At 41.9% G+C, this 72,089-nt stretch overlaps 1 protein-coding gene across 1 annotated transcript; it reads right to left on the bottom strand.

The window, feature by feature from the left end:
* Positions 1–19,908: 19,908 nt before the first annotated feature.
* Positions 19,909–63,304, bottom strand: LOC149787598 (toll-like receptor 4). Its single transcript, XM_089975614.1, has 2 exons — positions 63,170–63,304; positions 19,909–23,290 (listed from the first exon to the last, which is right to left on the bottom strand). Exons 1-2 carry the CDS (start codon positions 63,205–63,207, stop codon positions 20,731–20,733), a joined length of 2,598 nt encoding a protein of 865 aa, XP_089831740.1. The 5' UTR covers positions 63,208–63,304; the 3' UTR covers positions 19,909–20,730.
* Between the last annotated feature and the right edge of the window lie 8,785 nt (positions 63,305–72,089).

The following is a 72,089-nucleotide window of genomic DNA, read 5'->3' as shown; positions in this document are numbered from 1 at the left end:
CTAAATTGTTATGATAAAGACGGGGATTGTCCCTTTCTAATTTGTCATTTAAAGATAAGCTCCTGTATGATTTATGGACAAACACGATGGCATCATAAATTAAAACAATTTTGCAGACATCTAATGATAGCAACCGTTGCACACATTCAATACGGAAGTATTGGGTTTGCCCAAGTTTCCGAATACAGCTTTCGAAAGCTTGTTTTTTATATGCGTGTGCATCTTAGAGGAACGCACATCACTCTGTTTTGTTGAATAAGTCGAAGCAGATAGTGTTATGATGCTGTTCGTATAATCGGATCTATGTTTGCTGCGAATATAATTTCAGCACAATACCTCCAGGTGTCCACCATCAACAGTTACCATACTTTTACAATTAGTATAATGAAACCCATTGATTTCTATGTCACTGGTCAATGTTACTTTGAATGAAAGATGAAAACGGGCGTCCACACAAGTACTTGAATAATACAACACTAAACCCTTGTGAATCGCTTGAACAATTCTATTGACGTCGGGGTTGAAATGGTAAACGGTCATAGTTACCTAGAGTGAAAGAATACAATGGTTTCCATGCGATAACAGTAGTGAAGTGGGGGCGGTTTGGCGTCAAGGGGAATTAGCATTAAAAAACACCCGGAACCTGTTTAGCGTCTATGTAAATTTAACATGGGAAAAAATCGTGGGCCTGTTTAGCGCCAAGGGAATTTAACATGGGAAAAAAATCTTGCACCTGGTGAGCGTCAAGGGGAATTGAACAGGGTGGGCCTGTTTAGCGTCAAGGGGAATGGAACAGGGGGTCGGGACCCTATTTTGATACGGTCCCGACCTTATGGGTCTATGGAAATAAAACATGGGAAATTTAAACAGGGGAGAGGGATAGAACACACACACACACACACACACACACACACACACACACACACACAATATAGACAACAGACATTTTTTTAAAAAAATGGGGCAGGCAATGAAAGTCAAGGTCTTTTTGAGGCCTATCAAGAGGCCCTGAAAAGGGCCTTTGGTTTTATATTAATATACCCTTAATATTAACACAGAGGGCATATTTGAGATCTTCTTCTTCTCAAGCTACAGCAACAGCAGCAAGAAGGAGAGGTAAGAAAGAAACAACAAGAAGAATCAGCAGCTGCAAAGAAACAAGGCCGTGAAAGTCAAACGGCCACGGTACTGTTAGACATTTTAGCAGAGTTAAGAAATCTGAAACAAATGTATCAAACTTCTTTATTACGACCGAAGAGAATACGACCTTCCCGAGCTAAGCACTCCAACCCTGTGACTAAGCCTACCGTACCACCCTTAGTGATTTCAACCACATCATCATCAACATTACGCAGTCCAGAAGAAGACCTTGGCCGTGGTAAAGACTTAAGACAGTTAAAGTTGATTGCTTAAACTCACCCCTACCCCAAAGGCCCTTTCCAGGGCCATCCATGTCTCTCAAAAAGAGATAGATTTTCAATTGCCAATGACTCAACAAAAAATCATTTTACCCCTATAGTACGTGTCTGTGTATGAGTGCGTGAGTATAGCTTCTTATTTTAAAATCAAAACCCAAAGACACTTACCTTTATATCTAATTTATTCTTTTATAAATATTTACAATCCAATTCACAATTCACAACATAGCACTTTAAAAAGTTCAAAGACTTCTTCTGTCTCATTGTTCACTCTCTCTGTTTTTTCAATTTCTTCAGTTACATTCTTTACCTCCTCTTCCTTCTCACTTTCTTCTCTTCTTCGTTTCTTTTCCTCTTTCTTTTTCTTCACCTGTCTCCTTCTTCCTCTTCTTCCTATCACTATCCTCTTCTTCTTGCTCCTCTTGTTTCTTAGGGCAATCTGAAGACCAGTGTCCTTTTTCTTGACGATGATAACAGGTATCTTGACTTTTGTCTCTTTTAACCCCTCTTTTCCTTTTTTGACGGCCTGGACACTCTAAAGAACAATGCCCTTTCTTCTGACAGATGTAGCAAGTATCTTGACTTTTATCTCGATAGGAGGGTGAGTAGTCCCTCGGCTGGTCTGAAGATAATTTTCGGATGACCCCTCGCAAAGCTCTGATGAAAAGTTCGATCTGTGTAGTCTCTTCCACCGTTGTGCTCTGTTTGAGAGTGAAATGAATAGTGAAAGGACAAGACACATACCCTTTATATACGCTGGTCTGCCATGCCTATAAAGTAACCCGGGTGTTTAAACTTTAGTCATTTGACTTTTTGCTATCAAGATGAAACGATCCAATTCATCTGAGAAGAAAGAAGAAGAAAGTAAGAGGCAGAAACGTGATCTATCGCCTCGTACCAGGGCTGAAGTCTTGGCACATATTCATGCCAGTGATTTTGAAGAGGACATGAGTGAACCAGAATTTAAACCCAGGCAGGGCTGACAAAAATGTGCGCAGACAAACTGGACAATGCACTCTTTCTCGCCCTTTGTTCAGACAGGGTTGAGAGGCCAAATATCCTGAGCATTTCGATCCGCAATGTTTGTGTTGCTCTCGATTGTTATAGCCATAGTCACATTTCTCACAGTAATAACTGTATCCCAGGAATGCGGTGATACTGGTAATGGTATCGAAATGTCCATCGTGATGATAGAGGTGAATGTATTTTCCATCCTTAAAATCTTTCCCTAGAAACAACAGAGCCCGCGCACTTCTTGAGGATGCACTTTCAAGGTGTAACGTGGAGCTAGGACATCTTGCAATTTTTGCATTTCAGGAATGCCACAGGGTTTGTCTTTGGGCAAGCCAGCTTGTTGTAACAGGAGTTCTGCTTCGTGTCGTTGTTTGGCTCGGTCCGATTGTTGGATGGTTTTCCAGGCTCTCTTCCATTCTGCCGTGTCGTTTTTGTTGGCATACGTTAGTCCCACCACGATAGCCCATGATGGCTAAACACATCTGGTCTTGAGAATTGTGAATTTGGACGAGGCTCTTTTTGGTTCTGCGAAGACCATTCACCAATAACACCTTATTGCGTTGTCCGGTCCCTTGAGGAGGAGAGACCTGGGTCATGTCCAGTGTGGCTTTTCCATCGGTGATGTCAAACTGGTCATTAAATTGTTGCACGTGTTAAATCTTGTCCATGACTTTGGAAGCGGTAAATTCTGCAGGGCTGCTAAACTCGATCCAAACCGGGGATTTCAAACCGTCGTGTTGTATGGAAATTCTCAAGCGATCGTATTCTTTGGGTTGGCATTGTTGCTTGAGCGAGGTGAGCAAAGAATCACACATCTCGGTGATGAACCATTCTGCTTTCTCTAACGGTACTTCGGACTTGAAATCTTTAAACTTCACCGTGTATTTGGAAGCCGTGATTCTAAATTTCCTAGAGGGTCGCTTCTCCGTCTCTCGAATGGAATAGTATTTTTCAGGGTTGACTAAAGGTGGTGAACTTTGTTTAGAGGAAAACTCTCTGTTACCAACAACATCTGAAGATGCAAGGCTCACAGCAGACATGTGCTTGTCAACTCCTGAGATTGTGCCCTACTTGTGGACAAGGTCTATGTACAAATAATGTCAAGGCACACGTATGTCGAGGAAAGAAAAAAATGTCACATTTGTCACCACATCCTGGACTTGGAACACCAATGCTACGTGCAAAAATACCAACCCCAACCAGAAAAAGAGGACGGTCACAAGAAGAAAGGCAAATCATCTTTTTCGATTTTGAATGCATGCAAGAGTCCGGCATTCACATTCCTAATTTCTGCGTGGCTCATCGAGCGTGCGAGAAGTGCATTCAAGAACCTGTCTTCAGTCATTGCCCTCACTGCAGTAAGATTCCTGGAGGGCGTGAACAAATCTTTCGGGGACCGAACACGCTAGCCGATTTCGCTCAATTGGTCTTAGACCCCATCGACAAGACGTGGAGGCAAGAGGACATCGAACGTTACGGAGATTGTCATCGTCATGCCACGGTGATGGCTCACAATTTCTCCGGATACGATAGACAGTTTCTTTCGAAATACTATACGGAAGATGGTAGCGAGCGTCCTAAAGTCACTTTGAACGGAACCAAAATCATTTTCATGTTTAAAGATTCGATGAGTTACTTGGCCATGCCTTTGAGTCGAATACCTAAAACGTTTGGAATGACAGAAATGGCTAAAGGGTACTTTCCACACTTCTTCAATACGGAAGCCAATCAACATGCCGTTCTACCCCATTTGCCTGAGGCTCACTATTACGACCCGACAACATGCGTACCGGACACCGAGAACCTTTCAACGCTTGGTACCAGGTCCATGCCTTCGATCCTTTCGACTTTCAGGAAGAAATGTTAAAGTATTGTCGTTCCGACGTGGACATTTTACGGCGTTGCTGTGGAAAATTTCGAGAACTGTTCATGGAACACGGAGGGGTCGATCCTTTGAAAAAGCATGCACCAGCGCCAAAGCGTGTTCCTTAGTCTGCCGGCAACGATTCATGCCTGAAAACACCGTGGCTGTCATCAGTCCTCAAACGACCAACTATGTCAAACGTCAATACTCGGTCAAAGCCCTACGCTGGTTACATTACTTGTGCGACAAGGAAGACAAATGGATTCAGCATGCCCGCAAAGAAGGCGGTGAAAAGACCATGGGAACGCATTCAGTCGATGGCTGGGACTTAGAAAACCCCAAGATCTGTACGAGTTTAACGGTTGCTTATTTCACGGATGTCCCGTCTGTTACCCTGATCGTGGCACTAAAAATCAGTTTTTACAACGAACGATGGAAGACTTGTACCAGGCCACTCGTCAGCAACGCCGAAAGTTTTGGAAATGTGGGAACACGAGTACGATCACCGTATGAAAACCGATCCCGAGTTTAAACGCCTCGTGGAAAGTTACCAGTTCATGGACCCGCTGAACCCGAGGGATAGTTTGTACGGAGGAAGGACCAATGCCACCTGTTTGCTGTACCAAGCCGACGAAGAGAAAGGAGAAGAAATCAAATACTTGGACGTGTGTTCGCTGTATCCCTACGTGTGCAAATATTATCGCTTTTCTGCAGGGCACCCACAATTGTTAACGGAACACATCGACCCGAAAAACATTCGACAATACGAAGGCTTGATCAAATGCAAAGTTTTGCCTCCCAAGGAATTGTACCATCCCGTGGTCCCTCACCATTGCCAAGACAAACTGATGTTTCCCTTGTGCCGTACTTGTACTGAAACCTGCAACCAAGATCAACCTGGTCATCACACCCAGGAAGAACGAGCCTTGACGGGGACCTGGGTCAGCGTAGAATTGTTCAAAGCTCTGGACATGGGATAATAACTGTTACAAGTGTACGAAATTTGTCACTTTCCCAAGACAGAACAATACCACAAGGGTGACCCCAGTCAGAGAGGCATTTTCGCAGACTACGTGGATGCCTTTTTAAAACTAAAGCAAGAAGCCAGCGACTATCCGTCCTGGTGTCACACTCCCGAAGACCAAATAAAATTCAAAGAGAAATACTGGGCACAAGAAGGCATCACTTTAGATCACATTGAGGAAAACAAAGGCAGGCGATCGTTTTCCAAAGTGATGTTAAATTGTTTGAGGGGTAAAATGGCACAACGGCCGTATTTACCCAAGACGAAATGTTTGACAGAACCTTCCCGCTACTTTCAGATGATTAACGACAAAACTAAATTCATGAAACACGTTGACGTCGTTCGCTAGGATTTGATCTTAGTCAATTAAGAAGAAGATCTGGACTTTGTAGTAGCCGATCCCTTTGGAAATGTCATCATTGCGGCTTACGTGACATCTCATGCTCTCTTAAAATTGTACGAAGCTTTAGAACTGTTAGGGGAACGCGTCCTGTACTTTGACACGGACAATTGCATTTACATCGATCACCCGAGTCAACACCACCCTGACATCGAATGAAACCGTTTAGAAGCCTGGACAGACTAGTACACCGACGACAAGATTCTAAGTTTCGTCAGTGGCGGTCCTAAAAATTACGGCTACGAATACCAGGACAAACAAGGATAAGTGCACACAAAGTGTAAAGTGAAGGGATTGACTCTGAATTATCGTACCAGTCAAGTGGTGAACTTTGGCGTATTGAAAGGAGCCTTGCAGTCTAGAGAAGATGAATACTTTAAAGTGACCACCTATCAACCCAACAAGATTATACGTTTACCCACTCACCACATCGTCAGTCGACCCTTGGAAAAAGTCTATCAAATCGTGTACCAGAAGCGAGTGCGACTTCCCAACCACTTTTCTTTGCCGTACGGACATGTCGGTATAAAACATTGGTTATAAGAGGATAGCCACACACCAGAAGCATGACTTCGCCACAGCAAGAATCGAGCGAGAAATCCAGTGAGAACTCCAAGTTCAAACCCTACCATTTTCCGGTCTTCTTGCCTGACTATTGTGATTGTGCCCTTCGATTGTAAACGTTTCAAGCATGGCCAACGGATAGGGAAGGATTACCTTCTTCGCATGTTTTAGCTAGAACATGATTTGTCTACTTGGGACCTGAGTCAGGATTGGGATACGAAGTACAGTGTTTCGCTTGCGGACTGAAGTTACAAATGGATCTATGTATCTATAAAGATTCAGCTATTCTGGAACATACTCGATGGTGTCCGCATTGCCCTTACCTTTCTTTGGCCTTTCCACCCATCACACTACGGTACAATGTTGACGGTACCTTAGAGACGGTACCTTCCAAAACAAGACATAAAAAGGAACGATGTACAAGCTTGAGACTTCATTGCGACTAGTATAAAAAGGAACCCTAGGCAAGATCGACAGTTCATTGTGACTACCAAGACCAAGCGAACAAGATGAATACTTTCAGAGAAACACAAAACAAATTCAGACAGGCACAATTCAAGTTTGGGGCCTCTGAAGTAGAATACGATTGTGAGCCTTGAGATCGGAGTGATACTGTACGCTGTGACCTTAACGATGCTGTAAAGCATCATGGGAACTTTGTTCGCACTACTACAACCCCTACCATGGAAAGTGATTATGTGCGTGTCAAACCTGAGGGATGTAAAATCGATGTCCCTGGTCATCGTAGACACTTTGTTGGGTTTCATGGTCAATGTGGATGTCAACCTTCACGTTTACCCCCCCCCCCCACCAAGGATGTCATCTAGCCCTGAACAAACTCCTGTCCATATCACCGTTCCCTCATCGAAACGAACCTGTGAAAGACGAATATTCGTTCCCTGTGCGTTTGTCGAAATAATGCGAATTTGAAAATCGTCTTCAATCGTTCAAAGGAAAATGGCCTAAGTATCTGGGAGGAACAACCCCCGAAGAATTAGCCAGAGCCGGATTTTTCTACTTGGGCGAGGGGGATAAAGTCAAGTGCTTCAGTTGCGGTGTGTCACTTCACCATTGGGAACCACCGAGACCAGTATATAAACTCCATTTCAAAAACGATATTGAACCATTACCTAAAGAACTGCAAGAGAAGATTTACAAGGAAGTTTGGCAGGAACTTGCCAGAGTGAAATCTCAATGGGTAACTGTAGAACATTTGTGCCGAGAAATTCACAAGAGGAAAGTGAAAAAAGTCAACCAGTGTGTTAGATTTCTCTGAGTCAAGTGTGCATTCATCCTATTATATCACTCTAGACCGTTTACATCAAAAGACTTCAATGAGATTCTTGGACGTTGCCCTGAATGGCAGTGGTCAGAAATTACTCACTATGTGGATTACTTTTGCTCTAGGAGAAGATTGTGAATTGTACTGACTGACCTATTAATGGATACTTTACAAGAGAACATTTGCCTGTGGAGCTGAGAGAACGCATTTACCGAGAACTGGTCAAAATACAAGTCAAACGTAAAGAACAATTGCATCCGGTACGTCACCACATGTTTAACCACTGGTACCTGAATGGTATAAAAAGAACTGATTCGTCAGAAATTGTTTCAGTGGTCAGACATTGTTCAACACTTTGAGTTACTGAGTGATCGAAATGTTCATCATTTTAGTTACTTCGAGATTCACCTAGAGCAACGCATTGAGGAAGACGAGTTAAAGGATTACCAATATATTTTACGTGGAATCTGCTTAGCGGTAGAGGAAACTTCTAAACGAACTCTGAAGTGTTGGTTGCAGTATGCAAGATTTAGATTCCCAACTGAATAACGAAGATCTCTAGTTAGAAAGTACCTTTATTGCTTCCGAAATAAATAGACTATAAAATCAGGAATCCATGCCACTGCTTATGTCACAAGTGATTGAACAGATTTCGTGGAAGGAATTTAATGACCATATTCAAACCGTGGATCATTACCATCAATTATTATAAGAACAGTATCCGTTCAATTTAGGACGACGCATAGTGTGTATCTTAGTGACTTGGTTTATGTGATTTTGTTTACCAGCCGATTCCTTGTGGACTCTTTACGAACAGTACTTACCACCCAAATGGCCTTAAATGGTCACGAAAGACTCCTTTTGCTCAAAGCCTTGCGTTTTCATCTGGATACTTCTCGACTTCTACAGGAAAAAAGAGTCGTCAACTTTTAGCTACCGAAGACGTGTATGACGATGTGTGTGTAGCTTGTGACTTACACCCCCATTGGACAGATGTCCGTGCCTGGAAAAAATGGGAAATTGAGGCTTGGACCCTAGAAGTGGCCCAGTATGCACGAGAGTTGTTCAAGGAAAAAAGTCACTTTTCAACCTGTGTTAGTGACGGTGCCAGAAGAAGAAGAACCCGTCACCAAGGACAGGGCTGTCGTGGACATGTCTGAAAGACCCTTTCGGGAGGACACTTGTGTGACCTTACCCCCCATACAACTGGTCAGAACATTGCCCAAAACATGTTGTATAGACACTTGTTTGTATTCCACGTTGATGATTTTCATGTGCATTTTATCGTTGTACTTAAGCCTTTATCTTTTATGTATATTTGTCTTTCGTATTCATGTTTAAAATATTCAACAAACGTGTCCTGAAAAAAGTATAAAAACTCTTGTCTTGTCTGTTTACGTGTCACAAGTGACGTTCCTAACACTATGACTACTTCTGTTGACTCTGCTCCCTCTTCCACTACTGTAAAAGTCATCGACGAACACTTACATCGTGCCAGTTGGGAGGCTTTGTATCTTCGCCATCCCTTTAACATGCTCATTGCTGGACCTAGCGGTTCAGGCAAAACCGAATTTGTCAAACGTTTGATCGAACATAAACATCATTTGATCGATCGTCCACCTCAACGCATCGTGTGGTGTTTCAGAGAGTGGCAATTGGCGTAGAGTCTCTTGCGAGAAAGTCAAGGCGATTCCATCGTGTTTGTGGAAGGCATTCCTAAAGAAGACGACGGCATCGTCTCTGACTCCCGTCAAACCCATTTGGTCATTTTCGACGACATGTTAGGAGAAGACGAAGAAGAAATTAAACTGGTTTACGCGCAAAGGGCATCACCGTAATGCCAGTGTCGTTTACATCACTCAACATTTGTTTCAACAAAGTAAAGCCCATCGCATCATCAGTCTCAATGCGCATTACGTGGTCTTGTTTAAAAGTCCTCGAGATAAATCGCAGGTGCCAGTCTTAGCCAAACAGTTAGGAACGCCTTGGCTGACTCAGGCGAACGACGATGTCACTCAAACTCCACACACCTATTTACTCGTTGATTTGAAACCGACTACCCCCAATGATTTGTGATTTCGTACCCAATTGTTTCACCACTGGTGCCAAGACGGAGGGCTTGTCCTGTATACGTCTCCTTCTCGACTTAATCCCTACAAAAAAATCGTCTGCTTCACACAGTTTGAACATGACCTCCATTCAGTCGCATCTTCCCGTCAAATTGATTCGTGCCTTGTATGACATCAGTCGAGAAAAAAATCCACAAATACGGGTTCCTGTCTTAGAAGCTAGTCTCAAAGAAGTCTTACGATGGTTCACGGTGACAGCACGTCAATTACTGCAAAAGATCATTCAGATTCCTCATCAAACCAAACGCTGTTTTGATCGAAACAACGCCGCTTTGACCCAACTGGCCGATCCCCACATCGACACTCAAACCAAAAAACAAATCATTTTGAAACCTGGAGGGAGCGGTACTCTAGGAGGTGTCATCATTCGTTCTCTCTTAAGATGGGATCCTAATACTCCCAAATTTCTCCCCAAGAAAATAGCAAACGAAGCTCCAAGAAGAAGAAAAAAAGCCACGGTGTCAAGACTAGGTCCCCAAGGAGACCCGTGTCTAAAAGAACTTCTCCAGTGGCGGAACCCTCCTCTTACCAGTCACCACCCCGGAAAAAGAAAAGCCCCCAGGAAAAGAAACAGAGAAAAAGTCCCCAGAAAAAGACAAACCCACAGAAAATTAGCCGAAAGAGAAGCACTTCGGCCAGGACGCAACCTTACACTGGTAAACAACGACTAGCAACGGCAGTGACCGCGTCTCCAGTAGCCTCAGGTTCAACCACTTCTCCGTTGTTGATACCAAGAACCGAAGAGTACATGGAGACGTTGATCACACCAAGAACTTCTCCGTTGATGCCCCAAGAATTTCCCCAGTGGCAGGACCCTCCAATTTAGCGGCAGTGGCCGCTGCTCAAAAAGTACCTTCTCCCAAATCAAAGTCCAAGAGAGATCGGGCATGTTACAAAGTTTACTGGATTTGTCCAAGCAAGAACTGGCTCGATTTAGTCCGTTGCGTACCCCTGCACGACGTGTCATGCATGTCCTCAAGTTGATACGTCGTAAAGATAATCAGTGGCGACGCGTTCCAGTATAAAACAGGTCTGCGACCAAGTAGGGTATCAGTGAACTTCCAAAAGATGTCACCTCAAAGAAGTGCACACCATCACTATCGCCAAAAAAGAAAGAGGCAAAAGCAGACTCGTCATCCGACAAAGCGCTTAGCCAAGCATCGACGTTACCCTAAGAAAAGACACAGTCGTTACAAGAAAAAGAGGCGTCAACAAAGGGGAGGATTCCTTGGCGATTTCGGAAAAAACATTGTCACCTTTATGACCAAGCGATAGTCCCCCCAAAAAATATAAAAGGGCTTGTGTTAAGATATCGACGTTAGTGTATGTTTGGTGAATGTCCCGGAACCCTCAAGCAAAGATGTCACCCTCCAGAAAACATTCCTCTTCTAAACCCCAAGGAAAGAAAAGAAAAGGACTGCCTGTACGCTTAGTCAAACATGGGGACATGTTATCTGTCCTGTCCAAAGCTTCTCCACCCCTATGAAGAAAACTCATTCAATCAGCCTCCAAAGAGGTCATCGATACCGTGTGCGAATGTTTTTTGAACGTGTTGAAAGGCACGATCCCTTTGTCCAAACACCAGAAACAATGCTTAGGCAAACATCGTCACGTTCTGCGCCAAATGGTTCAAAAGAAAATCCCCCTTTGCCAAAAGAAGAAGATGTTGCTCCAACATGGAGGAATTTTACCCCACTTGTTAGGCCCCATGCTGAAAGGTGTCTTGGGAACCGTGTTGGGAGGGCTGGTGGGACCAAGATAAAAAGGCCCTCTGAAGTCCCAAGATCTCAGAACTAACACTTGACATCCCATGGAAGGACGAAAACTAGCTTTAGTGCCTTACAAACGATGGATGGAATACCATCGTTGGCAAGAAAACGCACCCCGCATTTACGTCCCAATCCCCATTTGAGCGAGATGTCCCAGTTACAACACGAATTACAGTCCTTGATGGATCGCCAAGATTTGTCCGAAACAGAAAATTCGCAAAAGTACGGTCAATTCTTGCAACGACTGCAACACTTTCACCAAAAAGCTTTAGACGAAACAGCTCTTCCCACTCTGAAAGATTTTATGACCTTGATGAAAAGTCCATTCCCCACACCATCACCACCATCACTACTACCATCCCCAGGAGATGCTACCCCACGAAGGCCTGAAGAAGAAGAGATTCGAGAAGTGTTTCAAACACCGTCAGAAGCTCCCATGTCTAGAAAGATTACAGCATCCTTGTTGACCCCGTCCCCCACACCCCAACGAGAAGAAATGAAAGCTTGGGTTAAAAAGATGATGTCCACTCCTCCTTCGACAGAAGTGAATAGGAAAGAAGGGAAACCAGAAGTGAAAAAACAAAAGAAGACCAAAACCATTCCATTGCCACCTCCACCACCACCTTCGACTTCTACTCCCGTAGCCCATCGGACACGTAAATCCGTTTCCAAACCACCCTTTCGTCCCATCCAAAGTAGCATCACCGAAGAGTATGTGACTTGTTAACACACAAAAGATGGAGAAGGTGTTAGCCAGCATTTACTACGATCCCTCCCATCCTGCAGGTTACGCAGGAGTTCAAAAATTGTATCGTGCTTCCAAAACTCGACTGAAAAGTCTCCGTTTACCTCAAGTGCAATGATGATTACAAGAACAAGCTACTTACACTTTACACAAACCCATTCGACGCAAGTCTTCAAGAAGTCTCACCCCAGTGGAAGGCATCGATCATCAATGGCAAGCCGATTTAGCCGATGTCTCTCATTTGGCCAGTTACAATCGCGGCTACAAATATTTGTTTTGTGTCATCGACGTCTTTTCCAAATTTGCCTGGGTCGTACCCTTGACTTCCAAATCGAGCAGGGAGTTAGTGCTAGCCCTGCAACGAGTGTTGAATTAAAGCGGTTGTCACCCTCTTCGATGGCAAACGGACAAAGGCACCGAATTTCTGAACCAAGCTTTCCAAAAAGAATTAAAGAAACGTGATATTCATTTTTTTACCACCGAGAATCCTGAAGCCAAAGCCAGCATCGTGGAACGTTTCCAACGCACTTTGAAAGAACGCATGTGGAAATATTTTACGCATCACCACACACTGAAGTGCATCGACATCTTACCGCACCTGGTGAAAGAGTACAACCAATCTTACCATCGAAGCGTTGGACGTGCCCCGCAAGAGGTGACTCCCGACAACGAAGTGCTGGTGTCTGATCGCCTGTTTGGTACGTCCCCGACGAGGGCTGTCCCCAAGAAAACTGGAGTGTTGGTCGTAGGAGATTGGGTGCGCATTGGCAAAACCAAACTCACTTTCGACAAAGGTTACTTACCTAACTGGACGACCGAATTGTTTCGAGTCACTGGACAAGTGCATGGCCGTCCTCCTACCGTCTATAAATTAAAATACATGAACGGAGAAGTGCTCAAAGGAACATTTTATTTGCCCGAGTTACAACGTGTCACCAAAAAAGAAGACGACGTGTACGACATCGAAAACATTCTCGAACGCAGAACCCGTAAAGTAGGAAAACGACTTGTCAAAGAAGTCAAAGTACGTTGGAAAAGATGTCCACCCAGTTTTGATTCTTGGATCGACACTTCAAAGACCTCGAATATAAAAAGAAGTGACCATCATGCCCTTTTACACAGACTCAGCTACAGCGACCACTCCTTCCCCCAGTTCTTCTCTGGAAGATTTACAACAACAACCCGTGTGGGTGTGGTGTGGTGAACGTGTGCTTAAAACGCAAATCGTCTTTTTCTGCCAAATCTTTGTGGTGCATTGTGTCATCGGGCAGCCATCGCCAATTTGAGTTTGCAACAAGGAGACAAACAATTGTGGACCATTTTATTGAGCAGTTGCATCGGTTACCTGCTTCCCAATCCCTCCCTGAAATTCACTTCGAACGGGAACAACGGGAACCTTGTGTCCAGTGCCAGTGACAGTCACCACTCCAATAACAATCCCATTTTGAGCGGAAACACTCCTCTGACTTCCAATAACCCATCGGACAGCCACAGAATTCTGTAATTATGAGCCACCATAACCAGTTTTACTTAACCTTACCCAGTGACAGTTCCATGGAGGTATTTCCCAAGAACACGTTGTGCTGTTACACAGCCAATTTACCCCAGTCCATCTAATTAGATCACGAAGCCCACTGAGAAGTGGCTTTAGTGGAAATCATTCACCCGACCCAAGTCTTCAATGTCCTTCCCAATCAAACTTTTTTTGAGGTGGAAGTTCATTACGAACAATTGCAACTGTACTTGGATATCAAAGTCAAATATGACAATAAAACCCCTAGCATAAAACATCAAAAGTGGACCACCTATCACTTGTTCATTCCCCCAGGCTATTATTTTAGTGGTCAACATTTGGTGACCACCATAGCCTCCAGGTTTAATGTCGTGTTTCTTAAAGCTTTGGAGAGTGTCAGAAAAAGTGTCACCCTGGAGAACCATAAAGTAGCTCGTCGTTTCCTGATGAAATTTCCTGAGGGGGGTAAAATTATGTCCATCTTTTTTGTCCTGAATTGTTTGCCATGTTGGGCGGGGCCATGGAGCTGAGAAATAAAGTAGAACAACAAAAAGTCGAATTACCAGTCATTTACGACAACGATCCTTTTGCCAAGTTCTTTCGTGCCCCGGTAGAACTGAACCAAGGACTGAATTTGATTTTTGTGTACTCAGATGTAGTGGAGTACAACGTGGTGGGACACACCTCTGTGCCATTATTGCGTGTCATTCCTTTCAAAGTGGATTCTGCCACGGCCGGTGACGAGGAAGGTGGAAACACCTATCACGTTCAACGCGAATTTGTACATCATCATTATTTGCCTGTCAGTAAGTCTTATTTGGACACGGTCAACATTGCTATAAAAGGAGATCTGGGACAAAATATTCCATTCACCAAAGGAAAAGTCACGGTGAAACTCCATTTTCGAAAACGGTTCTCTCACGACTCGTAAGTAAGTCATGTATCCAGTGTACCGAGGGGTTGCTCGACAGCGAGGACACGGCTTAGAAGATATGTTAAAATCGGCCTTTCGTTCGGTGGCCCCGGTGTTGAAACCGATGGTGACACGCGGATTGCACGCCTTGAAAGATGCGGCACTGACGCAAGGCAAAGAATTTCTCCAAAATGTCATCATCGACAAACAAAACCAAAAAAAGCCTTCTTGAGGGCAGGCAAAAATGTTTTGCTGCAAACGGGTAAAGACATTTTGGGCCGACGATAAACACCTGTAAATGCCCTGCATGCTACCGAGTCAGGCATTCCTACTTCCTTGAAGTCACAGCAAGGACACGGTAGAAAGAGACGACGAAGAAAACACCCTTTCACCAGACTTCACACTTCTAAAGCTAGAAGACAAAGAAAAGAAAAACCGTTCGAGACTTAGACGTTTTCGATTATTAAAGTATTGAGAAACAGAAAAATGATGCACCGAGAGTCTTGCGCTTGTTCTAAGTCGGAACTGTATCTGTTTGCCATGCCACCCACCATGATGACCATGCAAGAATCCCAATGGGTGGAATTTCATCCCGTCTCCTCTTTGACGGATTCAGCCCCCATCGAGTTTGAAATCAAAGGACAACCCGAAGATTACATCGATCTGAACAACAGTTACTTGTACCTCAAAGTCAAAGTTCTAGATAAGACTGGAGGTCATATAGACACTGAAGCAGTAGCTCCCGTCAACAATTTCATGCATTCCTTGTTCAGTGGAGTGGACTTGTACTTGAATAACAAACAAGTCAGTAGCAGCATGGATACTTACCCTAAGCGTGCCTACCTGGAAAATATCTTGACGTACGGAATAGATGCCAAGAACACTCATCTCAATGCCTGTGTGGTATGGGAAGCTGACGATGCGGGCCAGTTTGAAATATTGGAAACTGATATAAAGAAAGACCACAATGAGGGATTTGTAGAACGAAGAAACAAAATCATGGGAGCCAACAAAAGTTTAGAACTGATGGATCGTTTTCATTTCGACATGTGGTTGCAAGAAAAGTATTTGCTGAACGGTGTGGATGTCCGCCTGAGATTGAATCGTAGCAGTACCGCTTTCTATTTAATGGCTGATAGTGCCGATTACAAAACCAAAATCCAAGAAGCTAGACTCTACGTATACGTGAACATTCTTGTCCTCCATTAACGTCTCTGGAGATCCGTCGCATCGAAGCTCTCGTGAACCATGGTCCGAAGTCAAAGCTAAATGCCTTTTACTTGTCAGACATTTTCCAAGAAAAAATCAGGATCGAATTGATCACTAAGCATTACCTGTGAAGAAAAAAACACATAATTAAATGGATACCTGGGAACTTTATTATCTTTTGAACCACAGTTCGTACACTGCTTCTTAGAATCGTGTCGTATGTGCTAAAGATGAACTCCCTCATCGCAAACCCTAAGACCATCAAGTTTATGTGATCAACACGGACGACAGTCATCTAACAGGAGCCCACTGGGTAGCCGTCTACTTTCCTCAAGAAGGATGTGTGGAATATTTCGATTCCTATGGATTGCCTCCTTTTTAAGACGATATCATTGACTTTATGAGAAGAAATACTAAGACCACCCGATTCAATAATGTGAAATTACAAGGCACAGATTCCTTGATGTGTGGACAATATTGTGTGTATTTTCTGCATCATCGCAGCCTAGGCTATTCCTTAGAACATTTAGTGACTCATTCTTCTAGAAACGATGTGAAAGTAAATCGATGGTTCTGTGACCATTATGCTCATCTTTTGTCTCAAGCTAAGAAACGTAATGTCCACCAATGGCCTAATGACTTCATGTGGAGATCACAATTTCATTCACAACGTTGTCAGCCCTGTCCAAAATAATGTGTTAGCTGAGAAAAAATGTTTGGTATTTGAAAAAAATGTTTAATGTTATATTGAATGGTTAATGTTAACAAATTTGTTACTTGTTAGTGTTCAGTTAAAAAATGTTGTGTTGTGAAGAAAAAAAATGTCTTTGTGGTTTGTTTGACTATAGCAATCTTGATTCATGCTCTTTGACTTCTTACTATCCCTCCCATGACACTCATTGAACGTTCCGACTCGAAAACCGTGTAGGGATGTTTTCCATCACGTCCGCGCTTTGACTTTAAAACCGAGGTAATCTCCAGTCTAACCATTCATTATCGACTCACCCTCCTACGAAGATGTGCTCCAGACTAGCTAAGCTAAACGAAGCCTACGTGAATTTGCATAGGGTCGGACACAGTCTGATACCGAAGCCTGAAGAGATAGAGAATGTGAGAATGTTAAAAGTCACTGAAAACCTGATAGAAGAGCTCTTCAGAGAAGAAATTAACAGGGAGAAAAAAGAATGGACAGAGAAGTACAGACTTCAGAAACAACAGAGAAAGCAGCAACAGCAACAGCAATAACAGCAGCATCCACAGCAACCTGAACCTGACAGAGACTTTGTCGACTGTCGTATCGATACCAAAGAGCTCTTCTTGTCTTCCCGGAGAAGAAGACCTTATCCATGGAGAATGCCTATTGTCAGAGGAGGCCGCAATCTTAGAACCTAAAAGATGGCCATAGTTTCAAGTTCACACAAAAAATCAGCCCTTTTCAGGGCTACCTCAACCTCTCGAAAAGAAATAACAATCGATTGATTATAATAAGTTAAAAAATAGAAGTGCGTGTATAAGCACATGAAATCTTTATCTTGCTTAGAAAGTGTGTGTGTGTGTGTGTGTGTAAGTATTTTCTTTAAGTGGCTTGTCAACATGTTTTAGAATAATGATGAGTAGTATAAAAAAGTGAGTGAGTGTTTCTTTTAGGTCGGCGCGTTGTTTGGTCATGATCTAGGTAATTTAAGTTTTGTCTTAAGGGGATGTTTTCCTTCACGTCCGCACGTTTTAAGTGGTGATCTAGGTAATATAAGTTTTCGGTCTCAGGGGATGTTTTCCTTCACGTCCTCGCTTTTCGTATAAATTGATAAACACTAGAGAATGAATACCAGACCAGCTAAACTGTTAGAACTCCAGATGCACCTGGAACATGCCAGGTGCTTATTTAATGAACTGGCCGCGGAGGCCATCGTCGAGGAGGGAAGGAGGAATAGTGAAGAAAGAAAGAAGAGGAAAAAAGAGAGATCAGGTGTCACCCTATGATGAACCCTGTGTGCAAGGTGACACCTGAGGCAAGGACATCTCCCCAGCCTGTAGCTGCACCACAGCCAAAACCACAACAGGAGGTAAGGATGCCAATTCATCCTAGAATTAGAAATAGAAGAAGAGAAAGGGAAGTCTTCACTATTTCAGAGACAGAAGATTGGAATAGTGAAGCCACTCAACCCGCCTCTGCGCTTCCAGCGACAAGGGTGAATTGGCAAGGTGCCAGACCAGGAAGGTGCCAGCATTAGATAGGTGCATCTGGAGTTCAAAATCAAACAGCCCTTTTCAGGACTAGCCAAAACACTTGAAAAGAGATCGTAATCAATTTGCCAATGTGTGTATGTGTGTGTGTGTGTGTGTGTGTGTGTGTGTGTGCGTGTGTGTGTGTGTGTGTGTGTGTGTGTGTGTGTGTGTGTGTGTGTGTGTGTGTGTGTGTGTGTGTGTGTGTGTGTGTGTGTACGTGAAGTAGTGTATTTATGAACACTCACTCTTTCCTGTTAAGATTTATGTGTTTATGTATATGATTGTGTGTGTGTAAGCGCTCACGTACGTTTGTGTGGATAGTTGATTATTGGGTTTGATTTTTGCTCATTGGCGTGTGTGGATGGTATAGTTTGGGTTTGTTTATTGCTGCTTCGCGTATGTGGATAGTAGATAATATGAGATGAGAAAAGTAAGGGATGTTTACCTTCACGTCCGCGCGTTTTAAGTGATGATCTAGGTAATATAAGTTTTGGGCTTTAGGGGATGTTTTCCTTCACGTGCGCGCTTTTTATATAAGAACCCGCAAAGTTCGTCATTCACACCATTCTACGGAATAACCGATACAAGATGGACGTGTCAGCGCTGTTTAACGATTTAAGAAATGTTTACTTTTGGATGATGGATGAAGAATATGCTATTGAAAGGATAGAAAGAGAATGGAAGTTAAGAAAAAGTCTTGGCTCTGTGAATGAACTAAAATTAGCAAGGAAGATGATAGAGGAGATGATAGAGGAAGAAGTTAAGAGATTGAGAGGATTGATTCAACTAGAGTATGTCAGAGTGGGGACAATAAAAGAGTCTATGGACAAGGTAAAAGCAGTGAGATGCTATTTGGAAGAGCTAGAGAAATGGTCAGAGTGGAAGTTTGTGAAAAGGGGCAGTGAACAATTAAAGAAAGCGGAGTAACAGATGAAAATGTTAATAGATGAAGAAGTGCAGAAAATCAAGGACAGGTGGGCAAAAGATAGGAAACAACAAGAGAAAATAGAAAGAAAAAGGAAGAATATGAGAGACTGAACAATAACTGGATACAAATCCAACAGACGTTTAGAGCGATGGGCCACCCTGAATGGAAAAAGAAAATTGAAAAGAGGAAGAAGAAAGGAATTTTGGAAAAGATAAGGGGATGGATGAAGAACTGGAGGAAATAGAAGAAGAGGAAACCCAAAGGCCCTTTTCAGGGCCCCTTCATAGGCCTCGAAAAGACATTGACTTTCATTGCCTGCCCCATTTTTAAAAAAAAAATGTCTGTTGTTTATATTGTGTGTGTATGTGTGTGTGTGTGTGTGTGTGTGTGTGTGTGTGTGTGTGTTCTATCCCTCTCCTCTGTTTAAATTTCCCATGTTCCATTTTCATAGACCCATAAGATCGGGACCGTATTAAAATAGGGTCCCGATCCTGTTCCATACCCCTTGACCCTAAACAGGCCCACCCTGTTCAATTCCGCTTGACGTTCAACAGGCCTATGATTTTTTTTTCCATGTTACATTTACATAGACACTAAACAGGCCCAGGGTGGTTTTTAATGTTAATTCATCTTGATGCCAAACCGCCCATCTTCACTACTGATAACATTAGTTCTACATTACCTAACTGGACTAATATTGTGAATGGCTTGCAATTGAAATAAGTAACAAGCTAGCGAACTTGGAGTCACATGGCACGTGGTCATTATTTACTGGCTTACAGTAGAAAATTGTTTCCGCACAATAACATACGATTTGCATCAGAGATCGGAATTCAGTAAAGAAGATGAACCAGTAATATATGTCAAGGAATGAGGACGCAAAATAAAAAAGAAGAATAACATAGTAAAATATAGTTCTAGTTTTACTTCATAATCAGTCTTGTATAAATGGGTTTACATTCAGATACAAAATAAATATCCCAAATAAAATACATACATAATGAAAACATTAAGTTTTGTCAGAAATTAAATGAAGCCAAATATAAATTGAAATTGTTCGTACACACCGAATATTACTGTTCAATGATGACTGTTTTGACTATACACATACAAAAGGTAATCCAGGCAGAAACAATAAATAAAATAAGTAGAGATTACATCTCAATAATCAATCAATTAAGATACAGGTATATACATACATCTGCATCAATACACCATAGTAAACCTTTGGTGTACGTAAACTCAGGATATTGTTTTGTACATGTATTTTAAACTACAAAGCCTATTCAAAACTAATACTTGATATTGAACTTCTGTTATGAGTATCAAGACCGTTATACAGCTATGACCTTTTAATACCTTTATTTTAGCGACCACTGGAGAACAAATGTTTATTATCTATCTCCTACTGATAGTCTTTGCTCAGAGCGTTTTCTAGGTACCTGTGTTGGGTGAATTCCAAACATTTATCCAAACAAATTTCATGGAAAATAAATCGTGAAAATCGAAGACAGCAATACATTCCAATAATGCATGTTATATGAGACCCACACAAGATAATTGTAATTCAATATGTTTATTTCAATCTCTAAGTAGGAATAAAACGTAATGCTATAAAAGCTGCTGTATTACAAGATTTCGCTGGCTCATAGGGTGCTTAACTTCATCACGAGACTCTCAACACTTATGACTTAGCGACGTCCACAGATATATGAAAGCCTTGTAACTTTTTCTATTTATTTAAATTTCCGCTCTCCTTGATTGCTTGTGTGCATTTGTCCCAGAACATATTTAGCGCCTGCTCATTTATGTCCAATCGACTCACACGTGGATGTTCGATGTACGAATTCGCCTTAAAAACATCCCTCATGATCTTAACCCTGTTGATCCGCTCGGTTGGGATATGCTCATAGAGAATAACGATGAAGGTGTCTTGGCCACTATCAATAGCTTTTTGATACGCCTTCCGGAACTCATACAGGCACCACTTACTCAACAGGAAATTTTCAGTGAGGAGCATGACAGTATTGCGGCTATGTTGCATAGCTTCGACTACGCTGGATAAATAGTTTTTACCAGGTTGAATGTCACGACAAGGTACAAATAGACGCATCCCTCTTTTATGCTCTAGTTCATTCGACAATAAATCCTGAACAAACTCGCAATCTTCATCTGCAAAGGAAATGAATGCATCATATGCAAAGTTGTTGTCAGTATCAAAGTTGCCAATGGGGTGGTACCCTTTGGACCTATTCATGGCCATGTAATACAGATACCTTAACTTCCATCTGTAACGATATACGATACCCACAACAACTATGACAACTGCCAAACAAATACTAATCGTTGCACCCAATATCAGACCGAGTTTTGACTTGCATTCCTTATCCAGATAGTCTATATAACGGATCATATCATTCTTGTAATAGAACTCTACCTTCGTGCCATTTATTAGCATACAGGATGTCATGCCAACAACAATGGTTTTAGTATCCCGAACCCAGATCATAAATTTTGAGGTCGAACACATGCATCTCAGTTGATTGTGGGATATGTTGACGTACACCATCTCGATCCTCATAGATGCGACGTCTTCCAGTGTTCTACGTACAGGATCTTCCACAACCTGGAGCATATTTTGCGACAGATCGAGTACTCTCAGGTTTTTCATGTGCCCTATATTCACGAGAAACGTATCTAAAAGATTGTGGCTGATGTTGAGAATTTGTATGCTGACGAGTCCGCGAAATATATTTTCATTCAGGGAAGTTATTCTGTTGTTCGACAGATCAAGGTGCTGAAGGGTTTTTTGGTTCTGAAAGATTCGCCCGTCCTTTTCCCTGGAAATTACTATTCCCAGCAAGTTGTTCGACACAAGCAAGGTGACGAGACGTGGGAGATAGTAAAAAAATTGGAAGGACAGTTCTGAACAATGGTTGTTAGAAAGATCCAGGTATGTTAGGCTATCAAAGCCGACAACAGGTCCTGTCCAGTTATACAGCATAGAATAAGAAGCGTCCAGATATTCAAGGGTGTTTTTCCCGATTCCAAAATTTAGCACAGGAAATGCTAGTTTTGAACGACTGAAGTTGGCTACTTTTAGATTTTGTGGAACTTGAATGGTAAGGTTCGTCCATTTTAACATGGTCAGCCTGGTTGTGTCCTGATGAGAACTTACATCTCTTTTGTTAAAACTCACTGCATGAAGTGGCGAGAAAAACTGATAGCTTGCATCGCATGTAGAAAGGTATTTCAAATTGCTTGCGTGGAGAAGGTAGTCACCCATCAAAAATCTGTTGCGAGAGACGTTAAGCTTAGCAAGATTTATCGGCATAACATCGAAGGTATTACCATCTACGATTTCTACCTTGTTTCCACTAAATTCCATTTCCGTGATGCTTGTATTTCTAAGCATTTCTATGTGTTCTTTTCTAATTTTAACTCCAATGCTAAAATCAGGGTAGATGTTATTTAGCTTCAACACTTTTATGCTCGTGTCCTTCAGTCCCTGAAAACTGCGGGCAGCTCTTTCTATCCCAAGATTCTTATTGCCAGACAAGTCGAGAAGACTAAGGTGTGACAAAGTAGAGAAAGCCTGTTCGTCAATATGCTCAATTCCACATTCCCGGATGATTAATGTTTGTATACAGGGTACATTCTTAAACATTTGAGCAGAGATTGATTTGAGTCCACAATATCCAACATCTTCTTCTCCAGAGAAAATTACATTGGTCAAGTTTACAAGAGTTTGGAACCCAGGACCAAATGTGCTGTTGATAACGCCATCCAGGAACAGAGTTTGCAAAGATTTCACTTGTCCTAAAGCTTCATCGGGATAAGAGATGTCCGTTCGCTTTGTGTCTTTGACGTTGTGGTTCATCTTTAACACTTTCAAGGACTTTAAATCGCGAACAAGTCGAACAGGTACTGATCTGTTGGATATCACTAGATAATTATGACTTATATTCAGGACCTCTAATTTATATAAACCATCAAAAGCATTGTCTGGAACTTTATGTAGATTGGCATAGGATATATCGAGAATTTGTAATCTGTCTAATTCCGAAAACATTCTTTTTGACAGACTACCGATAGGATTATTAGATAAATTCAAGAAAACTGTTACATTTGGATATACGGTTGGCATCGTGGAAGGACTTACGTTCCTGTCGGAACAGTCAACACGCAATTGACTGAGGTTGTCGAAAGTACAGTTGCAAAAGTCACAGGCATCCTGGCTTAATCCGACATCTGACTTCCACGAACATAGTATGACAATGAAGAGGAGATCCCTGTAAACATGATAAATGAAACGTGATTACTTTGCACTATCTTGCTGTTATTACTGAGGTTCTTATATTAGAATGAATTAAATTATTCATTACATATGGCTAATATATAGAGAAAGGTAAGAATGGCGAAAAAGAAAGATTCTTCATCATAGCATGGACCAGGTAGGAATCAGTCAGAGTTAGGTCCAAATTTGAAGTGTACGTTTTGTGTGTCTTGTGTAAAAATATTAAGATTTATTGTGGATTAACTCTCCCTTGACCATATCTGAAGTCATGTGGTTGATTTGTTCCGCACATAGCAGACTTCGTGAAGTCAAGAAGTATTAAATTGATGAAAGTATGCAGATAACGACAAATACCTCAGAAGCTCCATATTTTGCTTTCTACTTTCTTTATCCTATTTTATTTGTGCTTGTCTATTTGCTCATTGAATAGTTATAATATTGATTCGAAGTAGGAAAACGCTAATCTGATCTCAAAATATTGTACAAAAAAGCCGCCAATAAATTAACCTTTTAAATCTGTTGATGTTAATTAATGAAATGTATAATGATCAAATGATTATTAACTATTTTAAAGGTACCACTCGACTAGCAGATTCAATGATCTTTTCACTGCATCCTATTTTAGTCCTCAAGATAATCACTGTTATATTTTCTCTGACAATACCTGGAGAGTTTGGTTATCGCTGAAGAAAGTAACTTGCATTAATAGAAAACAACATTCATTTCTGAACAGGTAATATCCTTTGCTATGAATTATCTCCCATGTGAGGTCTCAATGTGAATTTCATAGGAGAGAGTAGAGATTCTTGAATAAGTTCAAATATAACAGACACAATTCATATCCTCGATAATATACTGTAGTATCACACATTTTCTTGGGGGACCAATTCTTGTGGCTTTCGTTGTTTCACGGAACAACGAATTTAAAGACCCGATGAAACATTAGCCATGTATGATGATGATTCACCCCGCCAATTATCTTACTGTTTAGTTCCTATAGGATCACAAACACTATAAGTATTTGAAAATTCAATGTAAATGATGTCAATTGGCAATACAAGAGTAGCTTTTGCATCGGTTTGTTTTATTTTAAAGTTTTCAAGAAAGAATTATAAAGCATTTTATTTTGTTTCAACGCATCGATCAGTTATCAAGTAGCTGTAATTTACACTCACCACCTTAAATCAATATAAGATAAGTAAGTATAGAGAAGAATGAGAAAAGCAAACGGTAAATTAAAGAAGGAATCAAATAGTAGTATATGAAAATCAAATTTAATACCTATTCAAGTCGATCCCTCATTCCTGAACAAATGTTGAGAAAATCAAGTCCTTCTGAAAGGCGTTTTATTTGTGCTGATAGAGGTGGTAGAACTGTTTTAGTTTTAGTGACTGCGAGGCTTCCTTTGATGTTATTTACTCGAACAAGAACAGTGTAATTAATGAAATTTTCATGTGTTTGATTTATGCTCATACATGTGGTAGTTTTGTTTTAAACATTCAAGCGACCGTCGTTTGCGTCAGCATAGCTTCCTTTTTTAGCTAGCTTTTTTGGAGTATCTGTAGAGGTTAGACCACCAAATTAAGATTTGAATGGCAAAATCTCGATTTGACGTACACACGAAATGTCTTTTCAACGAAACCACGCGAATTGAGCCCCGTGAAAATAAATGATTCATTATTATCATGAGGCAGTTGTGAAGTTCTGCAATTATAAGTCTACTAAAAGGATGCATCCTAATCTGTTATATTCATACTTTACTACTGACTGTAACTAAACACTATGCCATGCATGTAATGTCACTGGCATGTGGCAGATGAGTGCAGGGCTAGGTACGATTGGCAACTGACCAATACATCCATCACCTTCATCAGACTTAAACTCTATACCCACTATCGCTCAAACTGTATCGATAAAGAGAATGTGTATAAAATTGATTAACTCTATAAACATTATTAGCATATTCATTTTAGGGAACAAGTCTTTCCTTATGAATAAATTTGTGTGCGAAGTGCAATTCTGAAGAGAAAAAAAGAGCACCACAAATATTAAATTATTAATTTAACAGTTATAATACTACTTAATACGAGTTGAAAAAATTCACTGTGTGTGGCTTTCATGCGAAAAGCAACTCGATGCAGCAGCAATATGTGAATCCGTACCGCTGGTTACATGAAGATCGCACTCGTGAGAGCGGTGGTCCGTTCCATGTAAACAATGGAGGTTGGCTGCTGAAAATATTGCATAATATGAAGTCTGTGGTTGTTGCCAACTGCGATAGAAGCTCTGGTACGAATCATGGATACTGCATAAGTGTGCGGATCAATCATGTTTTTATAAAACCTTGACATATCAGTTCCGATGTACATAATAACAACCATAGAACATTAGTACAGACACGTGATGGCCTCGCACACGGATGACACTATGCGTTTTGAAAGTCTAGCTTAGGCAACAAGGGCTCTTGACATTGAGTATGTTAAACTTAACTCAATGATGCCACTTCTAACTCGTCTAGAAGAAGTGGTTGAAATCTCGAAAAACTTAGTATCGACATTATCAAACGACGAACTCGTCAACATATCGCCGCAGAACTGTTAAGGAGGGCAGTGATCATTTTGATCTCGTGAAAAGATACTGATCTCTCTCTCTCCCTCTCTGTTTCTCTCTCTGTCTCTCTCTCTCTCTCTCTCTCTCTTTCTCTCTCTCTCTCTCTAAGGGAAATATTTTCAGCTCACTGGAACCGCCCCGGCCACTATCAATCTTGCAATTCGAGCATTTCTATGCGAAATTAACAAGAACCTCCTCACGGATGAGCAACAGTGACAATTCCAAATCAAATATCTTGCCGAGCAACGGTTTAATCTTCACTGGTTGGTTCCTCTGGAGGTGAAATTCCCACCAAAGACACGATGCATGATATTACACCGTAACTAACAAACCGCGATGGCAACATCGTCTATGAATCCCGGATGGACGCTACGCGTCTTCACAAGATCATCGATCTTTTCAGATGTATCGTACAAATTGAGTCAATGACAAGTGGGTGATAGGAGAAAAGATGGAACCAATAAGCGAAGAACGTCAACGTGGACAGAGCCTTCTTGTATTAGCAACAAGGTCGCTTCATGGACTACAAACTGGTATTGATAACATTTTTACTACAAGAATATGGATCCGGTTACGACAGTTGTGTACGACATTTACGTGAATTAAAGATCACGTGGTTGACAATCTAGCGTCAGTGCGTACGAGAACAAAAAATTGATCAACTCAAGGTGTTGTCGAGCATTTACTAACTCGAGTCGTGGTGCTTGATTGTCTGATATTGATCCTTAACGGGAATCACAAGTTCGCAAAAACGGTGCAAAATACGCAGCCCTACCAGCGCTAAAATGTGCAGTCAGGTGTCCGATCATCATAAAAACAATAATAACAGGTGATATGCTGCACAATTCTGGAAAATACTAGTGCTGTAGTGTCATCGAACTTATCGAACATCATCTCGCCAATACACAAATTCTATAGCGGCAATGTTTTTCACACGATCATGGACATCGTGTGAATATTTAACAGTGGTTTTATGTCTGATCTCGTTGATCACTTTGTGTTGCATCGGGCGAGTGTTATCACGACAAAGAGTTTCACGAACAATTGCGCCCCATCACGTTAAAGTATACGATATTGGCAATAATTCATTCACGGTTGCGTACGTGGTATCGCAACGATCAATTGTTGATCTTTGGAACACCATGTACGACGCCAACAAGGTTGTCAGCATCGAGATGGTCGCGTTTTACTCCGCCATTTTTCTTGGTCAAGATGAATGTTTGCCGTACTTCGAGCTGTTCGGTTATCGCATGCATGAACACATGCGCTTGTCCATCAATTTGCAATTTGATGTGCCGAAATCAACAGTTTTGAGTTCCACCCAAGTGTCTATCCGGTAATCCGTGCGTGGTTTGCACGTCAATTTAATCCACGACACGACAAATAGTTATTCATAAAAAAACGTGGATGGGCTCCGATTGTATTTTATTCTCGACTGGGTCAAATTAACAAGTTAGGCGTCGTGGAAGACATCATCGTATAGACCACAAAACCAGAAAGTCGAAAGAACTTCAACAGACTTACCATGGGATTATCAGCGGATTTCACGCTTCTGTACCGACTACTAGCCGTTGATCCTGTTGAACTGGATTTCTGTATTAAGGACACAACCATTTAAGACACATTCAGATACAGAAAATTTTTAACTCTGTCAGACGAGTCACACATCATGGGGTACATCATCAGTTACAACGAAGAAAGAGTCACAAGTACACGTGTGTGAAGTCTTCCATACTCGCAAACGTGAACATCAATTCGTTGTTGATGATTAACAGATTTAAATAGAATTTCGTCAGACTTGCCACTTGCCCGTATTAAATAGACCGAAAATATTTAAACTACTGGAAAAAATACCCGTGCTCAAGTTGATCAAAACGTGCTGTTTTCTCAGTTCACTATTCAACCATGTTGAGACTCTCGAGAAAGCTTATTAGGATATAGCGATGTTGCCCTCCTATGCGCCCTATGACCCCTGCAGCTTAAACCAAAAGCAATTACATTCCTCCAGCGAAGAATGTCGTCGCAATTATACATTTCCGATAACGTCAACGGCGCTATGGGCGGGTAATCCAATAGCAGGTTATAAACTTGTTTATCTAAACAGGGTGACGGATCCGGCATAACCCCGATTAATATCAAACTGGTACGCGACCAGGACGTGCTCATATTAACATACGCACACTCCCACACACGTGCATACACACATACACCTACAAGAGGTCGCACAAAAGAGATGAGACAGAAATGTAATGTAATGTCGGAGACATTTCGCAGTTCACAATTTCTTTCGATGATCCAGCGATGTTTGGGATTAGTAACACCTGATTTCGTTGTTGTATCATTTGCAGGACGCTCGTCGTCCAAAAACGCCGTGAAATACCTACCACGGTTTTGACCATCACTCGCGTGCTGAACGAAACCAATCAAACATGATAAGTCGTCTCGTTATAAGCCGTCTGACTGGTCTCTCATCATCGATTTTCAAAAATCGCATATCTCGCTTTGTCGCAAATCGAATACATGACACAGTTGTCCATGCTGGTTTTGGCTATCCCGGTCACGTCCCGTGTCTAAACTGGCTACCCTCAATCCCGTGCGTTAATTATGAAAACATTAACATCGTACCACCACCAGCTACATTGATTTCACCTCGCTGTCGATTACATTCTTGAGCTGGCACAAAAAGAAAATAAACATTCCCCAAGTGCTACGTCGAATTACTATGGGACATCGCCGCTATGATTCCTGACAAATCATCAAGGCCGTCAACATGGTATAGTCACACTGACCACTTGGGTGCTGACATCACGGGTCCCAATGCTAGATAATATATCGCCCGTGTGTTGCTGAGACTGGTTTAGTGTGACCAGCTCCTAACTAGATCAGTAGATCGGTATATCTCCGTGTTCTACCTTCTGGTTTTCCATTCACGTACAAGTACGGAGACAGATCATTAATCCGACAGAGCCATGGAGCGTGACTATTGACGCGCGCACTGCTGTTGCTGACTTTTTTACCTGTCTGCGAGGAATTCCTTGCGATCCCACGTTTAACTTCGCCGTTTAGTGGTGGTAATAACACGAGAAAGTCTTGCTACTTATTAGCAAGATCGACGTCCAGTCTGTATCAAGATTCTCCTGCACATATTGATGTCAAAATAATTGTTCTGCAAGTTTACGATTAAATCTCTTTGCGACGGATTGGTTCTTTAATTGGCTGAGTTCCATGTACGCAGATACAGCTAAGAGCAATATACACCACACGTTTTGTCACGATCAATCTCGCTGACCAGCTCTAACATTACTGAATCGGTCTCGACCAATGTTGTCAATGAAATGAATAATTTGACCTCTCAGCGAGTGGATAAATTAATTTTCACTTTCGCGAGTAAGCCTCGTCGACTATTGGCGCGTCAACGACTCCAAGGTATATAAAATATCTGCACGCACACGTAACCCTCACGCAGCAAGTAGAATCACGTGAATATACGCGTATAATGTTCGTCACGCTTATCAAACCCATGCGAGAAATAGCTATCGCTACTGGATAGACACCCCAGTGATATAAGCGCGTTCATGGCCAAGACAGAAGGGTTCCCAGAGCATGTCGATGAAGTCGTCCCGGACACCAATGAGGCACGCAGGGAAGTACAGGAGATCGACATGGTAAGAAAATCTAAACAAAGAAAGTAATGTTCATTGACGCGTTATGGGAAATTATTGCACAAGACCTTCAGCAAACGTCAAATACGCCTACATTTATAACGTGACCTGAAGCGTGTGGGCGGTAAGTGCGACATTGTAACGTCGTCGACATTCTCGTGGGTGCGTTCTAAATTGATGCTATTAATAAGAAAATTCAGTTCCTGATCAAGAAGATAACTGGAAAATAATCCACAATTGCCATTACCGTGCATGAGCCGACAGTGAGTTGGGAGTTCGAAAAATCAACCCACAATTACTACGTTGATATTACCAATGCGTCGTCGATCAGAACCGTGACAAGTTTACGTCATATACATCACCACTCACTTGCGTTTGCAGCAATATCTTTGCGAGTTATAATTCGCGCGTACCCGTATACTTCGTCGTTTACAGCCATGGCCTATGTGATGTTGTCATGGGTCACTTCAGGAAAATGGTCCGAATTGCACTTCTGAACGCTAAATAAATTGACATGATAGCAATCGAAATTCTCAAATATAAAACATGGGTGACTTGATAGGAAAAGTACTTTTGGCAGCACAAGAACAATTGTCGAGACTAGTACGACCTATTGCGAACTTGATACCTAACGTAATAATCGATGCAGCTGGGCAACTTCTTGCCCAAAAGCGACTGCGATAACCGCGATAGACAACATAAAGGCGAATTTAATTGCAGGTAGTGGTCTTCACCGCAGCGGTCTTGGCCCTGGATTGAGCTACAAAAATAGAGGAACGCGCGCAAGAGTATATTAATGTTCAAGCATGTATCTGATTGAACATTTGATTTGATATGGCATAGGCGGTACTCAAAGACGAGTTTGTGAGAGATTATCAATACTACTTTATAATGCGCGTGTTTCAAGTGGTTATGGGCGAATACAGCCGAGGATTCAAAACACAAACAGGTATTTCCTGCACACGGAACCGTTTACTGAAGATGCGGGACGAATCATGGTCGAACATGTCGGTAATAACCCATATGAGTAATGGTGATACCCACCCGGGACTAGGATTGGTTTTTGTCAATGCAGAATAAAATGGCCCTTTTCAGCAGTGCCCTATATGTCATCGATGGAAAATAAATCGAATAGTGCTTCGAAATCGTCGAGTTGGTGACGACGATACTTGGCACCATACAGCGATGACTACACACGCCGTTCGGGCCCTTTCATGTTGATCGCAAAGGACATCACAGATAATGATCATGAAAACCCACATAAAATCAGAGTACCTCAGAATTCTAGCGCCAGTGCTGCATATCCTGATACAGCCGTGGTGGTTGTGCTCGTCCAGTTGAGCTACGCAGTTATCCGAACTTCAATCTCGATAAATGCTGACCACGTATCATCATTTGTCATGAACGATTCTAGCACAGTCGTACATCTTCCGATTTTTGTTGCGATGTCAGAAAATTGATCTTTGGTACCAAGTACACAGTTGTTTTGCACCGGGGCCGATGATAGACACGATCTGTGGCATCCCAGTGCTTTAGACGATAGAGACTATGAGCCACAAAAACTGTATCTGTGGATGGCCACGCCGACACCGATGCTTGCAGAAGAACAACAATTACTGTCGTTCGTGTCCTCAGGAGGGCACTCTATGCTATCGAGGCTCATAATGACCACTGATTCGGTTCAGGGTGTGTAGTTGTTCAGTTTACATACCAAATAAAGTCTCAGCAATGGGCATTTCAGTACTCGAATGTTTTAACAGTAAGGCGCGCAACCCTATGGTGACTGATAAACTTCACGTGTCAGAAGTGTCAATGCGGCTGAACAGTCATCATAAAATAATTAAAGAAGTCGTATATGGCATTGAGCACAATGATATCACAAGCTGGTGTCACTTATGGGACTAGATAAGAACGTCAGCACAGTGTTGCAGCTCTCTCAGCATTATTTTACAATGGATTTCCTGATTTATTTATTTTTAGTTGGAACACATGAACTTCTTCAGACAGTTCGTGGATAATCATTTCCAAGCGCGCATGAGAGGTAGAGTGGCAGTCAGTGGTTACAGCTGTATTTTCCAAGAAAACACTACTCCTTGAGTAGTCTCCAAATGAAGATTCTTTAAAACATAGAATCAGCTGTTAAAAGCTCATGCAAGCAGACCAATGATCGCATGCGATCACGCGACACTCCACTGTGGATAATGACATTACCACAGACACACACGGATCCAGTAATTTATGGACGTGAAGCCATTGTGGCACTTTTGGCAATAGCCAGTCCGATAACCCCTTGAAAGCCATACATAATTGGCCGCACACTATGATAAACGTGCTGTATGTAAATATAGTCGTGGGCACGGCCGAGAAATAGCCGTCGTCGATATAGTTTTCACGTACGCGACAAAAGACGATCTCGCAAAAATCACGAACATCCCTGGGGACGGACCTGTAGCGTTTGTGTTTCAGCTATTATCCAGCAACATTACCGATATTGTCACTCGACTACTTAGATCAACACATAGTAATCAACTTGCAAATTCAGTGACTTATTCGCGTCCGTGAGCATGATCCGAAATGAGATTCTGAGAAAAGTTTCAATGTCCGGCGAGACGTTCACGGACGAACACAATATGAACAACAACAAGATGGTGAATTATGCATCCCAGACGGTAACGACGACGTAGTGACGAAAGGATACGTGGTCAAATGTGGCACGCAAATCACTGCACTCAAAACACTACTCGTGTAGGGGATACCTCGAAGTTTAAGAGTCTGTACCTGCAATTTCCGGCGTGTGTTGAAAAACAGGCTTAGTTGCGAGAATCTTCAGGTAGTTCGAGTTGATAAAATTCCTTGTACAAATCCGCCTTTGAAAGGACCTTCATTCGTCCAGAATTTGGATGATGACCTCAATTATAGGGGTCAAACAGAACTCACGTTCAATAGCTTTATTGACTTTTCGAACACTTTATGATTGCGTTTGATGCTTTTAGTTTGGGTGCAAAAATTAATGCCGATACCCATTGGATAGATCCCTCGATCTTCTTCATTACATCCTTGTGCTCAACCCTCTCGAGTTCTCCTTGGACTTTTTCCACTAGCACTGACTGGTATCCGTTTATGAGGTTGGGCAATTGGAATCACATTTTCATCGAAATGAAATTTAATTGTTAATTTTTCTTCTTTTTGAGTTTATATTTTCAATTTTATTGATTAAATAAATAAGACTCTGTAGATTTAAACATGAAGTTGGTTTAAATAAAAATGAAGAAGATCATAAACATAGGATTTCTAGCTTCTCGAACAGTAAACGCGCTGTAATTCAATCATTGCTATTCATCGAAACAAGTGGGAAACAGACTAAATGAAAAGACTAACCAACAAGAGGTAATTGAGTAATTTAAAGGTAGACCTGAAAGCTGTACACAACGATCGGGGAACATAATTTGTTAGGCTTTTCAGGTACACAAAGAAGACTTGACCACATTAATTCGTATTATTATGAAATACGACCATTGCTTGCAACTAAAACGTGACCTCCGCGGAAGCTAGCGAGCGGTTTTCGCAAACAACCCGATACGTATGCGGGTGCAGATGACGTCATACGAAGAACCCAAATTGGCTAGCAGGGTAATTTATTGGTGTGGCAGTCAGCGATGGCTTTAATAAAACTTTGCATTGGTTTGCATAATTGTTTAAATGATCTTTGTATGTCCATTAAGCACGGTTAGTTACCGCTCATCAAGAGGTAAAAATCATACCGAACATGAAAAACCGTGAGCAATATGTTCATTTAGCAAGAATTTCATTCTTGAAAAATTTGTATTTGAAAATTAAGGAAAGGAAGTGCTCGCTATTATGACACTCAGGTTTCTAAACACTACAAAATATCTGGGACAGTTAATAGAAAAATCATAACGATGAAATGTACTCTGAAGCATTGAAAAACTGATAAAAATATGACAAATGCATCTTACAGTACAGATATTTATCCCTATAAATATATGGGCAGTTTTTAACGCTTAATTAAACAGCTATGCCATCAAAAGAAAAGTTATATTCAAGAGAAATAATTAAAACATACCAAATACTTTTTATATAAAAAGCCTTGATGCGAAAATCACAAATCAACGTGCGCCACAGTCATATTGTCGTCAACACGTTTGGACTTCGGCTTTGGAATTATTACCTAGAGTTTTAATTGTTTTCGCAACTTTGTTGGATTTTTATTTATTTGCAATCTGTTTAATAAGTATTCCGATGTAGCTCTCTTAATGTCTCTTTCTAAATTGTTCCTTAATTCTCGGTGGGTTTTTATACAGATTAGAGTCATTTTTATACGTATATGTAGAGTAAGGTGCCCCTATATCTACTAGTTTCCAACATGTGAAGAGAAATCCAAGGTTCTTAACTCAGTTAAAGAGTAATGCAATTTACGACTGAGTGAAAGCGTACTTGAAGAAAAAACCGTGCCCCTCACGTTTAAATCACGTAAGTTATTTCCTAATTGACACTCGACAGTTCTCCAATTAAATCTTTCCTGTAACTAGTTAATGACATGGTGTTTACACTGTTGTATACTGACGACCTTTAACGATCTTTATTGGAATGGTTTTGGTCTTCTTTTCTTTTTTCACTTCTGGTTTCCCTTCTTTCTTTTTCACTTCTGTCGAAGGAGGAATGGACACCATCTTTTATGTGGGGGACTGGGTCAACAAGGACGCTGAAATCTTAATTCGAATGGGAGCTGCTGACGGCATTTGAAAGACTTCTCATGCCTCTTCTTCCTCAGGCATTCATGGGGTTGCATCTGTCTTGACCGCTGGGATGGTGTTGGTGATCTTTTCATCAGGGTCTTAAAGTCTTTCGGTGGGTAGAGCTGTTTCGTCTAAAGCTTTCTGTTGAAAGAGTTGCAGTCGTTGCAAGTGTTAACCGTACTTTTGCGATTTTTCTGGTTCTGACAAATGGTAACAATCCATCAACGACTGCAATTCTTGTTGTAGCTGGGACGTCTCGGTCAAATTTATATTGTGAGGCAAACGGGGGGCTGCGTTGTTCTTGCCAACGATGGCATTCCATCCATCGCTTGTAAGGCTCTAAAGCTTTTGAACCATTTGGCTAAGAACGTGACGATGTTTGCCTAAGTATTGTTTCTGGTGTTTAGACAAAGGTATCTTGCCTTTCAAGACGCTGAAACAACATTCGCACATGGTATCGATTACATCCTTGGAAGCAGTTTGAATGAGATTTTTTCGCATGGGTGGAAACGCTTTGGACAGGACAGACTACATGTCCCCATGTTTGACTAAACGAGGAGGCAGTCCTTTCCTTTTCTTTCCTTTGGGTTTAGTAGAGGGATTGTTTCTGGGGGGATGACATCTTTGGGTCTTCAGAGCACAAAAACACTGAAACCCATGCTTTGCCTCGGGTCTTTTTTATACTGGAACGCGTCGCCAGTGATTGTCTTTACGTCGTATCAACTTGATAACAGGCATCAAGCGACGTGGAGGGATTCGCAACGGACCAAATCGGGACAGTTCTTGCTTGGACAAATCCAGTAAACTCTGTAACATACCCGATCTCTCTTGGACTTTGATTTTGGGAGCAGGTACTTTGTGAGCAACTGACACTGCAGCTAAAGAGGAGGAGGAGAAGTTCATGGAGACGTGGGTTTCCATTGTTTCATAAACTGAGGAAGAACGGGTGTCAAATTGGGTTGGACTGGCATCACCAGCAACGAAGAAGTGGAAGAAACTTAGGCTACTGGAGACGCGGTCACCGAACGCTGCAGGTCGTGGTTTGCTAATGTAACGCTGGGTTCTGGGGGAAGTGTCTCTCTTGCTGGTAGAAGCTGTTTTCTAATGGCTTTTCTTTTCCTGTGACTTCTTTTTAATTTTTCTGTGGACTTTTCTTTTTGTGCGACTGTGACCTGGTCTTGACACCGTTGTTGTTTTTCTTCTTCGGGCTTCGTTTGGCTTTTTTGGGAGTGTTTTTTTTTCTAGGAAAGAACTTTAGGGGCATTAGGATCCCATCTTAAGAGGGATGATGACACCTCCAAGAGAACCGCTCCCTCCAGGTCTCAAAATGATTTGCTCTTTGGTTTGAGTGTCGTTGCAGAAATTGGCCAGTTGTGTCAAGGCTACTTTATTCATGTCAAGAAAAGCATTTGGTTTGATGAGGAATCTGAATGATGCCTTGCAGTAATTGACGGGAAGATGAGACTGAAGGAACTTCATGTTGACGATGTGTGAGACAGACCCAAAGTATCCGAGGTTTTTATAGATATTTTTGGCTAAGTCGACGACGGGGACGTGTACAGGACAGGCCCTCCGTCTTGACACTAGTGGTGAAACAAATGGGTACGAAATCGCAAATCATCGGGGGTAGTTGGTTTCAAATCGACGAGTAAATAGGCATTTGGAGTTTGAGTGGCATCGTCGTACGCATGAGTTAGCCAAGGCATTCCTAACTGTTTGGCTAAGACTTGCACTTGCGATTTATCTCAAGGGCTTTTAAACAAGACCACGTAATGACCATTGAGACTGATGGCGTGATGGGCTTGACTTTTTTTAAACAAATTTTGAGTAATGTAAATGACACTGGCATTACGATGATGCTCTTTGCGCGTAAACCACAGTTTAATTTCTTTTTCGTCTTCTCCTAACATGTCGTCGAAAATGACCAGATGTGTTTGACTGGGGTCAGACACGATTCCGTCGTCTTCGCTAGGAATGCCTTTTATAAACACGATGGAAGCGCCTTGACTTTCTCGCAAGAGGCTGTACACCGATTGCCACACTTTGTAACACCACACGATTCCTTGAGGTGGACGATCGACGAAATGTTTATGTTCGATCAAACGTTTGACAAATTCGGTTTATCCTGAACCGCTAGGTCCAGCAATGAACATGTTAAAGGGATGTCGAAGATTCAAGACCTCCCAACTGGCACAATCTAAGTGTTCGCCGATGACTTTGAAAGTGGAAGAGGGAGCAGAGACAACAGAGGTAGCCATAGTGAAGGTGTTGACAATTGTGACACGAAAACAGAAAAGGCAATAGTTTTATACTTTTTTCAAGATACATTTATTTATTTTTTTAAATTAAACAACACGAAAGACAAAAAATACATAAAAGCCAAATGGTTAAGTACAACGATAAAATGCACATCAAAACGACCAAAATGGAATATAAACAAGTCTCTGTACCACATGTTTTTGGTAACCAGTGTCCTAGGGTTAGTGTGTAATGTTCTTACAGGCTCTACATGGGGTACAGTCACAAAAGTGTCCTCCCGTAATGGTCTTTCGGGAATATCCATGACAGTTCTGTCCTGAAAGGAGTGATTGTCCTCGGTGACGGGTTCTTCTGGTACTGTCACTAACACAGGTTTAAAAGTGACCTTTTTCCTTGGACGCTTGAATGGACGATCACAACTCTTGAGCATAATGGGCCATTTCTTCGGTTCAAGCCTTTAACCCCCAATTTTTCCAGTCACTTACATCTGTCCAATGAGGATGAAAGTCACAAGCTACACACACATCGTCATATACAGCTTCCGTACCTAAAAGTCGACGAATCTTTTTTTTCCCGTAGAGGTCAAGAAGTTTCCAGATAAAAACGAAAAGCTTTGAGCAAAATGAGTCACTTTCATGTTTTATTGGGTGGTAAGTACTGTTCGTAAAGAGTACACAAGGAATCGGCTGGTAAACGAAATCCCAGAAAGCAAGTCACTAAGACACACACCACACGTCGACCTAGATTCAACGTACACATTTCTTGTAACAAGTGTTGGTAATCTTCCACTGTCTGAAAAGTGTCACTGATTTCTTTCCATGGAATATGTTTTGTCACTTCTGATAAAGTTGTGGCATGGTAGTCTGTTTTTATACCCTCATTTTTCGGAACCAATAAATGTACTTTCTGCACAGAGATAATCGTACTCCAGTAGCGAATCTAAATGGTTCAGTCACTAACTGAACCATCACACTTCGTTCAAAACCTTCCTCTTCAACTAAGTTCTGTAAAAAATTTTGGTAATCCTTCAACTCTTCTTCTAGAATTCGTTGCAGTATGTATACCTCGTAGTAATAAAATCATTAACATGCCGAACCTTCTCGCCCACGTTCAGCAGTTGATCAAGGTCTGATCACTGGAACACTTTCATCTGAATCAGTCCCCTTATGCCATTCAGGTACCAGTGATTTAAACACCGGTGACGTAACGAATGCAATTGTTCTTTGCGTTTCATTTGTATTTTGACCAACTCTCGGTAAATGCGTTCTCTCAACTCCACAGGCAAACCACGAATGCTCTCTTGTAAAGTATCCATGATCATGTCCTCCAACAATCAGGAATCACTGAGCCTCGTTTATATTTGTGACTGAAGTAGTGTCCTCCCATAATCAGTGTTCGTTTACTTTAGAAAAGAGCATAATTTAAAAATCGAAAAATGATTTTGTGTTTGCGTTTCACTTGTATGTTGACCGGCTCTCTGTAAATGAGTTCTCTCAACTCCACAGGCAAACTACGAATGTTCTCTTGTAAAGTCTCCATTCAGGGATTACTGATATCGTTCCACTAAATGTAGTGACAATTAGGGGCCATAGAGCATGTTCCAGGTATGCCGAATCTTGCTGTTCCCACTGGTGAAGTGACACACCGCAACTGAAGCACTTGACTTTATCCCCTTCGCCCAAACAGAAAAATCCGGCTCTTGCCAATTCTTCGGAGGTAGTTCCTCCCAGATATTTAGGCCATTTTGCTTGGAAGGTTTGGAATCGACCTTCAAAGTTGCAGTATTCAGGTATACGCACAGGGAATGAATATTCGTCTTTCACAGGTTCGTTTCGATGAGGGTAGGGTGAAATCAACAGGAGTTTGCTCAGTTTTGGATGACATTCGTAGGTGGTAGACACATGGTCTCACGTGAAGGTTGACATCGGCAATGAAAACCAGTAAAGAATCCACGATAACGTGTGGCATCACTTTCGTATCCATCAGGTTTGACACGGACAGCATCACATTCAATGGTAGATGTAGTGATAGTAGAAGTGATAACAAAGTTCCCATGATGCTTTACTGCATCGCTCTCATCGCAAGGAACAGCACCGCACTCCACTTGAGAATCACTGAACTTGAATAATGTCTATTATTCATCAATCTCGCTTGGTATTGGTAGTGACAATAACTATCGACCATGTACGTTGTCCTTTTTTATTTGGTGACCAATATCGACGTGACCGTACGGCAAACTGAAGTGACTGGGAAGCCGTACTCGCTTCTGGTACATGATTTTATACAGCTTTTCCAAGATTCGACTGACGATTTGGTGAGTTGGTAAACGTACAAGCTCATGCGGTTCGTACGTGGTCACTCTAAAGTTTCCATCCTCTCCAGACTCCAAAGCTTCTTTCAATACGCTAAAGTTCACCGCTTGACTGGTGCGATAATTGAGAGTCAATCCTTTTACTTTACACGCAGTGTGCACTTCTCCTTGTTTGTCCCGGTATTCTTAGCCGTAATGTTTAGGACCACCACTTGCGAAACTTAAAATCTTCTCGTCGGGGTATTCGCCTGTCCAGGTTCCTAAACGGTCTCCTTCGATGTCAGGGTGACGTTGACCCGGGAGATCTATGTAGATGCAACTGTCCGTGTCAATGTACAGCACACGATCACCTAACAGTTCTAAAGCTTGGTACAATTTTAAGCGAGCATGGGTTGTCACGAAAGCCACAATGATGACATTTCCAAATTCGTCGGCTTGTACAAAGTCCAGCTCTTCTTCGTAATTGACTAAGATCAAATCCTCACAAACGACGTCAACGTCTTTCATGTATTGGATTTTGTCGTGAATCATATGAAAGTAGCGGGAAGGTTCTGTCAAATACTCTGTCTTGGGGAAATACGGCCGTTGTGCCATGTTTTCCCCACAAGCAATTTAACATCTTTCGCGAAAGATCGCCTTCCTTTGTTTTTCTGCACGTGGTCTAAAGTGATGCCTTCCTGTGCCCAGTATTTCTCTTTGAATTTCGTTTGGTCTTCGGGAGTGTGGCACCAGCAAGGATAGCCACTGGCTTCTTGTTTCAGTTTCGAAAAGGCATCCACGTACTCTGCAAAAGTGCCTTTCTGTGTCTCGTCGCCCTTGTGGTATTTTTCTGTCTTGGGAAAGTGGTAAATTTCGTACACTTCTAACACTTGGTTTCCCATGTCCAGAGCTTTGAACAATTCCACGCTGACCCAGGTTCCCGTCAAGGCGTATTCTTCCTGGCTGTGCTGACAAGGCTGGTCTTGGATACTCGTTTCGGTTCAAATATGGCACAAGGGAAACATCAGTTTTCCTTGGCAATGGTGAGGTAACACGGGATGGTACAAGTCAGTGGGAGGCAAGACTTTGTACTTGATCAATCCTTCATATTGTGGAATGTTGTCCAGGTCAATGTGTTCCGTCAGCAATTGCGGTAGCCCTGTAGGAAAGCGACAATATTTGGACACGTAAGGATACAGCGAACACAAGTCCAAGTATCTGATTTCTTCTCCTTTCTCTTCGTCGGCGTGGTACAGCAAACAGGTGGCATTTGTCCTTCCTCCATACAAACTATCTCTCGGGTTCAGTGGGTCAACTTTCTACAATGCGTTTAAACTCGGATCAGTTTTCAAACGGTGATCGTACTCGTGTTCCCATATTTCCACCACTTGGTATCCTTGGTGTTCTAACTGCAATCGCCGCTGAAAACCTCGTACACGTCTTCCATGGTCCGTTGTAAAAACTGATTTTTGGTGCCACGTTGAGGGTAACAGAGCGGACATCCGTGAAATAAGCAACAGTTAAACTCGTACACGATCTTTGGGTTTTCTAAGTCCCAACCATCCATCGAATATGTTCCGATGGTCTTTTCGTCTCCTCCGTTGAGGACGTGCTGAATCCATTTGTCTTCCTTGTCGCGCAAGTAATGTAGCCAGCGAAGGGCTGAGACCGAGTATTGACGTTTGACAAAGTTGTTCAATTGAGGGCTAATGACAGCCAGTGTGTTTGGGGCATGAATCGTTGTCGGTACACTAAGGAACATGCTTTGGTAATGGTGCGGATTCTTTAAAAGGAACAGTTCTCGAAATTTTCCACAGCAACGTCGTCAAATGTCAAATGTCCACGTCGGAACGACAATACTTTAACATTTCTTCCTGAAAGTCGATGGGGTCCGAGGCGTGAGCCTAGTACCAAGCGTAGAGAGCTTCTCGTTGTTCGGTACGCATGTTGTCCGGGTCGCAGTCGTGACCCTCAGGCAAATGGGGTAGAACGGCGTGTTTATTGGCTTCGGTATTGAAAAAGTGTGGAAAGTAGCCTTTGACCATTTCTGTCATTCCAAAGGTTTTAGGCATTCGACTCAAAGGCATGGCAAAGTAGCTCATCGAATCTTTAAACTGTACTTGTCCCACTTGCATGGACGCTGGGTGCCTTGTTCCGTATAGTATCTCAAAAGAAACTCCATCGTATCCCGAGAAATTGTGAGCCATTACTGTGGCATGGCGATGACAATCTCCGTAACGTTTGATGTCCCCTTGGCTCCACGTCTCGTCGATGGGGTCTAAGATCCATTGGGCAAAATCGGATTGCGTGTTCGGTCCCCGAAATATTTTTTCACGTTCCCCAGGAATCTTGCTGCAGTGAGGGTAATAACTAAACATAGGCTCTTGCATGCACTTCTCGCACGCTCGATGAGCCACGCAGAAATTAGGAATGTGAATGCCAGTCTCTTGCATGCATTCAAAATCGAAAAAGATGAAATTCCCTTTCTTCTGGTCATCGTCTTCCTCTTCATGTTTGGAATGGTATTTTTGAATGTAACATTGGTGTTCCAAGTCCACGATTTGGTGACACATATGACATCGTTTCTTTCCTCGACATACGTGAAACTTGGCTGTATTGGTACATATGCCTTGTCCATAAGTAGGGCACAATCTAAGGAGTTGACAAGCACTTTTCTGATATGAACCTTGCGTTTGTAGATGTTGGTAACAGGCTGGACTGACAAAAGTGCGCTGACAAGTAGGTCAATGCACTCGTTTTCGTCCTTTGCCCAGACTGGGTTGAGAGACCAAACATCCTGAGCATTTCGATCCACAATGCTTCCGTTGCTCTCTATTGTTATAGCCATAGTCACATTTCTCACAAGGGACCCCGAGTGGCCGAGTGGTCTAAAGCGCTCTTCGTTACGGATCACTGCCATCTCACCTCTGTCTGCGTGGGTTCGAGTCTCAGATTCGGCTAATGTGGATATGTGAGAAACCTTGCCAGTAGCTTCTCGTGGGTCGGTGGTTCTTTCCGGGATTTTCCTGGGTTCTTCCTCCACCATTAATATTGGCCGCCATGTATAGCCTATCGCGTGCTGAAAAATGGCGTTACACCCTACAACAACAACAACAACATTTCTCACAGTAATAACCCTATCCCAAGAATGCGGTCAGTAGTTAAGTGGGCCACATTAGGGACAATGGGACTTAGCATTAAAAACACCCCTGGGCCACTTTAGGGACAATGGAAATTTAACATGGAGAAAAGCGCTGGGCCACTTTAGGGACAATGGGAATTTAACATAGAGTTTGGGTCTGTCTAGGGACAAGGGAAATTAACATGGGAATAGAGTTTGGGTTTGTCTAGGGACAAGGGGAATTGAATACGGGATATTTTTTTAATTTTTTTTTTTAAAAGTTCTTTTAAATTTAAATTTAAATTTAAATTTAGAAAAGGGGTAAGCAATGGAAAGGCTATCTCTTTTCGAGAAATATGGCTGGCCCTGAAAAGGGCCTTTGGGTTTATGTTAATATTAATATTAACATAGATGGCATCTGTCACATCTTCTTCTTCTTCTTCTTAAACTCCTTCTAACTACCGGTCCATACACAAGTACCCTCTTGAGACATCCTTGTCTTTCTATGTAAACTCTCCTCATCCATTGACTAGTATCTGTCCTATCAACAACAGTCCACTTGGACCTGACATACATGAGCATGTCCGTCCTAAATATCATGGAAGACACAAGGGTGGATGACTCAACTGTGGTCCACATCTTGAAGCGACGAGAATAGGTGAATCAATGCAGTGAACTGCGCTTATTTATAGGTACAGGAAGGATTGAAACGGATTGAATTCATTCACCAATCCGAACACGAGTTACAAAATTCAGTCAGCTCGCATCCAATCCGAAGAGAGCAGTCTGTGACGTCACGTGGTCTATATAGATTCGTTAGCGCTTGTGTGCAGTCAATCTATGCGACAGTGATTCAACATGACGGAAACTCAGAAAACGATCCATTGGGGTGCACCAGCAGGGGAGACTGCCCAAGGGAACCCGGACTTACTTTCAGAAGAGGTACACTGGGATTTTGTGGATTTTCTTACCTCGCAAGAATTTGTTCCAGAACCTTCGTTACCTTCTTCATTACCGCAAGTGGAGAATTTTAGACAGAGACAGAAAGAAGAATTGGAGAAATGTATGCAACGACAAAAGGAAGCGGAACAAGCTTTTCTCATACAGCAACAGCAACAGCAACAAGAAGAGGTAAGAAAAAAACAACAGCAACAACAGCAAGAAGAAGTAGCAGCAAAGAAACAAGAGGGTGAAAATCAAACGGCTACGGTACTGTTGGACATTTTAGCGGAGTTAAGAAGTCTGAAACAAATGTATCAGACTTCTTTATCACGACCGAAGAGAATACGACCTTCCCGAGCTAAACACGCCAACCCTGTGACTAAGCCTGTCGTACCACCCTTAGTGATTTCAATCCAATCATCAGAAGTAGGCCTTGGCCGTGGCAAAGACTTAAGGCAGTTAAAGTTGATTGGTTAAACTCACCCCTACACCAAAATAAAAAGGCCCTTTTCAGGGCCACCCACATTTCTCGAAAAGAAATACAATTTCAATTTGCCAATAACTCAAAAATAAACCCCACCCATTTTACCCTTATAGTACGTGTCTGTGTATTAGTGCGTGAGTGTAGCTTATTATTTTAAAATCAAAACTCAAAGACACTTACCTTATATCATTCATGTATTCTTTTATCCATTTTTTTTACAATCCAATTCACAATTCACCACAGAACACTTTAATTAAAAGTTCATTGACTTCTTCTTTCTCCTTGTTTAGTCTCTCTGTTTTTTGAATTTCTTCACCGTTTTTACCTCATTTTCTTCCCTTCTTCTTTTCTTCTCCTGTTTCTTTGCTTCTTTTAAATAGAATTGTCTTCTTTCTGCCTCTTCTTCCTCTGAAGAATCCCTCTCTTCTTCCGAAGAATCCCTCTCTTCTTCTGAAGAATCCTTCTTTTCTTCTGACTCCTCTTGTTTCTTTTTTGGGCAATCTGGAGACCAATGTCCTTTTTCTTTACAATAATAACAGGTATCTTGACTTTTGTCTCTTTTAGTCCCTGTTTTTGTTCTTTTTTGACGGTCTGGACACTCTGAAGACCAATGCCCTTTCTTCTGACAGATATAGCAAGTATCTTGACTTTTATTTCGAAAGGAAGGAGAGTAGTCCGTCGGCTGGTCTGAAGAGAATTTTCTAATGACCCCTCGCAAAGCTCTGACGAAACGTTCCATCTAGGTAGTCTCTTCCATCGTTGTGCTCGGCTTGAGAGTGAAATGAATAGTGAAAGGACAAGACACACACCCTTTTTATATACACTGGTTTGCCAAGACTATAAATTAGTCTGTGGTGTTTAAACTTGAGTCATTTAACGTTTTGCACTCAAGATGAAACGATCCCATTCATTCGAGAAGAAAGAAGAAGAAGAAAGTAAGAGGCAGAAACGTGATCTATCGCCTCGTACCAGGGCTGAAATCTTGGCACAAATTCATGCCAGTGATTTTGAAGAGGACATGAGTGAACCAGAATCCGAACCCTCTAAACCAAGTTCACCACCCTTAGTCAACCCTGAAAAGTACTATTCCATTCGAGAGACGGAAAAGCGCTCCTTTAGAAAATTTAGAACCACGGCTTACACCTACACGGTGAAGTTTAAAGATTTCAAGGCCGACGTACCCTTGGAGAAAGCAGAAGGGTTTATCACCGAGATGTGGGATTCTTTGCTCACCTCACTAAAGCGACAATGTCAACCCAAAGAAGACGACCGCTTGACACTATCCATAGATCACGACGGTTTGAAATCCCCTGTTTGGATCGAGTTTAGCAGACCCGCAGAACTAACCCCTTCCAAAGTCATGGACAAGATTCAACACGTACAACAATCTAATGACCAGTTTGACATCACCGATGGTAAAGCCACACTGAAAATGGCTCACGTCTCTCTTCCTCAAGGGACAGGACGCAAAAAGATGTTATTGGTGGACGACCTTCGCAACACCAAAAAGAGTCTCGTCCGAATTAACAACCCTCAAGACCAGATGTGCTTAGCCCGTGCCATCGTGGTGGGACGAACCTATGCCAACAAGAACGACACGGTAGAATGGAAAAGAACCTGGGAGAACATTCGAAAATCGAACCGAAGCAAACAACGAGACGAAGCAGAACTCCTGTTGCAACAAGCTGGCCTGTCCAAAGACACACCCTGTGGCATTCCTCAGATGCAAAAATTGCAAGATGCCCTAGCTCCACGCTACACCTTGAAAGTGCACCCTCAAGAAATGCGCGGGTCTCTGTTGTTTCGAGGCCAAGACTTTAAGGACGGAAAATACATTCATGTTTATCATCACGATGACCATTTCGATACCATTACCAGTATCACCGGATTCCTGGGATACAGATATTACTGTGAGAAATGTGACTATGGTTATAATAATCGAGAGCAACACAAGCATTGTGGATGGAAATGTCCAGGATGTTTGGCCTCTCCACCCTGTCTGAGCGAAGAACCAGTGCCTTGTTCGACTTGTCTGCGCACGTTTGTCAGCCCTACCTGTTACCAACAACATTTGAAAACACAAGGTTCACAAAAGAAATGTGCTTGTCAACTCCTGAGATTGTGCCCTACGTGTAGACAAGGCATACGCACCAACAATGCCAAGGCACACGTATGTCGAGGAAATAAAAAATGTCACATTTGTCACCACATCGTGGACTTGGAACACGAATGTTACGTGCAAAAATACCAACCCCCACCAGAGAAAGAGGACGGTCACAAGAAGAAAGGCAATTTCATCTTTTTCGATTTCGAATGCATGCAAGAGACTGGCATTCACATCCCTAATTTCTGCGTGGCTCATCGAGCGTGCGAGAAGTGCATTCAAGAACCTATCTTCAGTCATTGCCCTCACTGCAGCAAGATTCCTGGAGGACGTGAAAAAATCTTTCGGGGACCAAACACGTTAGCCGATTTTGCCCAATGGGTCTTAGACCCCATCGACAAGACGTGGAGCCAAGAGGACATCGAACGTTACGGAGATTGTCATCGTCATGCCACGGTGATGGCTCACAATTTCTCCGGATACGATGGACTGTTTCTTTTGAGGTACTATACGGAACATGGCACCGAACGTCCTAAAGTGATTTTGAACGGAGCCAAAATCATTTTCATGCAAGTGGGACAAGTACAGTTTAAAGATTCGATGAGTTACTTGGCCATGCCTTTGAGCCGAATGCCTAAAACGTTTGGAATGACAGAAATGGCTAAAGGGTACTTTCCACACTTTTTCAATACGGAAGCCAATCAACATGCTGTTCTACCCCATTTGCCTGAGGCTCACTATTACGACCCCGACAACATGCGTACCGAACAACGAGAAGCTTTCTACGCTTGGTACCAAGCTCACGCCTCGGACCCTTTCGACTTTCAGGAAGAAATGTTAAAGTATTGTCGTTCCGACGTGGACATTTTACGGCGTTGCTGTGGAAAATTTCGAGAACTGTTCATGGAACACGGAGGGGTGGATCCTTTGAAAGAAGCTTGCACCATTGCCAAAGCGTGTTCCTTAGTGTACCGCCAACGATTCATGCCTGAAAACACCGTGGCTGTCATCAGTCCTCAAACGACCCACTATGTCAAGCGTCAATACTCGGTCAAAGCCCTACGTTGGTTACATTACTTGTGCGACAAGGAAGACAAATGGATTCAGCATGCCCGCAAGGGAGGAGGCGAAAAGACCATCGGAACGTATTCGGTAGATGGCTGGGACTTAGCAAACCCCAAGATCGTGTACGAGTTTAACGGTTGCTTATTTCACGGATGTCCCGTTTGTTACCCCGACCGTGGCACTAAAAATCAGTTTTTGCAACGAACCATGGAAGACTTGTACCAGGCCACTTGTCATCGACGCCTAAAGTTAGAACAGGAAGGATACCAAGTGGTGGAAATGTGGGAACACGAGTACGATCACCGTTTGAAAACCGATCCCGAGTTTAAACGCCTCGTGGAAAGTTACCAGTTCATGGACCCGCTGAACCCGAGAGATAGTTTGTACGGAGGAAGGACCAATGCCACCTGTTTGCTGTACCAAGCCGACGAAGAGAAAGGAGAAGAAATCAAATACTTGGACGTATGTTCGCTGTATCCCTACGTGTGCAAATATTGTCGCTTTCCTGTAGGGCACCCGCAATTGTTCACGGAACACATCGACCTGAAAAACATTCGACAATACGAAGGCTTGATCAAGTGTAAAGTTTTGCCTCCCACGAACCTATACCATCCCGTCTTACCTCACCATTGTCAAGGCAAACTGATGTTTCCCTTGTGCCGTACTTGTGCCGAAACGTGCAACCAGGACCAACCTTGCCATCACAGCCAGGAAGAACGTGCCTTGACGGGAACCTGGGTCAGCGTGGAATTGTTCAAAGCTCTGGACATGGGATACCAACTGTTAGAAGTGTACGAAATTTGCCACTTTCCCAAGACACAACAGTTCCACAAGGGTGACCCTACTCAGAAAGGCATTTTCGCCGACTACATGGATGCCTTTTTGAAACTGAAACAAGAAGCCAGAGGCTATCCTTCCTGGTGTCACACTCCCGAAGACCAAATACAATTCAAAGAGAAATACTACGCACAAGAAGGCATCTCTTTAGACCACATCGAAAAAAACGAAGGCAGGCGATCGTTTGCCAAAGTGATGTTAAATTGCTTGTGGGGTAAAATGGCACAACGACCGTGTTTACCCAAGACGGAATATTTGACAGAACCTTCCCGCTACTTCCAGATGATTCACGACAAAACCAAATACATGAAACACGTGGACGTCGTTAAAGAGGATTTGATCTTGGTCAATTACGAAGAAGATCTGGACTTTGTACAAGACGACCCTTTTGGAAACGTCATCATTGCGGCTTACGTGACAGCTCATGCTCGCTTAAAATTGTACGAAGCTTTAGAACTGTTAGGGGAACGCGTCCTGTACTTTGACACGGACAGTTGCATTTACATCCATCACCCGAGTCAACAGCACCCTAACATCGAAGGAGACCGTTTAGGAGCCTGGACAGACGAGCATCCCGACGACAAGATTCTAAGTTTCGTCAGTGGCGGTCCCAAAAATTACGGCTATGAATACCGGGACAAACAAGGAGAAGTGCACACGCAGTGCAAAGTGAAAGGACTGACTCTGAATCATCGTACCAGTCGAGTGGTCAACTTTGGGGTATTGAAAGAAGCCTTGCAATCGGGAGAGGATGGAAACTTTAAAGTGACCACCTATCAACCGAACAAGATTGTACGTTTACCCACTCACCACATCGTCAGTCGACCCTTGGAAAAAGTCTATCAAATTGTATACCAGAAGCGAGTGCGACTTCCCAATCACTTCACCTTAACGTACGGTCACGTTGGTATTGGTAAGTATATGAAAAGGAACCCTAGGCAAGATCGATAGTTCATTGTTCATTGAAGTAACTTACCATGTCGTTGACGAAGAAGAAACCAGATTGGTTAGGAGTCAAATGTTGGACATCACCGAGACCAGGGTTTTGAGGCTTGGACACAAGAGGTGGCCCAGTATGCACGAGAGTTATTCAAGGAAAAAAGTTACTTTTCAACCTGTGTTAGTGACGGTGCCAGAAGAACCCGTCACCCAGGACAGGACTGTCGTGGACAGGCCTGAAAGACCCTTTCGGGAGGACACTTGTGTGACCTTACCCCTACTATAGAACTGGTTAGAACTTTACCCAAAACATGTTGTACAGACACTTGTGTTTATTCCACGTTCATGGTTATCATGTGCCTTTTATTCTTGTACTTAAGCCTTTGGCTTTTATGCATTTTTGTCTTTCGTATTCATGTTTGAAACATTCAATAAACGTGTTCTGAAAAAGTATATAAACTCTTGTCTTGTTTGTTTTTCGTGTCACAAGTGACATTTCTCACACCATGGCTACCTCTGCTGTCTCTGCTCCCTCTTCCTCTACTGTCAAAGTCATCGACGAACACTTAGATCGTGCCAGTTGGGAGGCTTTGTATCTTCGCCATCCCTTTAACATGCTCATTGCTGGACCTAGCGGTTCAGGCAAAACCGAATTCGTCAAACGTTTGATCGAACATAAACATCATTTGATCGATCGATCGACCCCCTCAACGAATAGTGTGGTGTTACAAAGAGTGGCAATCGGCGTACAGCCTCTTGCGAGAAAGTCAAGGCGATTCCATCGTGTTTGTGGAAGGCATTCCTAAAGAAGACGATGGCATCGTCTCTGACTCCCGTCTAACCCATTTGGTCATTTTCGACGACATGTTAGGAGAAGACGAAGAAGAAATTAAACTGTGGTTCACGCGCAAAGGGCATCACCGTAATGCCAGTGTCGTTTACATCACCCAAAATTTGTTTCAACAAAGTAAAGCCTATCGCACCATCAGTCTCAATGCGCATTACGTGGTCTTGTTTAAAAGCCCTCGAGATAAATCGCAAGTGCAAGTCTTAGCCAAACAGTTAGGAACGCCTTGGCTGACTCAGGCGTACGACGATGACACGCCTATTTACTCGTCGATTTGAAACCTACGACTCCTGAGGATTTGCGATTTCGTACCCACTTGTTTCACCACTGGTGCCAAGACGGAGGGCCTGTCCTGTACACGTCTCCGTCCTCGACTTCATTTCACTCCACATAAAAAATCTGTAAAAACCTCAGACCCTTTTTCGTCTGTCTCACTCTCAGTGCGAACATGACGTCCCTTCAGTCGCATCTTCCCGTCAAATTGATTCGTGCCTTGTATGGCATCAGTCGAGAAAAAGATCCACAAACACGAGCTCGTGTCTTAGAAGCTAGTCTTAAAGAAGTCTTACGATGGTTCACGGTGACGGCACGTAAATTACTCCAAGGAATCATTCAGATTCCTCATCAAACCAAACGCTTTTTCGATCGAAACAAAGTCGCTTTGGTCCAACTGGCCGATCCCCGCATCGACACTCAAACCAAAAAACAAATCATTTTGAAACCTGGAGGGAGCGGTACTCTAGGAGGGGTCATCATTCGCTCACTCTTAAGATGGGATCCTAATACCCCCAAAGTTATCCCCAAGACAAAAGTCCAAAGAAGCCCCAAGAAGAAAAAGACCAGGTCCCCAAGGAGAACTTCTCCAGTGGCAGGACCCTCCTCTGACCAGACACCACCACCACCCCGGAAAAAGAAAAGAAGCCCCCAGAAAAAGAAAAGTCCACAGAAAACTAGTCGCAAGAGAGGCACTTCGGCCAGGACGCAACCTTACACTCGCAAACCACGACCTGCCACGGCGGTGACTGCGTCTCAGGCAGCTTCACGTTTGTCCACTTCTCCGTTAATGACACCCAGAACTGAAGAGTACTTGGAGACGTTGATCACACCAAGAACTTCTCCGTTGATGACCCCCAAAAGAACTTCCCCAGTAGCAGGACCTTCCAATTTAGTGGCAGTGGCTGCTGCTCACAAAGTACCTTCTCCCAAAATCAAAGTTCAAGAAAGATCGGGCATGTTACAAAGTTTACTGGATTTGTCCAAGCAAGAACTGGCTCGATTTAGTCCGTTACGTACCCCTGCACGACGTGTCATGCCTGTCCTCAAACTGATACGACGTAAAGACAATCAGTGGCGACGCGTTCCAGTATAAAAAAGTCCTGTGACCAAGTCGGGTATCAGTGTTTTTTTGGTGCTCCTGAAGACTCAAAGATGTCACCCTCCAGAAAACCCCAAGGAAAGAAAAGGAAAGGACTGCCACCACGTTTAGCCAAACATGGGGACATGTTATCTGTCCTGTCCAAAGCTTCTCCACCCCTACGAAAAAAACTCATTCAAACAGCCTCCAAAGAGGTCATCGATACCGTGTGCGAATGTTGTTTGAACGTTTTGAAAGGCACGATCCCTTTGTCCAAACACCAGAAACAATGCTTAGGCAAACATAGTCACGTTCTTCGCCAAATGGTTCAAAAGAAAATTCCCATTCGTCAAAAAAAGAAGATGTTAGTGCAACGTGGAGGTATTTTACCTCTCTTGTTAGGCCCCATACTGAAAGGAGTCTTGGGAACCATGTTGGGAGGACTGGTGGGAGCAAGATAAAAAGGCCTCGGAAGTTCCAAGATCTCAGAATCGACCCCTGACAACCCCATGGAAGGACGAAAACTAGCTTTAGTGCCTTACAAACGATGGATGGAATACCATCGGTGGCAAGAACAACACACCCCGCATTTACCTCCCAATCCCCATTTGAGCGAGATGTCCCAGTTACAACACGAATTGCAGTCCTTGATGGATCGCCACGATTTGTCCGAAACAGAAAAATCGCAAAAGTACGGTCAACTCTTGCAACGACTGCAACTCTTTCACCAGAAAGCTTTAGACGAAACAGCTCTACCCACTCTGAAAGATTTTAAGACCTTGATGAAAAGTCCAGCACCATCACCAGTACCAGTACCAGTACCAGTACCACCAGTACCCGTGACCAAGACAGAAAAAGGAGAAGAAGAGGAAGGGTTTCAAACTCCACCAGAAAAAGTACGTAAGTTAACAACACCACCTACCTCCAGAATTGGATGGATTAAAAAGATGATGGCCACCCCTTCTTCATCACAAGAGAAAAAGAAAATGAAGACAGAAGTGAAGACAGAAGTGAAACAAGAACCGATATCCCCCGCTCAGACATTCTTCTCCTCTTCGACACCTATTGCTGGCCGCACACGCAAAGCATTGCAATCCAAGAAAATACCCCAAGAGAAAAAGAGTAGCATCCTCCAAGAGTGGGTGTCTTATTAACACACCAACCAACACAAAAAAATGGAAAAAGTCTTAGCCAGCATTTACTACGATCCCTCCCATCCTGCAGGTTACGCAGGAGTTCAAAAATTGTATCGTGCTGCCAAAACGCGACTGAAAAGTCTCGGTTTACCTCAAGTGCAACGATGGTTACAAGAACAAGCTACCTACACTTTACACAAACCCATTCGACGCAAGTTTGCCAGAAGTCGCACCCGAGTGGAAGGCATCGATCATCAATGGCAAGCCGATTTAGCCGATGTCTCTCATTTGGCCAGCTACAATCGTGGCTACAAATATTTATTTTGTGTCATCGACGTCTTTTCCAAATTTGCCTGGGTCGTGCCCTTGACTTCCAAATCGAGCAGCGAGTTAGTGCGAGCCCTGCAACGGGTGTTGAAACAAAGCGGTCGTCACCCTCTTCGATGGCAAACGGACAAAGGCACCGAATTTCTGAACCAAGCTTTCCAAAAAGAATTAAAGAAACGTGACATTCATTTTTTTACCACCGAGAATCCCGAAACCAAAGCCAGCATCGTGGAACGTTTTCAACGCACTTTGAAAGAACGCATGTGCAAATATTTTACGCATCACCACACTCTGAAGTACATCGACATCTTACCGCACCTGGTGCAAGCGTACAACCAATCTTACCATCGAAGCATCGGACGTGCCCCGCAAGACGTGACTCCCGAGAACGAAGTGTTGGTGTTTGAGCGTCTGTTTGGTACATCCCCGACGAGGGGTGTCCCCGAGAAAAGTGGAATGTTGGTCGTAGGAGATTGGGTGCGCATTGACAAAACCAAACGCACTTTCGACAAAGGTTACTTACCTAACTGGACGACCGAATTGTTTCGCGTCACTGGACGAGTGCATGGCCGTCATCCTACCGTCTATAAATTGGAAGACATGAACGGAGAAGTGCTCAAAGGAACGTTTTATTTGCCCGAGTTACAACGTGTCACCAAAAAAGAAGACGACGTGTACGACATCGAAAGCATTCTCGAACGCAGAACCCGTAAAGTGGGCAAACGACGTGTCAAAGAAGTCAAAGTACGTTGGAAAGGATATCCACCCAGTTTCGATTCTTGGATCGACGCTTCGCAAGTCATCGACTATAAAAAGAAGTGACCATCATGCCCTTTCACACAGCAGACGCAGCTACGTCGACCACTCCTCCTTCACCTAGTTCTTCTGTGCAAGATTTACAAAAACAACCCTTGTGGGTGTGGTGTGGAGAACGTGTGCCTAAAACGCAAATCGTCTTTTTCTGCCAAATCTTCGTGGTGTATTGTGTCATCGGGGCAGCCATTGCCAATTTGAGTTTGCAACAAGGAGACAAACAATTGTGGACCATTTTATTGAGCAGTTGCATCGATTACCTGCTTCCCAATCCCTCCCTGAAATTCTCCTCGAACTTGAACAACGGGAACCTTGTGTCCAGTGCCAGTGCCAGTCACCACTTCAATCACAACCAGAACCCCATTTTAGACGGAGACACGCCTCTGACGTCCAGTAACCCCTCGGACAGCCACAGAACTCTGGAATTATGAGTCACCAAAACCAATTTTACTTAACTTTACCCAGTGACAGTTCCATGGAGGAGTTTCCCAAGAACACGTTGTGCTGTTACACGGCCAAATTACCTCAGGCCATCCAGTTAGATCACGAAGCCCATTGGGAAGTGGCTTTAGTAGAAATGATTCACCCGACCCAAGTCCTCAATGTCCTTCCCAATCAAAATTTTTTTGATGTGGAAGTTCATGACGAGCAAATGCAGCAGTGGATGGATAGCAATGTCAAATATGACAAGAAAACCCGTACACAAAAGTACACCACCTATCACTTGTTCATTCCCCCAGGCTATTATTTTAGTGGTCAACATTTGGTCAGCACCATAACCTCCAGGTTTAATGTCGTGTTTCTGAAAGCTTTGGAGCATGTCAACAAAAATGTCACCATGGAGTACCACAAAGCAGCTCGTCGCTTCTTGATGAAATTTGAACGGAGTAAAATCCTGTCCATTTTATTTTGTCCTGAATTGTATGACATGTAGGGCGGAGACATGGACATGAGAAAGACCATGATCAAGAAAAACGAATTACCCATCGTTTACGACAACGAGTCTTTTAGCAAGTTATTTCGTGCCCCGGTAGAACTGAACCAAGGACTGAATTTGATGTTCGTGTATTCCGATGTGGTGGAGTACAACGTGGTGGGACACACCTCCGTACCGTTACTGCGTGTCATTCCTTTCAAAGTTGATTCTGCTACGAACACTGACGAGGAAGGTGGAAACACTTACCACGTCCACCGCGAATTTGTACATCCTCACTATTTGCCGGTCAGCAAGTCGTATTTGGACACGGTCAACATTGCTATAAAAGGAGATTTGGGACAAAATATTCCATTCACCAAAGGAAAAGTCACGGTGAAACTCCATTTTCGAAAACGGTTCTCTCACGACTCTTAAGTCATATATCCAGTGTACCGAGGGGTTGCTCGACAGCGAGGACACGGCTTAGGAGACATGTTAAAATCGGCCTTTCGTTCGGTGGCCCCGGTGTTGAAACCGATGGTGACACGCGGATTGCACGCCTTGAAAGATGCGGCACTGACGCAAGGCAAAGAATTTCTCCAAAATGTCATCATCGACAAACAAAACCCTAAAGAAGCCTTCATGAGGGCAGGCAAAAATGTCTTGCTGCAAACGGGCAAAGACATTTTAGGCCAACGAGAAACACCTATAAATGCCCTGCACGCTACCGAGTCAGGCATTCAGCAAGGACAAGGCAGAAAGAGACGACGAAGAAAATACCCTTTCACCAGACTTCAAGCGAGAAAGACCAAGAAAAGAAGAACCGTTCGAGACTTAGACGTTTTCGATTATTGAGAAAAGAGACAAAAAAAAAATGATGCACCGAGAATCTTGCGCTTGTTCCAAGACGGAACTGGATCTGTTTGCCATGCCCCCTACCATGATGACCATGCAAGAATCCCAGTGGGTAGAATTTCACCCCGTCTCCTCACTGACCGATTCCGCTCCCATCGAGTTTGAAATCAAAGGACAGCCCGAAGATTACATCGATCTGAATAGCAGTTACTTGTACCTGAAAGTCAAAATTCTAGATAAGACTGGAGGTGCTATAGACGATGAAGCAGTAGCTCCCGTCAACAATTTCATGCATTCCTTGTTCAGTGGAGTGGACTTGTACTTGAATAACAAACTGGTCAATAGCAGCATGGATACTACCCTTATCGTGCCTACCTGGAAAATCTCTTGACGTACGGAATAGATGCCAAGAACACTCATCTCAATGCCTGTGTGGTATGGGAAGCTGACGAACCTACCAAGTTTGAAATATTGGAAACTGATGAAAAGAAAGACAACAATGATGGATTTGTAGAACGAAGAAAGAGAATCACGGGAGCCGACACAAGTTTAGAACTGATGGATCGTTTGCATTTGGACATGTTGTTGCAAGAAAAGTATTTGCTGAACGGGGTGGATGTCCGCCTGAGACTGAATCGTAGCAGTGCCGCTTTCCATTTGATGGCTGATAGTGACGGTTACAAAACCAAAATCCTAGAAGCCAGACTCTACGTACGCCGTGTGGAAGTGTTACCTAAAGTGGGAAACGACATCAGTCAGACGTTGAGCAGAACGATCGCCAAGTATCCCATACGACGCGTGGAAGTGAAAACCTTCACCATTCCCAAGGGACAGCGATCCATGATCGAAGATCATCTGTTCCAAGGACAGTTACCCAAACGTTTGATCGTTGGTATCGTCGAGAATACAGCCTTCAACGGAGCGGCCGAAAAAAATCCTTTCTACTTTCAACACTTTGGCGTGTCCAAAATCGAAGTCAGTCGCGATGGCAAGACCTTGTGTACCCGACCTTTCGAACCTGACTTTACCAAGAAGAATTACTTGAGATCGTACTTGTCCCTGTACGAAGCCACCGGACAGTTAGGAACCAATACCAGTCACGGTATTACGTACGAGGATTATGCAGGAGGCTACGCTTTGTGGGCTTTCGATTTCACTCCAGACCAAGGCAGCGACGAGGGACATTTCCACCCTATAAAATCCGGCCAGATTCGTGTGGAAATTCAGTTTAAAGACCGAGACCCTGGTGAAACGGTGAACGTCATCCTGTATGCAGAATTCGATAATACGATAGAAATCAACAGTTTGAGAGAAGTCATCCTAGATTACTAGAAACCATGGAAGACTGTTATCCCTCTTTACCTAGTGGAGAAACTTTAAAGATGGAATGTGATGAGACTGTGGAAAAAAATGTTGTGTTTTGAAAAAAATTGTTTGATGTTATGATGTTGGATTATTGTTAAAAATGTTAGAGTTGTTGTTTAGTGTTAAGTGATTTTTGAATAAAAAATGTTGTGTTTTGAAAAAAATGCCTTTGTCTTTTGTTTAGCTATAAGAATGGTGGATTGATGCTCTTTCATTTCTTACTATCCCTCTCATGACACTCACTAAACGTTGCGACTCAAAAACCGTGTGGGGATGTTTTCCTCCACGTCCGCGCTTTGACTTTAAGAACCGGGTTGTTTCCAGTCTAACCATCCATTGTCGACTCATCCTCCTAAGAAGATGTGCTCCAAACTAGCTAAACTCAACGAAGCCTACGTGAATTTGCATAGGGTCAGACACAGTCTGATACCGAAGCCAGAAGAAATAGAGAATGTGAGAATGTTAAAAGTCACTGAAGACCTGATAGAAGAGCTCTTCAGAGAAGAAATGAACAGGGAGAAAGAAGAATGGACAGAGAAGTACAGACTTCAGAGACAGCAGCAACAGCAGCAACAACAACAACAACAACAGCAGCAGCAGCAGCAACCTGAACCTGACAGAGGCTTTGTCGATTGCCATATCGACACCAAAGAGTTCTTCTTTTCTTTCCGAAGAAGCAGACCTATTGCCAGAAAGTCTATCCTCAGAGGACATCGCATTCTTAGAAACTAAAAAAAGAATGCCATAGCAAACAAAAAAAGCAGCCCTTTTCAGGGCTACCCCAATACTCTAGAAAAGAAATAACGATCGATTTGCCAATGTGTGTAGGTAGAGTAGTGTGAAAATAAACACTAACTCTTTTTTAAAAAATGTGAGGGTATGTGTTTGTGTGTTAGTAAGTGCTTAAGTAAGTTGGTATGAATAGTAGATTAAAATCATGTTTTTTTGGTGTTTGAGGTGTATATCTGGAGTTAGATTGGATTGCTTTGCGTATGTGGATAGTCTAATGAAGTGATTTATAAAAAATTTAAAATAGTGATGGGTAGCATAAAAAAGTGAGTGAGTGTTTCTTTTAGGTCCGCGCGTTGTCGTTTTTGGTCATGATGTAGGTAACATCAATTTTATGTTTTTTTAGGGGGATGTTTTCCTTCACGTCCGCGCTTTCACTATAAATTGAAACTCGCTGGGCAGTCTAGCTACCCTTGTTGATTGATCAACACCAAAAATGAACACGAGACTGTCTAAACTGTTGGAACTTCATGTGCATCTGGAATATGCCAGGCTCCTGTTGAATGAACTGGCCGCGGAAGCCATTGTGGAGGAGGGAAGGATAAGAGAGGAGGAGGAAAGAAGAAAAAAAGAAGAGGAGGAGAGAAGATATAAAGAAGAAGAAGAAGAGGAAAGAAGATACAAAGAGGAGGAGAGAAGAAACAAAGAAGAGGAGGAGGAGAAGGAAAAGAAGAGAAGAAGAATAAATTTCAGAATCCCAGAGAGCGAAAATTGGGATTCTGAAGCGACATATCCTGCCTCTGCTCTCTCCCCCAAAAAAGTAAAAAGTAACTGGGGGATAAGATGTGTATGTGGCGCCAGGCCTGGAAGGTGCCACCATTAACCAGGTGTCCATGAAGTTCCAAAAAAACAGCCCTTTTCAGGGCTACCCAATACTCTAGAAAAGAAATAACCATCAATTTGCCAATGTGTAGGTAGAGTAGTGTGAATATAAACACTAACTCTTTTTTAAGATAGTGTGAGGGTATGTGTTTGTGTGTTTGTGTTTGTGTGTTTGTGTTTGTACCCGCTCAGTACGATTGTGTGGATAGTAGATTATGGATTTGTTTATTGTTTCTTAGCGTATGTGTTTGTGTGTTTGTGTTTGTGTGTTTGTGTTTGTACCCGCTCACGTACGATTGTGTGGATAGTAGATTATGGATTTGTTTATTGTTTCTTAGCGTATGTGTTTGTGTGTTTGTGTTTGTGTGTTTGTGTTTGTACCCGCTCACGTACGATTGTGTGGATAGTAGATTATGGATTTGTTTATTGTTTCTTAGCGTATGTGGAGAGTATAGTTTGGGTTTTATTATATGAAATGAAAAAGTAGGGGGATGTTTTCCTTCACGTCCGCGCTTTTCGTATAAGAACCCACAGTATTCGTCGTTCAAACCATTCTACAAAGAATAATCTAGACAAGATGACGCAAGTGACTGATTTATTTAGGCATATCTATTTCTGGATAATAGATGCAGAATATGCTATAGAAAGGATACAAAAGGAATGGGAGTATGAAGATAAAGAACACTTGGTAACCAGTCAAGTCGAACGTATAAAGGCCGCCAGACATATAATAGAAGGAATGATAGAAGATGAAGTCAACAAATCAAGAGGATTTATTGACCCACCTTATGTAAGAGTGGGGAGTTTGAAGGAAGCACTGGATTATGTCATCCAAGTCCGGTGCTTCCTAGAACATATAGTGTATTGGACGGAGTTGTCATATATGAAGAGGGGACTGAACAGGTTGAAAAAAGGAGAAGAAATAATGAAACAAGTGATGACCCAAGAAGTAGAAAACATAAAGGAAAGGTGGACTAAAGAAAGAAAGGAAGAACAGAATAAGAAGAAGAAATTAGAATTCGACCAACTGAATAACAACTGGATGAAAATACAGGCCAAGTTCCGAGCCATGGGTCACCCGGACTGGATACCAGAAACAGAAAAGATAAAGAAGAAAGGAATGATGGACAAAATAAGAGGATGGTGGAAAAAGTTAAGAAGTTAAAAGAAGAAGAAGAAGAAAATACCCAAAGGCCCTTTTCAGGACCAGCCATATTTCTCGAAAAGAGATAGCCTTTCCATTGCCTACCCCTTTTCTAAATTTAAATTTAAATTTAAATTTAAAAAAACTTTTAAAAAAAAAAAAAAATCCCATATTCAATTCCCCTTGTCCCTAGACAAACCCAAACTCTATTCCCATGTTAATTTCCCTTGTCCCTAGACAGACCCAAACTCTATGTTAAATTCCCATTGTCCCTAAAGTGGCCCAGCGTTTTTCTCCATGTTAAATTTCCATTGTCCCTAAAGTGGCCCAGGGGTGTTTTTAATGCTAAGTCCCATTGTCCCTAATGTGGCCCACTTAACTACTGCGGTGATACTGGTAATGGCATGGAAATGTTCATGATAATGATAGACGTGAACGTATTTTCCATCTTTAAAATGTCGGCCTCGAAACAACAGAGGCCCGCGCACTTCATGAGAGTGCACTTTCAAATTGTAACGTGCAGCTAGGGCATCTTGCAATTTTTGCATCTCAGGAATGCCACAGGGTGGGTCTTTGGACAGACCGGCTTATTGTAACAGGAGTTCTGCTTCATTTCGTTGTTTGGCTCGGTTCGATTTTTGGATTATTTGCGAAGCTCTTTTCTGTTCTGCCGTGTCGTTATTGTCGGTATACGTTCGTCCCACCACGATGGCACGGGCTACACACGTCTGGTCTTGAGGGTTGTTAATTCGGACGAGACTCTTTTTGGTGCACCAATAACACCATTTTGCTTTCTGTCCCTGGAGGAAGAGATACGTGGGTCATGAACAGTATCGCTTTTCCATCGGTGATGTGAAACTTTTCGTTGGATTGTTGCACGTGTTGAATCTTGTCGATGACTTTGAAAGGTGTCAGCCCTGATGGGCTGCTAAACTCGATCCAAACGGGAGACTTCAAGCTGTCGTGATGAATGGAAAGTCTCAAGCGATCGTCATCTTTGGCTTGACATTGTCGTTTCAGTGTGGTTAACAAAGAATCCCACACCTCGTTGATGAAGCCCTCTGCTCTCTCCAGTGGTACATTGCACTTGAAATCTTTAAACTTCACCGTGTACGTGTAAGCCGTAGTTCTAAATTTTCTAGAGGAGCGCTTTTCCGTCTTTCGTATGTGATTGTAGTTTTCAGGGGTTACTAATGGTGGTGAACTTTGGTTGCATGTAGACTCTCTAGGTCTTGATTCTGACTCACTCATGTCGTCTTCAAAATCACTGGCATGAATTTGTGCCAAAACTTCAGCTACTGTACGAGGCGATAAATCACGTTTTTGCCCCTTACTCTCTTCTCCTTTCATTGCGAAATGATGCGATCGTTTCATCTTGATTGCAAAAGTCAAATGACAAAATTTAAATGCTATAGGTCACTTTATATCCATGTCAGACCAACGTGTATAAAGGGTGTATGTCTTCCTTCCAATATTCGTTTCACTCTCAAACCGAGCAGAACGATGGAGGATCCCACACGGATTGAACTTCTGATCAGAGCTTTGCGAGGTGTCATAAGAAATTTTTCTTCAGAAAAGCCGACAGACTACTCACACTCCTTTCGAGATAAAAGTCAAGATAATTGCTATATCTCTAAGATGAAAGGGCATTGCTCTTCGGATTGTCCGGAATTTCAGAAAAGAAACACAGGTGCTAGAAAAGATAAAAGTCAAGATACCTTTATCATTGTCAAGAATAAGGACATTGGTCTTCAGAATGCCTTAAGAAACAACAGGAGTAAGAAGAAGAGAGGTGTTACGAACAGAAAGAAGAAGATGTACACTCCCCAGAGGAAGAACCCAGATACGTTTCGAAAGAGAAAAATGAGAAGACAAGAAGATGAGGAGAAAGTGAGGAAGAAGTGGAGGAAAACCTGTGACATTGAATAAAATGGGAAAACAGAGAGTGAAAAAGGGCACAGAAGAAGTCCAAGAACTTTTAAACGTGTTGTGAATTGGATTGTAAAATTTGTACCAGAATAGACCAGACAGAAAACGTAAGTGACTCTTGGTTTTCAATTTTAGAATAAGAACCTACACTCACTCACTCACTCACTCAAACATTCACACACGTACATTATTGGGTAAAAAAGGGTTTTTGAGTTTTAATTGATATTGGCAATTGAAATAGCATCTCTTTTCGAGAGAGGTGTATGGCCCTGAAAAGGACCGTTGTGTGTTTGTTTGTTTAAAAAAATAAACTCAGGAACGGGACGTAATCATCTTTAACTGCCTTAAGCTTTTGCCACGGTCAAGGCCTACTTTCTGGACTGGCTCCTATCGATGCTGATTTGGTAGACATTACTAAGGGTGTTATCGCAGGCGTAGTAACAGGGTTGGGTTGTTTAGCTCGGGAAGGTCTTTTTCTCTTGGATCGTAATAAAGAAGTCTGATACATTTGTTTCAGACTCCTTAACTCTGCTAAAATGTCTTAAAGTACAGTTACCGTTTGGCTTTCACTATTCTCCTTCTCTCCTATACCTTGTTTCTTCTCTGCTGCTTCTTTCTGTCGTTTCCTTCTTGCCTCTTCTTCTTCTCGCTGTTGCTGTTAAAGGAAAAAAGCTTGTTCTACTTCCTTCTGCTGCTGTAAAAATTTCTCCAATTCTTCTTTCTGTCTGTGTTTAAAATCCTCGACGTGTGCTAAAGAAGGAGAAGGTGGCGAAGGTACTGGTACCGAAACAAATTCTTGCGAAGAAGAAAGAAAATCAACTAAATCCCAATTAAAATCAACCTCTTCTGGAAGTAGAGCTGTGTTGTCTTTGGTAGCCGCTGCTATTCCATTGTTTCCCGTCTCCACGGCCGGTGCACCCCAATTCATTGTCTTCTTAGGTTCCGTCATGTTTGAAAACTGTGTCGCATGGATTGACTGCGCACAGACGCTAACACATCTATATAGGGAATGTGACGTCACAGTCCGCTCTCTTCGGATTGGAAGACCGACTCCGTATTGTGAATGAATTTTGTAACGCGTGTTTGGATTGGTGAATAAACTCAATCCGCTTCGATCCGCCCTTCCCGTATAAATAACCGCAGTCAGCTGTTCTCGTCACAAGATGTGGACTAACGTAGAATCGTCTACTCTCGTATGTTCAATGCTGTTCCGTATGACTTACCCATGTATGTCAGATCATCATGGACAATTAACAGGATCACGGATACAAGCGTTTGGAAAAAAAAGAACTTTTGTTGAGAGACAAGGCTGTTTGAAAAGGGTCCTTATCTACGGACCAGAAGTCAGAAGAATAATGAGGAAGAGAAGAAGAATTATACGATGCCGTCTATGTTAACGGAATGATGTTAACATAAACCAAAAGGCATTTTTCAGGGCCACTCAGATGCCTCGAAAAGATTAGCTTTCTTGCCTAAAAATTTTTTTTAGTGTGTTGTATAAATGTTAGTCTGTTGTATGTTGTCTGTTGTATGGGTTATATCAAAGTCCTACTCTGTATTCCCTGTGGAAGTCCGCCCAGTGCACAGTACTGTGACGTTACCTCACACGGTTGCAACATTGTTACCCCTCTCGTGAGGTCAGACGCTATACAGGCCCCACTTTCCCTTGTCCATAAACAGTCCCAATATACATCATATATAGATTCTATGTTAATTTCCATTGTCCGTAAACGTTCCCAGGGTGATCTGAACAACCTTGTCCGTAAACAATACCACGATGTTATGTAATGTATTTTCCCATTGTCCGTATCAATATTGTCCGTAAACGTTCACAAGGGGTTCTGTAATGCATTTTCCCATTATGCGTAAAGTATCCCATATTACTACTCAAATGGTATGTCAACGATAAAATTGTTCCAATCTAGAACCATTCATGTGTAGAAAATGGTTGTCTACTTTGAACGAACTTAGGAAATATGTACATTCTGTTAAGTAAATAATTTGCTTCTGTAAGTGTAGAGAAACGCAATAAAATCTCACTGCCTAACCTTCATTGAACTACAATGGTGATGCTAACTGCAACAGAAAAGGTGATAGTGGGTAGGAGTGTATTGAGTGTTGGTGGCGGGTTAATCACCAGAGACTAGTTAGCTGGAGAAGTCTAGATTAATCAACAGCCATTATGCTTATTACACTTAATACATTGATATATTGTTGCGTGGGCTGTTGCTAAGCTTACAGAAATAATTATAATGATGAAAGGCCATTAAAATTCATCACACCCACCCACCCACAAATATATATATATATATATATAGAGAGAGAGAGAGAGAGAGAGAGAGATACACACGCACATACACACACACACACACACACACACACACACACACGAATTTTCTTTCAGACTCCCATTCACTCACAACTAAGTGATGATATAAGATACACATTTACTGTGGAAAAATCAGCTCAAAAAGCATTTCACTTGCTCGGATTTAACAAGTACATACCAAAATTTAAAGCCCATGCAGAAGGTACTTTTATCCATCAAAATCTGTCGTGCACTTGGATGAAAAATGGGTGTCTGGATGAGGTTGAAGTTACCGTTTCAGTCCGTAAGATTTATTTCTAGTTTTTTATCACTTTTGCTGTGTCCTGCAAAAGAAGTAAATAAAAAATAACAAACGTCCCTAGTGGGAACTAAAGTTCTACGTGGAGAAACAATTTTTTTAAATAAAATAAAAGCAAGATAAAACCATTTTCTCCTTTCAACTGCCGAGTGTTTAACCATTTCCGGTAGAATTTATTGCTAACAATGTGTTGAACCCTTTATAAATATGACGATCCATTACAGTGATCAGTTACAGTCAGAATTTTGTGATATTCGTCACGACATCATTAGTAGTAATAATAATATTCATTTTAAAATTTCAATATGACATTTTGGTCAGAAGGAGCAGTGATGGCTTCGATAACAGTGATGTAAATTGAAGTAATCATGATGAAATGGATGAACATGACAATAATAGCTATGACAATCATGCTAATCAATCATGATTTAATGATCTGACTTGTCTTTACTGGATGAAAGGCAGCACAATGAAAAACGTACATGCCAAAGATAACACTGAAAGATTAAAAGTTTTAATTTGAAGACATGGTAGAGGTCAGTTACAGGAAATAAAATGAAGTATTAAAAGTGAAAAACATTAAATTAAAATAAGTCTTTATCTGAAATGATTTGGTATTGATAGAAGATGTGAGCATGCATCTTTTAGAGGTATTAAGGTATGATACAGTGCGTACTTATACTAATAAAAGAGGAAACATTTCATTGCAACAATGAACCTTTGATAAGATCCATATTAGTTACACATCATATAGTTTATCATATTCATATATCTAGTCACAACACACAGTAAATCTAAATTCACTGCTTGTTTAATACTAGGACACACTTCTTTGGATATGTGTTAAATTCTTTTAGTAATGTATCTTTATTTATTCTGTAAATAGTTGCTACAGCTGGCAATGACAATCATATGATTATTCATTCATCTAGGATTTATTCATCATGGATATTGTTCACCAAAGTACTTGAATTCTTTGTTGAAGTCTCATTGTGACTGATCCTGTAAAAATGGTATTTTTTTTAAAACACTTACCAGAGTTCTGAAAGCAAAGAAAATGGCGGCAAATCTAACAATGCAAATAATCCAGAGAATTTTCAATGGATGCGTCTATTTCACTTCGTTTGATTTATCCATGAGGATATCCGGTCTATTTCACTTCATTTGATTTACCATGAGGTATCCGGTCTATGCTTCTGACATTTTTATAAATCTTTGGTATGCCTCTACCGGAATTTTCTCTACCGGGATTTTAACCCGAGACCTTCAGAATCCGAGGTGGAAGCTCTAACCATTAAGGCTACCGGGGCTGTTAGAATAGATGGGGTAAAATATTCCAGCCCGGTAAAATGTTTCAGCCCGGACACCTTCTGAAAATTAAATAGGCAGACCCTGACTTTAACTTATCAAAGATAAAAATCTCTGAACCCAGTTTGGTTAGTCACGTGACCGTATAACGAGAAACAACCTACATGAGTCGAAGCTGGACGTCTTTAAACGCGACTTTCAGCCTTTATAGATAATTGCAACATTTTTCGACATTTCGAATCTGACAGAAAAAAACAAAAGCAAAGTGAATACTTCGAAAACGTATGTAGTTGTGTTCCTTTAAAATCCATGAAGTAAAGCATGTGGCATTACCTTCATTGGCTAAAGGCAAAGTAACTCGCATTACTGCTAGGGCAATCAGTGTACAGATAGGATGGAATGTCACATTCTTTCGAACAAAACCTCCATGAAAAGAATTGCTGAAACACTGCCATGAGGAAATATAAATTTGGGGAACAAAGAAGATGGGCATACCAGTCCAAAAAAAGCGATGTAACAGGAAATTATATAAAGTACTACTCAACCGTGAACAAGCAATAAACATACGGCATAAAACCATTGATGTTACAGATTTTCCTTTGATAATTCGCCCATGTTCGAGATAGATGTATACTATTAATATAATGCTTGTTATGATTTAAATGTGATATATGAATTTTTTAATGTCAACAGTACAGTGGGGTTGTGAAGGTAGAAAGTTAAGTTTGTTAATACTTGTGTTATTTTCCCCCGAAATAAAAGAAACATATCCATCATTATTTGCGAGACTTTTCCATTGGTAGTATTCACCATTTATTGCAGCATGTTTATTGATATGAAATAATGTATCTGCTGCTGTATAAATACGAATAAATAATTTAAAATATAAGAGATTGTTTTTCTTGTCTCTCGTTTTGTGTTAGCTTTTGACAGGGTCTCAATGAGCGTAAAAAGCGACCAATGTGGTTTAAAACTATTACTGAAATTTTCGTTGTCTATTTTATTTATCTTATTCAATCCGTGCCACACACGAACTAGACTACTTGAAAGGACGGTCTAATAGTCACCTTTCGATATCAAACGATTGGATAAATGTTAATTAAAAAGTTGCATATCGTAAACATTGACACTCCATGTAGCTGAGAGTGATGGAGTACGGACGGAAGGACCAGTAAATGGGCAAATACACGCGCTACGTTTCAAGACCAATGTAATTCTACGTACTAAGAAAAATGAAATTCTTATTTTTGTGATGACTGTGAATAATTCAAACAATATTTATCTTATAGAACTTACCTGATTCTGATCAGATGAAAGACTTCATAACGAATGTCCTTGACACTTTGAACAGTAAAGGTGATAAACATTTTCTTCCCTCTAACATTTACGATTATCTCCACAAACCGTCTCATTGTTCCCCTTTTGTATATGGACTTGAAATTAGTGACTCATCTAACTGATTGACAGAAAAACCGGACCAAGGAAATTAGGGTTGGGCTTTTACCATTACCTTTTCCATTTTCGTGACAAAATTATATGTTGTTTCAAGCTCATTTTTATAATTTGTATTAAAATTGGTCATCTTGTAATCTAAATTATGCTAAATAAAGGCTTGATGTCGTAAACATAGCAGCAGGGAAGTTTAACAGACCTTTGCGTTTCGCCAAAATAAACCTTCCTACGCGAACTTTCTCCGTAGAAGCCTCAGAATTAAAAAATAACGCCTTCTACGGGATCTAATTTTCATGCATTTCAGACCGGATGCATCGGTTGGTCGCTCCGGTGTGTTAGTAAATATAGCGTTCGAGACAAGAAAAATAAAAGTCAGGGGATAAGTTTTTGTTTTTTGTTGTCATTAGGGGCTGCTTTTTCATGAATAAATTTGATCGAGACCAATTCGATACCGACTGCGTGGATCGTGAAGATTTATCGTAATAAAACCATGCGGCGTTGCCTGAGCGCGGCTGAATAAATTTTTAAACTTATTTATATCCATGTCGCCGTTACACCAGGTCTGATGAATATTTCTCAGCGTGTGCGTGTCTACGCCATTGAACACAGATAAAATATTAAAATTATCTCTAATCACCTTTGGAATTTGCGTATATCTCTGTGTTACGTAAATAACATCGGTGTTTTTGTGTCTGCCACGCGAGAATATCCTAGCCGGGTTGGTCTGCTTGTCCAGCATAACATCGTCGAATACAACAAGATTATTAACATCGCCGTCCAAATTCTCCACGGATGGAGCTTCATTGATGTCTGTGATGAATTCGATTGTGCCTTCGTCGGTATTGTCGCTGAATTCTTTTAACACTTGATAACAACGCTGATCATCAACGGATGGTGCAACCAAATACAATTTATCCCATTTCAGCCATCGCATGATCAAATTCAATAACAATTGCGTCTTACCAGATCCTGACGGGCCGATGATTATCATTCTAATCGAATTCAGTAATACCGCATGATGTTTTATTTGCTCGCGTCGTTTCGTGGCTGAAAAATCAATTACATTCATGTTACTAAAATACATGGATCTATATTGTGTTAAGTGTCGCACACACACAGCTACGATAAATCCGACTGAAATCGTCACACGTAACAACAGGAACGCAATTGCAGGAGAATGCGAAGTTTGTAAGACGCGCAAGTTCAGATTTGTAAAAAAAAAAAACTAGAAGAACCAGAGGAGATATCGCAGCCTCCTTGTCAAATCTAACCGGAACTCCCTGGGCAAAATATCCCGGAGAAAAGCATCTGCCAGGGTATAATTATTGTGGACCCGGAACGAGGCTCGATATCAGACTCGACGATAATAACCAACCAAAGCAAGGTGAAGATCCGGTAAACGCAATCGCTAAAGCTTGTTACTACCACGACCTCGCATATCGCAGCGGGGATTTGCAACAAAGGCATCTCGCTGATATCAAGCTAATTCACGCACTAGACGCAATTCCTGACAAAACTTTCAAAGAGAAATTGGCATCCTGGTTGATAAAAGGCGCGATGAAAGGTAAATTAGTATTCGGTGCTGGTAAATAATATGGAGCAAATATATTATTCTCCCCGAGGATTCTGGCAAGGAAAATCAGCAATCTCCAAACTCGCCAAAGCCGCCAAAGTAAAACAATCCGTTGCTGAAACGTGGTTATCAAAACAGGCAATTTGGCAAATATATCTTCCTCCGCCTAAAAAAATACCGTACGCAAGTTTCACCGTCAGTGTCCCTAATGAGGTCCATCAGGCTGATCTAATGTTTCTTCCTCACGATACCGTTGACGGAGTCACATACAAATATGTCCTGACAATCGTTGATATCGCTAGTAGGTATAAAGAAGCCGAGCCATTATCGAATAAAACAGCAACGGAGATCGCTAAGGCGTTTAGCGAAATTTATTCCCGATCCCCGTTAACATGGCCGAATCTTCTCCAGGTTGATCCAGGTCGAGAATTTCTTGGCGCGGTTACTTCACTGATGAAAAAGAATAATGTTAAAATCCAACGCGGTATTGTAGGTGTTCATCACAATCAAGCTATCGTCGAAAGATTCAACAAAACGCTCGCAGAACGATTATTTGGATACCAATACGCGCGTGAATTTATTCAAGATAATCGATCTCACGATTGGGTATCAAGATTGCCTCATGTAATTAACGCACTGAATAACGAAGTAACTCGAACGATAGCAATGAAACCCGCAATTGCAATTACAAAATCGAATATACCCCTAAAGCGAGATTCCACAATTCAGCCTGTACTAGGTAGTGTCACAGTCAGGTATTTGTATAAAGAAGGCGAGGCTGAAGGAGGCAGAAAAAGAGCAACCGACCCAACCTGGAGCGTTACAACTCACAAAATATCCGCTGTAACAAGATCGTCAGGAAGACCAGCTATTTATATCCTAGATTCGTTAGCGCCACAACGCGGATTTACCAAAGAAGAATTACAAATAGTACCAGAAGATACTCAACTACCACCAGCGTCACTGAGGTAATTTACTCGAATTCGTCCTAGCTGGGATAATTTTCTTACTCTCGACACGGCTAAATATACCAAATTTGACCAAGAAATTCTGTCATCGACGATCCAAACTTGTCCATCTACGGTCAATCCCTGTGACGAGTGTATCGTTGTTGCGTAGCCTAATTTCCACGGTGATTTTTCTGCATTTATCGCGTCATTAACAAGATTAATATCAACAAAGATAATATCATTCAAGACCAAAATCTTTTCCTTTCCGCATGGCAAAATAATATTAATATTTTGTCGCCTGGTATTAGCGGGTCTGTAGCATAACGGTACCTGCAGCATTGGAAATTTCTCGCAATGCAGCTTGAATAACATTTCCTGAATAATATCACGAATAATTTTCCTACTAGCGACGATCAAATGATCGGGACGCCACAAATTTAGAAAATCGTTCATCGGAGTCTCGTCGATTATTCTTCTCATTACGTCACACTGAATCTTATTCGGCTGTAATCGAATCAATTTCTTAAATTCGGTCAACAAAATATCCGTCGATCTATAATCAGCGTCGATTTCCTCATAATAGTCAACGAAGTTTCTGAGCCATTCGTGAGGCGATTCACCATCGATAGGATCAGGTTGGCCATGACCTCCGCACATTATCACAGCGGTATTTTTCCCTTCCAGCCAAGCTAATATCGATTTTAATATATCTAAATTCACCGTGCAAATCTCATCAAATATTATGATCTTGTTGATATATTTATCGCCCATGCGTGCCGAGTCCCATGATCCACCGCTATATTTGAAATAGCTATGGTACGTGCAAGAATTAACACCGCGCTGCTTTATTTCTCGCGCTAATCTGTGAGTCGGAGTCAACACAATCATGTCAGAATTTGCAAATAAGTTTATTGCTCGCGTTGTTTTACCGCTACCACCAGGTCCATTTAGGTAAACGAATTTGCAGCGTGAAATTGGGTCAAATGCAGATGCGGCTTTGGAAAAATCTCCAAATTTATCTCGATGAAATTCATCGCGATCTTCGACATCGGCGTCTTCGCAATAATCTAGGATATCCTCGTTTTTTATCCTCCAAATTCCCCATGAACTACCGTCGGTGATTAAATTTTCCAACCTATCTTGGTATTTTTTATCGATATAAAACGAATCTGTTGCAACTCTTACCGCGATATCAGAAAATTTATTTATCATCGAGAGTAAATTTATACTAACATAAGCGAGTATTGACGATCGTAAATGCGTATATTGTGCTGATTCTCCATCAAGATAACTAATCACGGTACCTAACTTTGCTCCATCAATCATAATATTCTCTCTATTACAAAATATTCCTCGTGATACCGTATCGGCGATTATAAAATCCATCTCGGCGTCGTTGATAAATAATCTAGCGTGTCGATGTTTATGATCAACAGATCCACCTTGAGTAAATTTACCAATTATTTTTCTTCCTATATCTTTCGCGTAGTCACAGTCCGTCGGCAACCACACATCGGTCTGTTTTCTGTAGGATATGATCGCCTCGCTCACCGTCAACGACACTAACATCGATGAATCTAGCATATATCTTAACAACACCGTAGGAACCCAACGGCGCTGAGATAAATGCCTTCCGAACCAAATATAGTAAATTTTATGTAAATTTTCAGCAAACTCGAATGACGTTACACTGGCGAATCCGGTCATGACAAAATCAGGCAACGGTCCGTTAATTGCTACCCTTGTCATTTCGCTGGTAGGATGGCCGAATTTAGCAAAATAATCTGCACAATCGCCATATCCAAGGAAACTTCCAGGATAACACGCGCTCATGTCAACGGAGATCATATCTTCTAAATCGTACTTGGTATTCCACAATCCGCCATGGCCGTATTCGATACAACTAAGTTGAATATCAGCGAGATATTCGTTCCTTGTAGGCTTCCACGAGTTTTTCTCTCTAGCAGCGTGAGCAGCAACAGACGGAACTGTAAAGCAACTCGTTAGTAACTGATCGGGATTCGACGAATATTTTACCGCAAGTTTTCTCATCGACTCGTGTAATATTTCATCCCTGTAAATATCACCGCATGGCAAAATAAACTGATCGTATCTTTCTTCGCTCGAAAACAACCATATCGATATTGGATCAGATGCGCTTAATTTTTTGATAAATCTGAACATGGCATCGGAATTATTATTCTCCGCAGAAAATTCCGTAGAATTTTCCGTGGGATAAAATTTGACAATACGATCCTGCGGAAATATCATTACCGATTGCGACCACGCGTGAGAATTGTGATCGACAATCTCGATTGGCGCTCCTCGAGATCTATACGGCGACGAGTATAATATTTCTCCCGATAACGTTTTCACGGTAATAGGAAATTTAAGTTTTTTGCTCAACGCAGCTACGTCATCCACCGATGCACCATTAGCGACAGTCTTCGCCCACGCGTTAATTTTATCCAACCTCAACTGGGTCAAACCAGATCCACGTCGAGCGTTTTTCATATGTTCGATAACACGCTCGGCCACGCAATTTATCATTGGTGATTCTTTCATCGCGGGTAGGTTTTTCACATCCGGATTATTATTTAGCCGATAAATTCCATAAACAACTGCACTAGATGGATATGCCCTAGCGTAATAAGGGCCATCGATTCCAAGTAACAATCCGGGCTTAGAATTCTTATCGAGAATAACATTTTTCTTACCGCCACGCACGGGATCTCGTTTATCGCGAATAATCCAAGTATCGTCGGGCATTTGTGCGATAAATTTTATTCCAAAGATAAATCGCTCTTCTTTATGCTCGGTTTTTATATGTTCGATTATTTTCTTGGCTCGTTCCAAATTCATCGTAGCATCAACAGAGTTCGTTTTCCAAGTCGACCAAGTGTGAACTGCTCCATCGTCGAAGAATTCTTTCTTAGCCCGATCAACTTCAGGTATAATATATTCTGCCTCATCAAGATCAAATGCATCCATAATTATATTTTAGACATATGTTTAAATTATAATGAATCAATGCAAGTGGATACTAATCGGCTCAACAAAATTCTGTGACAAATCCTGCAGAGGCGATTATTGCGGCGCTCATATACATGCGATTCGACGTGGCAGTAAAGGACCGCAACGATGTTTAGTTTGTCAAGTTGGCACGCGAGGAAAAACTCGATTGTGTTTGTCTTGTGGAGGAAAAAATTATCGGGAATTGCGTCGGTATTATGAAAAAAGATCCTCGTCCGTGATAACCTGCGAGGAAGATTATATTAATCGATTTCAAGCTAATAACGATTTAGACAAATAGATTATCATATATGAATCCAAAATCAGTGATTCCAGAATCAACAATTCCAGAGGAAATGATTTCCAAGTTCAAATCTCATCCTACGATCAAGGGATACGAAGCGTCGTCCGATGGTATCGTTAGACATATTAGAACAAAAAAAATGTTGGTAGTTTTAATAAATTTGGTTATTTATCGCATAATTTTAGTGGGATAAATTATTAC

The sequence above is a fragment of the Sinohyriopsis cumingii genome, chromosome 11, assembly GCF_028554795.1.
Source record: "Sinohyriopsis cumingii isolate HCF-2022 chromosome 11, ASM2855479v2, whole genome shotgun sequence".
Lineage (NCBI taxonomy): Eukaryota > Metazoa > Mollusca > Bivalvia > Unionida > Unionidae > Sinohyriopsis > Sinohyriopsis cumingii.
This window is presented reverse-complemented; position numbering and strand designations above follow the sequence as displayed.

What these genes read in the sequence shown, in the direction of transcription:
- LOC149787598 (XM_089975614.1), bottom strand. Translation starts at nt 63,207, where the DNA reads ATGGATAAAAGTACCTTCTGCATGGGCTTTAAATTTTG. An exon ending in TGCATGGGCTTTAAATTTTG is followed by an intron (nt 23,291 to 63,169) that starts GTATGTACTTGT and finishes TCATGTTTACAG; the next exon opens with GGATCTCCTCTTCATTGTCA.